Source organism: Mauremys reevesii, linkage group 22 (genome assembly GCF_016161935.1).
Source record: "Mauremys reevesii isolate NIE-2019 linkage group 22, ASM1616193v1, whole genome shotgun sequence".
Lineage (NCBI taxonomy): Eukaryota > Metazoa > Chordata > Testudines > Geoemydidae > Mauremys > Mauremys reevesii.
The window spans coordinates 16917870-16989033 of record NC_052644.1 but is presented as its reverse complement, the minus strand read 5'-3'; the positions used below and the strand labels follow the sequence as shown (position 1 = coordinate 16989033).

At 50.5% G+C, this 71164-nt stretch overlaps 1 protein-coding gene and 1 pseudogene across 1 annotated transcript; one reads left to right on the top strand and one right to left on the bottom strand.

Moving 5' to 3' along the window:
* The window catches only part of LOC120388751, a 16966-nt pseudogene extending 15922 nt beyond the window's left edge, over window positions 1-1044 (top strand).
* Window positions 1045-24912: 23868 nt separating this feature from the next.
* LOC120388759 (butyrophilin-like protein 9) lies at window positions 24913-60265 on the bottom strand. Its single transcript, XM_039510830.1, has 10 exons — window positions 60199-60265; window positions 51384-51471; window positions 47368-47652; window positions 41661-41762; window positions 41377-41433; window positions 40214-40240; window positions 29649-29675; window positions 26787-26807; window positions 26608-26634; window positions 24913-25944 (listed from the first exon to the last, which is right to left on the bottom strand). The coding sequence occupies exons 2-10, from the start codon at window positions 51448-51450 to the stop codon at window positions 25175-25177; spliced, it is 1383 nt and encodes a 460-aa protein (XP_039366764.1). The 5' UTR covers window positions 51451-51471; window positions 60199-60265; the 3' UTR covers window positions 24913-25174.
* Window positions 60266-71164: the final 10899 nt, after the last annotated feature.

Sequence of the window (71164 nt, the reverse complement as noted above, 5' to 3'; positions counted from 1 at the left end):
TTCTGAGGAATTGTTCCCATTCCTCAGCCCTGGTCACGCTGCAGGGCAGGACCAGGGGAAACCCCTCAGCATCTGCCTCCGCAGCGACTGGGATTTCCCTCAGAAATTAGGAGTTAGTGGGTTTGTTAGTCAGGGAAATCCCACAGCCCCTGTACAGCCCCCTGCCCCCAAGAATGGGGAAGGGGCAGAAAATGACACAGGGCCACCCACAACTGCAGAAACAGCCCCAGCCGCTGCACATTGCCCTGCCCCTGGAAACGAGCAAGTGAATGAAAACAGCACTGGGGCATCTGAGAGAGAAAATTTATAAAAGATCCTGCCCACCAACCTGCTCCTGAAGTGGAAGCAGGGAGATAAACCAGAGCAGGAGCATCCACAGCTGGAAACATCCCCCAAAGAGAAGGGGGAAAAGAAACACCAAAAAACCCAGGTCTGAAATCACCCTCACCTCCCTCCACCAAACTCTCCTGTGGGGTAAAGGGAATCATGCAAAGAAAAACACTCAGAATTTGTCTTCAGAGGGGATCTCTGGACCTGACTCTTGTTCCAGGGATACAAGGCAAATACACCAGGGGAATCAGACCCAAACACTGACACCTGAGAAAGAACCTCGCCCCACAGGGAAAGTGGGGAAATGGCGACACGTCAGAAATTTCCTCTCCCCCTGAAGTTCAAGAAGAACCACAGCAATTCACGATAATGCTTTAAACCAACCCCTTGTGAAACTGGAATGGGCTAACTGGAGAGAACTATGTTAACATGACTATTAAATGTAGGAAATTCAGTACACACCGGTCGGGGGATGCAGAGGGGAAGGATCTTGCAGTAGCACTGACTCACTCCCATTGCAGACACACACACACGCTGCGCCTGCCAGCCTCAGGCTGTGTGAGTGGGTGACAGGATCGGGTCCTTTGTGTATCAGATTGGGTTGTGATAGCCTCACACTGAGCAGCACTGTTAGCATATAAGAGTGTTTGTTAGCCTGACATAGAATTTTGGGTTTGACTTTTAAATCTTACTAATATGTATGAAGAAGAAAGGACAAAGATGCGGTGTGTTGCATTTCCCACAACCAGCTGGGGCTTTTAGTACAATGAGACAGATAAGGGATAGAGCTAAAAGCATTACAGGGTATGGTGGGAGTGTAATATATGAGTGCAGACTTGACTGCCTCAACTCCTTATCTCAAAGCAATGTAAAGTAACGAGTCGGGAGGGGCAACTGGGTTTGGGGGCGTAAAACAGTAAAAGACCAGATAAATGCCTGCTCCTGACCAGAGCACAACCTCATGCCTTACCCCTCCCAAGGGGTACAAAAGGGGAGGGATGAAGCTCCCGACGCACGACCCTCCAGAATGGAACATGACCATAAGTTATAAGGGGTGTGACTTGGGGTGTGCATTGCAGGTATATCTGGGCCTGCTAAGAAGAAGGAGGGGGGAGAGTGGGAAGGGGAGTGGTAATGGGAGAATGGGGGACTGAGGACAGGGGAATGAGGAACAGGGACACAGGCAAGGCTCTGCAGTGTCAGAGCTGGGAAGGAGGGCATGGGGTAAATTCTCTGTAGCATCAGAGCTGGAAACAGAACCCTGGGAAGAGGGAGCTCCGTCGCTGTGCTAGGGGTTAGAAGAAGAAGGGGTTCTATTGACGTATAGAATTGTAGTTGAGGGAGGGGAAGGGGAAAACTCTATTGGCGTGAAAATATAAGCCTGACTGGTGTGAAGGGCTTTGAAATGTTTGCTTGGATCTAAACCCCAAGAAACATCGCATTGCCTCCACTTCGGACTTCTGCTTTCTGTCTGCGTGACAAGAACCAGGGAAGAGGGTGAAGGGAAAGCCCCCTAACAAGCACCCCGAGGGCTGAATCCACCCCCAAACCACCGGAGCTCTCCCCTGGGCTCTGACAGGGCTGGTTGGTCTCACAGGGCAGCAGGGATGATGGATGATGCTACAGAAGCTCCTCATGGACAAGGGCATGGGGAAGTTCAGATGCTGTTCCAAATTGTAGTAGGGAGGGGGTGTAAAAGGGGAACAGGCTGCCAGCTGCAGAGTTGCCAAGTCTTATGGCATTTGCTGTTTCCCTTAAAGCCCCAGCTCCTGGAGTCCTGGGATTGTGGGAGAATCTCAGCTTTGGTTTAAAGCAAATAAACAGTAAGTTTCTAGCCTGTGGCTGTGGTGTGGAGCTGTAAAGTGTGACCCCAATGCCCCTGTGCGCAATGTCTGGCATTACTGCTCGGTGTGTTGCCTTTAAACCCTAGGGCCTGGCTGTTGGCTTATTACAGGTTGTGATGGGATACAGCAGTGAATGGAGGGTGGGGAGCCCTGGGCAGTGCTGCCCACAAAGGCTGGGTCCACGCAGGCAAAAGATGTGTGTGCAATGAGCTGGCTGGGCCAGGCAGCGCTCCTGATGTCAGATCCTAATGGAGGAAAGGCTGCTGTGGTGCTGCTGGTATTTTACCTCTCTGTAGCTGGTGGAGGTGAACCCAAGAGAGGCAATAGGATTCCTGGTGCAGGCAGGACACTGACTAACATGGGTAGGGGGCAAGGGGATCTTGGAGGAACAAATGACAATCAGTGGGTGTGATGGGTTTGGAGCTGCCCTGTAATAACCTCTGAACATTGTCTGGTCTGTTTGTTCAACTGGTGTGTGTGTGTGGGGGGGGGGGGGGTTGTCACTACATGAACACAAAGGGGTTAATTCAAACAGAGGTTGGAAAACACTGCAAGGGGTAAGGGACACTGCAGAGCCATCCACTGTGAAGTCCCCTCTGGCCCCCTGCTGAGCCACCCAGCCATTAACTAGGCTTAGGGACACGGGAGGGAACAGAGACCTTGGGCTGCAGTGACAGACACACTGAAGAATGTGGAGGGGACAGGCAGAGACTGTGGAAGAGACAGCCGCAGCCCCAGAAGTGAGGGCCTGGGGTAGGACAGGCTGCCTAGGTCTAGGGATGAGGTAGACCTGCAAGGAGCCTGTAACTGTTAAACAATGTTCTCTGGCTGTGCCTAGCTCCTGCTGTTGAGATCAAACAAGACTTTGTGGAAGAAGATGTTTGGGTCACTGCAGTCACAGCTGGTCATAGCTCCAGTGGGTGGAACCACAGGCACCAAGTGCAGTCGGACCTGGTGGCAGGGGTGAGCACCATCGGTACACAGAGGCCTGAGGGGTCACCCAGAAAGGGCACAGAGGAACTTCTAACCTCTTACTTGTGACATTAGGTTTGTGCAATAATCCAGCGACAGCTGCCAGGAAAGTGGGATTTTCCTGGGAGAATTTACTCAGCAATAATCCTTATACGAGATGTTCCCATTGGACCCTCCATATTTCCCGGGGAGGGGAGTAACAACTTTCCCATGCTTTGGTTACTGGTTTCTAGTTGTCTCAGGAAGAAGGGGTGGCAGCATTGTATATCCCCCTGTGATGTTACTGACATGAACTGTGACCATATAGCTCATTGTTGCAACCAAAGTCCTATAGTTTCACCAAATTTTGTATAAAGGAGGTCAAGTAAGGTGTCTATGAAAATGTTATAATTTTCCATATATGATAATCTTGTTTATATATTTGTATTGCCTTTGTATTATGAGTTATAGATATGTATGTATGTCTGTATTTCAAACTAAGTGCCCTCTCCTCCTCCCTCCCCCACCGGGGTAGCAGCAGCAGCCCGGGGCTTGGGGGCTATTTAAAGGGCCCAGGGCTCCCCTGCTTCTACCGCCCCGGCCCTTTAAATAGCCGTCTGGGGAAGCGGCGGGGCTCCTGCGGCTATTTAAAGGACCGGGGCGGCAGAGGAAGCTGGAGCCCCGGCCCCTTAAATTTACATATCATGGCCCCCAAAGTCCCATTAAACTTCTCCACTAGGCCATCTGTTTGATGGTGGTAAGGGGTGGCAATCAAGTGGTTCACACCATGAGCTTCCCAAAGACATTTCATGGTCCCTGCCAGGAAGTTAGTTCCCAAATCCATAAGGATGTCGGAGGGCCAAACTACCCTGGCAAAAATGTCTGCCAATGCCTTTGTTGCTTAGAGCTACTGCTTCCAGCCATCAGGTGGTAAAATCCATGAAGGTCAGTATGTACAACTTTCCTCTGGCTGTCTTCTTAGGGAAAGGACCCAGAATATCCACAGCTACTCGCTGAAATGGAACCTCAATGATGGGGAGTGGCTGGAGAGGGGCCTTGACCTGGTCTTGGGGCTTTCCCACCCTCTGGCACACCTCACAAGACCAGACATAGGTAGAAACATCCCTTGCCCATTCCCTCCCAGTGGAATGACTTCCACAAACAGTCTTTGTTCCTGTTCACCCCAGCATGGCCACTAGGGTGATCGTGGGCTAAGCTCAAGAGCTTTTCTCTATACTTAGTTGGAACTACCAACTGTCTCTGAGGATACCAGTCCTCCTTGTGCCCACCAGAAAGGGTTTCCTTGTATAAGAGTCGTCCTTCTACAACAAACCTGGACCTACTGGAAGAGCTGAGAGGTTGTGGGTCACTCCGTGCCACTGTCCAAGCTCCCTTGAAGCTTTCATCCACTTCCTGCTTGGCCTGGAACTGCTCCCTTGATGCTGGAGATATTAGTTCCTTGCTGGGTTGTGGACTTGGGCTTGGTCCCCCTGGAAATGATGCAGATGATGGGGGTGTCTCCGTCAATTGTGAACCACTCTCTGCTGGTGTACTAGGTGGCATTTCAGGCTTCAGTTGAGCCTCTTGTGCCGGTTTAGCTGCGGGTGCAGGCTCTGTGGCGCCCTTTGGTGCTGGCTCCCCTGACTCTGGTCAAGTTGCAAGCATGGGCTCTGGTGCCGATTGCTCTGACAGTTCCAATCGTTGGGCTGGTTATGGCTGAGTCCCAGGAACCGGATCTACAATGGCTGCCATAGACTCTTGTCTGGGGTCGAGTTCCACCACCTCTGGCTGGGTCCCAGTAGGAGGCTCAGGGATGGGGTTTGGTGTGGAGGCCTGGTTAGACTGGCTGCGGGTGACCATCCCAACTCTTTTTGTTAGCCTCACATGGTTGGCTAAGTCTTCTCCCAGCAGCATGGGAATGAGATAATCATCACCGACTGCAAAAGGCCATATTCCTGACCAGCCCTTGTACTGGACAGGCAACTTGGCTGTAGACAAGTTAAAAGAGTTGGCCTTAAAGGGCTGCACCATCACTTGGGCCTCTGATTCGATGAATTTGGGGTCCACCAGGGATTAGTGGATAGCTGACACCTGTGCTCCAGTGTCTCTCCACGCAGTAATCTTCCTCCCGCCCACACTCACAGTTTCTCTTCCCTTCTCTTTCCTTTTTCATACCTGGCTAAAAGCTTCTTATAGCATTGCTGATATGTGTTTCTTCTCTCTGAAGAACAACAGACAGAAAAAGGGCAATTTTTTTCCCAATTTTAAAAAGTTCTAGCCCTCCCATTGGCTCCCTTCCTTTTACCTTTGGATGCTTTAAATCCTTTACAGGTAAAGCAAGTAGAGAACAGCTACTAACAGGGATTTTATAGCTAACTGGCTGACTGGGTGTCCATAAAAGGGAGCTATCCCCACCTACCTTCATTTATCACACCAACACTGACTATTCCTAAAACTCTCAGGATTTTTAAGCCAGTCTCATGGCCTGACTTGTGATTTTTCTGCACTGGAGGTGACAAAGCTAAGGAAAAGCCAGTTGACAGGGAGGAAAGGAGGTGGGTTATTGTCTGCATAAAACTGAAGCAGAAGACTCTGTTCACAAAGAAGATGATTTTTTTTAGTTTGCAGAATTCATGTTCTTAATTACTTGTAAAGTTGAAAGCTGGCCTAAGTCGCCTGATGATTGCTTGTTCTGTTCATTCTCTCTGGGGCACTTGGTATTGGCCACTGTCAGAAGACGGATACGGGGCTAGATGGACCTTTGGTCTGACCAGTGTGGCCATTCTTATGTTCTTATTCTCTCTCATGTTTGTATCACACAGGCCCTGGGTCAGAGCATCAGGGCAGGGAGGGGTCAGCTGGGAGCCCTGTGTGCTCTGCTCGGATTCCACACAGTCCCATCTGCCTTCCCATGCCACCGCCACTGCAGTGAGCAGCCTAGGGGGTCGTGGCTGGATGTCTTGGATGGGGAGGGGTAAAAGTAGAGGTGAAAGTAAGTCGGTACGGTCTGGTATGGCATACCGGCAAGAAATTGTAGTTAATCATTAAACATGCTTGCTTTTAAACCATGTGCAATATTTACAAAGGTACACTCATCAGAGGTCCCTTCTCCACCTTCAAGGTCCGTGAGCATGCCTTGGGTGGGTTGGGAGGGTACTGGCTCCAGGGCAATAAATAGTTCCTGGCTGTCAGGGAAAACGTTTTCTCTGCTTGCATGCTGTGTGCTATTTTCAATGTCCTCCTTCTCATCATCTTCCTCGTCCCCAAAATCCACATTCCTGTTATGTGAGAATCCATTGATGGAGTCCACTTACAGGGGTGGGGTAGTTGTAGGGGCACTCCCTAGAATAGCATGCAGCTCATCATAGAAGCAGCATGTCTGGGGCTCTCACCTGGAGTGGCTGTTTGCCTCTCTGGTTGTTTGGTAGGCTTGCCTGAGCTCCTTAAGTTTCACGTGGCACTGCTGCAGGTCCCTGTTATGGCTTCTGTCCTTCATGCCCTTGGAGAGTTTTTCAAATATTTGGGCATTTCATCTTTTGGAACGAAGATCTGATAGCATGGATTTGTCTCCCCAAACAACAATCAGATCCAGTACCTCCCGTTCGGTCCATGCTGGAGCTCTTTTGTGATTCTGGGACTTCATGGTCACCTGTGCTGATGAGCTCTGCATGGTCACCTGTGCTGATCAGCTCACCATGCTGGCCAAACAGGAAATGAAATTCAAAAGTTTGTGGGCCTTTTCTTGTCTACCTGTCCAGTGCATTGGAGTTGTGAGTGCTGTCCAGAGCAGTTACAATGGAGCACTCTGGGATAGCTCCTGGAGGCCAATACCATCTAATTGCATCCACACTACCCCAAATTCGACCCAGCAAGGTCGATTTCAGTGCTAATCCCCTCGTCAGGGAGGTGTACTGAAATTGATTTTAAGAGCACTTTAAGTCGACAAAAATGGCTTTGTCGTGTGGACGGGTGCAGGGTTAAATCAATCTAACGCTGCTAAATTTGCTCTAATCTCATAGTGTAGACCAGGGCTAAGGATGGAGATTCCACCACCTCCCTAGGTAACCCATTCCAGTGCTTCACTGCCCTCCTAGTGAAATAGTTTTTCCTAATATCCAACCTAGACCTCCCCCACTGCAATTTCAGACCATTGCTTCTTGTTCTGTCATATGACGCCACTGAAAACAGCCGAGCTCCATCCTCTTTGGAACCCCCCTTCAGGTAGTTGAAGGCTGCTATCAAATCCCCTCTCACTCAGGGCCAGCTCCAGGCAAGTGCCTGGGGCAGCAAGTCATGAGAGGCAGCCTCTCAGTCTCTGTAAGCATGCCTCCAGGAGGTCCGGCGGTCCCGCGGCATTGGCAGTAATTTGGTGACGGGGACGCTGAAGGCATGGCATCAGCGGACCTCCCGCAGGCATGCCACCGAATCGGCATGATCAGTGGGAAGCCACCTGACTTTCATGCTTAGGGCAGCAAAAGACATAGAGCTGCCCCTGCTCTCACTGTTCTCTTCTGTAGACTAAACAAACCCAGTTCCCTCCGCCTCTCCTCATAAGTCATGTGTCCCAAGCTCCCTAATTATTCTCGTTGCCCTCCACTGGACTCTCTCCAAATCCTTTGTGTAGTGGGGGGACTAAAACTGGATGCAATACTCTGGATGTGGCCTCACCAGTGCCGAATAGAGGGGAATAATCACTTCCCTCCATCTGCTGGCAATGCTCCTACTAATGCAGCCCAATATGCCATTAGCCGTCATGGCAACAAGGGCACACTGTTGACTCATATCCAACTTTTCATCCACTGTAACTCCTAGGTCCTTTTCTGCAGAACTGATGCTTAGCCAGTCAGCCCCCAGCTTGTAGCAGTGCATGGGATTCTTCCATTCTAAGTGCAGGACTCTGCACTTGTCCTTTTTGAACCTCATCAGATTTCTTTTGGCCCAATCCTACAATTTGTCTAGGTCACTCTGGACCCTATCCCTACCCTCCAGTGTATCAACCTCTCTCCCCAGTTTTGTATGACCTGAGATCTTGCTGAACATGCAATCCATATCATCATCCAGATTGTTAATGAAGATGTTGAACATAACCAGCCCCCAGAACAACCCTGGGGTACTCCCCTTGATACCGGCTGCCAACTAGACATCAAGCCATTGATCACTACCTGTCATGCCTAATGATCTAGCCAGCTTTCTATCCACCTTATAGTCCATTCATCCAATCCATACTTCTTTAACTTGCTGGCAAGAATACTGTGGGACACTATCAAAATCTTTGCTAAAGTCAAGGTATATCACATACATCACTTTCTCCATATCCACTGAGCCAGTTATCTCATCATAGAAGGCAATCAGATTGGTCAGGCATGACTTGCCATTGGAGAATCCATGTTGACTGTTCCTGATCACCTTCCTCTCCTCCAAGTGCTTCAAAATGGATTTCTTGAGAATCTGCTTCATGATTTTTCCAGGGACAGAGGTGAGGCTGACTGGTCTGTAGTTCCCTGGATTCTCCTTCTTCCCTTTTTGGGTACTATATTTGACTTTTTCCAATTGTCTGGGACCTCCCCCAATTGCCATGAGTTTTCAAAAATAATGGTCAATGGCTCTGCGGTCACATCTGCCAACTCCCTCAGCACCCTCAGATGCATTGTGTCTGGCCCCATGGACTTCTGCATGTTCAGCTTTTCTAAATAGTCCTTAACCTGTTCCTTCATCACTGAGGGCTGTTCACCTCTGCCCCATACTGTGCTGCCCAGTGCAGTAGTCTGGGAGCTGATCTTGTCTGTGAAGGCCGAGGCAAAAAAAGCATTGAGTACTTCAGCTTTTTCCACATCATCTGTCACTAGGTTGCCTCCCCCACATTTTCTGTGACCTTCTTCTTGTTGCTAACATACCTGTAGAAACCCTTCTTGTTACCCTTGACATCTCTTGCTAGCTGCAACTCCAATTGTGCTTTGACTTTCCTGATTACACCCCTGAATGCTCAAGCTATATTTTTATACTCCTACCTAGTCATTTGCCTAAGTTACCACTTCTTGTAAGCTTCCTTTTTGTTTTTAAGCTCACCAAAGATTTCTCTGTTAAGCCAAGCTGGTCACCTACCATATTTGCAATTCTTTCTGCACATCAGGATGGTATGTTCCTGTGCCCTCAACAAGGCTTCTTTAAAATACAGCCAGCTCTCCTGGACTCCTTTCCTCCTTATATTAGCCTCCCAGGGGATCCTGCCCCAGATCCCTAAAGGAGTCAATGTATGCTTTTCTGGAGTCCAGGGTCCATATTCTGCTGCTTTCCTTTCTTCCTTTTGTCAGGATCCTGAACTTGACAATCTCATGGTCACTGCTGCCCAGGTTGCCACCCACTTCTACTTCCCCTGCCAGTTCTTCCCTGTTTGTGAGCAGCAGGTCAAGAGCAACACAACCACGGTTGGTTCCTCCAGCACTTGCACCAGGAAGTTGTCTCCAACACTTCCCAAAAACTTCCTGGATTGTCTGTACACCGCTATATTGCTCTCCCAGCAGATGTCAGAGCATAGGCACCAACTCCGTAGGTGCTCTGGGACTGGAGCACTCATGGGGGAAAATTAGTGGGTGCTCTGCACCCACCGGCAGCCAAGTTCCCCACCCCGCTGACATCACCTCTGCCTCCTCTCCTGAGCGAACCATGTCCCCACTCCTCTGCCTACCTCCCAGTACCTGCCACTGCCAAACAGCTGTAGCAAGCTCTGGGGTGGGGGGGAGGGGAAGGAGCAGGAACATTGATGCACTCAGGGGAGGAGGCGGGGCCAGGGCAGGGATTTGGGGAAGGGGTTGGAATAGAGATGGGAGGGGGCGGAATTGGGGATAGGGAATTTAGGGAAGGGGTTGGAATGGGGGAAAGATGGGGTGGAGCAGGGGTGGAGTCAAGGCGGGGCCAGGGATAGAAGAGAGTCGAGCACCCACTGGCACTAGTAGAAGTCAGCGCCTATGCCTCAGGGTGATTGAAGTTCCCTATTAGAACCGGGGCCTGTGATCTGGAAACTTTAGTTAGTTTTCTGAAGAAACCTTCATCAACCTCATCCTCCTGGTCTGGTGGTCTATAGAAGATGCCCATCGCAACATAAGAACATAAGAACAGCCGTACCGGGTCAGACCAAAGGTCCATCTAGCCCAGTATCTGTCTACCGACAGTGACCAATGCCAGGTGCCCCAGAGGGAGTGAACCTGACAGGCAATGATCAAGTGATCTCTCTCCTGCCATCCATCTCCATCCTCTGACAAACAGAGGCTAGGGACACCATTCTTATCCATCCTGGCTAATAGCCATTTATGGACTTAACCTCCATGAATTTATCCAGTTCCCTTTTAAACACTGTTATAGTCCTAGCCTTCACAACCTCCTCAGGTAAGGAGTTCCACAAGTTGACTGTGCGCTGTGTGAAGAAGAACTTCCTTTTATTTGTTTTAAACCTGCAGCCTATTAATTTCATTTGGAGACCCCTAGTTCTTGTATTATGGGAATAAGTAAACAACTTTTCCTTATCCACTTTATCCACATCACTCATGATTTTATAAACCTCTATCATATCCCCCCTTAGTCTCCTCTTTTCCAAGCTGAAGAGCCCTAGCCTCTTTAATCTTTCATCATATGGGACCCTCTCCAAACCCCTAATCATTTTACTTGCCCTTTTCTGAATCTTTTCTAGTGCCAGTATATCTTTTTTGAGGTGAGGAGACCACATCTGTACACAGTATTCGAGATGTGGGTGTACCATGGATTTATATAAGGGCAATAATATATTCTCAGTCTTATTCTCTATCCCCTTTTTAATGATTCCTAACATCCTGTTTGCTTTTTTGACTGCTTCTGCACACTGCGTGGACATCTTCAGAGAACTACAACGATGACTCCAAGATCTTTTTTCTGATTAGTTGTAGCTAAATTAGCGCCCATCATATTGTACATATAGTTGGGGTTATTTTTTCCAATGTGCATTACTTTACATTTATCCACATTAAATTTCATTTGCCATTTTGTTGCCCAATCACTTAGTTTTGTGAGGTCTTTTTGAAGTTCTTCACAGTCTGCTTTGGTCTTAACTATCTTGAGCAGTTTAGTATCATCTGCAAACTTTGCCACCTGTTTATCCCTTTCTCCAGATCATTTATGAATAAATTGAATAGGATTGGTCCGAGGACTGACCCTTGGGGAAAAGACGGTTACTCGCCGTTGTAACTGTTGTTTTTCGAGATGTGTTGCTCCTATCCATTCCAGTTAGGTGTGCGCGCACCGTGTGCAAGTTCGTCGGAAGATTTTTACCCTAGCAACACTCGGTGGGTCGGCTGGGCGCCCCCTGGAGTGGTGCCGCTATAGCGCTAGATATATACCCCTGCCGACCCGTCCGCTTCTCAGTTCCTTCTTGCCAGCTACTCCGACAGTGGGGAAGGAGGGCGGGTCTGGAATGGATATGAGCAACACATCTCGAAGAACAACAGTTACAATGGTGAGTAACTGTCTGTTCTTCTTTGAGTGATTGCTCATATGCATTCCAGTTAGGTGATTCCCAAGGCTTACCTAGGTGGTGGGGTCGGAGTGAAACGTGGCAGAGTGTAAGACTGCTGAGCCAAAGGCTGCATCATCTCTGGACTGTTGCACCAGTGCGTAGTGGGAAGCAAAGGTGTGAATTGATGACCAGGTCGCTGCCCAACAGATGTCCTGGATGGGGATATGGGCCAGGAAGGCGGCAGAAGAGGCTTGCGCTCTTGTAGAGTGAGTGGAGAGACGTCCAGCCAGAACCTGAGCGAGCTCGTAGCATGTCCTGATACATGACGTCACCCAGGTCGAAATCTGCTGAGAAGAGACTGGCATGCCCTTCATGCGATCTGCTACCGCTACAAAGAGCTGGGGTGAACGGCGGAACGGCTTCATCCGGTCTATGTAAAAAGTGAGGGCCCTACGCACGTCAAGGCTGTGAAGCTGCTGTTCCCTACGAGATGCGTGCGGCTTCGGGAAGAAAACCGGGAGGAAGATGTCCTGGTTCACATGGAAAGCCGACACCACCTTAGGCAGGAAGGCGGGGTGTGGCCGAAGCTGCACTTTGTCCTTATGGAAGATAGTATACGGCAGGTCAGCCATTAGGGCACAAAGCTCAGAGTCTCGTCTCGCCGAAATAATAGCGACGAGGAAGGCCGTTTTTCCAGGACAAGTAGAGAAGGGAACACGTGGCCAAGGGCTCAAAGGGGGCTCCCATAAGCTTGGCTAAGACCAAGTTCAAATCCCAGGTAGGAGTTGGGCGCCATACCGGAGGGTACAATCGTTCTAGCCCCTTAAGAAAACGGGAAACCATGTGATTGGAGAAGATGGAACATTTCCCTATGCTGGGCCTAAAGGCGGAAATTGCCGCCAGGTGCACTTTCAAGGAGCGGATTGCGAGGCCTTGCTCCTTGAGGGACCAGAGATAGTCCAGGATCTTGGGAATAGGTATCAGGAGAGGGTTGAGACCTTTCTGATCGCACCAGAGCGCGAAACGCTTCCACTTGGCGAGGTAAGTCGACCGAGTGGAAGGCTTCCTGCTCTCCAGCAGCACCTGCTGTACTGCAGAGGAACAGTCCCGTTCTGCTCGGGTTAGCCACGCAGGAGCCAAGCCGTCAGGTGGAGGGACTGTAGGTCCAGGTGGCGAAGCCTGCCGAAGTCCTGCGTTATGAGGTCCGGCCATAATGGGAGGGGAATAGGATCCGCCACTGAGAGATCGAACAGCAGGGTGTACCAGTGCTGTCTCAGTCACGCCGGAGCAATGAGAATGAGGCGGGCCCTGTCCCTCCGGAGCATGAGCAGGACCCGATGTACGAGGGGGAACGGAGGGAAGGCATACAGTAGGTGATCCGTCCACGGGAGGAAGCCGTGGGAGCTGCCCTGGTAAGAGCAGAACAGATGGCATTTCCTGTTCTGTCTGGAGGCAAAGAGATCTATTCGAGGAAAACCCCACCTCTGGAAAATTGTGTGGACCACATCGGGACGAATCGACCACTCGTGGGAGAGGAAAGACCTGCTGAGACGATCCGCCACCAGTGTGTTCTGCACTCCCGGGAGAAACGATGCTACTACGTGTATGGAGTGGGCTATGCAAAATTCCCACAGTTGCATTGCTTCCGTGCAAAGCAGGGAGGAACGTGCACCGCCCTGCTTGTTGATGTAGAACATCGCTGTTGTGTTATCTGTGCAGACGGACACGCAGCGACCTTGGAGGTGGGAGCGAAAGGCTTGGCACGCCAAGCGAACCGCTCGCAGTTCCCTGATGTTGATGTGGAGGGTCAGTTCGTGGGGTGACCAAAGGCCCTGGGTGTGTAGGCTGCCGAGGTACGCACCCCACCCCATGGCCGAGGCGTCCGTAGTTAGAGTGATGGAGGGGTAAGGGGGGGCGGAACGGAACCCCAGCACATACCACCCCTGGGTCCAACCACCAGTTGAGCGAGTCGAGGGCTGGTTTCGGGATCGTGACCACCACGTCTATAGAGTCCCTGTGCGGGCAGTAAACCGACGCCAACCAAGTTTGAAAAGTGTGAAGGCGGAGTTTCGCATATGGGGTCACGAAAGTGCACGCTGCCATGTGGCCTAGGAGGCTGAGGCAGGTGCGCCCCGTTGTCGTCGGGAAGGACTGCAGGCTTCGGATGATGGAAGTCATGGCCTGGTGCCAAGGCAGAGGGAGGCAGGCCCTGGCTAGAGTGGAGTCCAGGACCGCGCCAACGAATTCTATCCTCTGCATTGGAGCCAAGTTAGACTTCTCAGCGTTGATCATAAGGCCTAGGTGTTGAAATAGGCCTATGACCTCGGCCATTTGTTGCGCTACGAGCTGGTGGGACATTCCACGGACCAGCCAGTCGTCGAGATATGGGTAAACATGTATCCGACGACGGCGAAGGGCCGCGGCGACCACCGCCATACACTTGGTGAAGACCCTCTGTGCCGTGGAGAGGCCGAAGGGGAGCACCGTAAACTGGTAGTGCTGGTGATTGACGACAAAGCGGAGGTAGCATCGATGAGGAGGGTAAATCGTGTTATGGAAATACGCGTCCTTCATGTCGAGGGCAGCAAACCAATCTCCCAGATCCAGGGAGGGAATAATGGTCCCCAGGGTGACCAAGCGGAACTTGAGCTTGATCAGAAATCTGTTGAGCTCTCGGAGGTCCATGATTGGTCGCAGACCTCCTTTTACTTTGGGGATTAGGAAATATCGGGAATAAAACCCCCTGCCGCGCATGTCTTCCAGCACCTCCTCTATGGCACCCAAACTCAACAGAGTCTCGACCTCTTGCAAGAGGAATTGCTCGTGAGAGGGGTCCCTGAAGAGGGACGGGTGGGGTGGGTGGGAGGGAGGGGGCGAAACAAATTGGAGGCGGTAACCAGACTCCACCGTGCGAAGTACCCAGCTGTCGGATGTTATCTGGGACCAAGCCGGCAGGAATTGGGAGAGACGGTTGGAGAACAACGGGGAAGGATCCGGTAATGACACTGATGGGCCGTCCTCGGGCGTCCCATCAAAAGTTCTGTTTAGGCCCTGAAGTAGGCTTCGAGGGCAGTTGGGACTGGTGTCCCTGATTGCCTGACTGTCTGCGCTGGTTTACTTTGCCTTGGCGCCTGTTATCTAGCCGCGGTCTGGGTTGGTTGCATGGGCGGTATGGCTGTGGCCGGAATGACCTCCTCTGGGTAACCGCCGTGTGCATGCCCAGGGAGCGAATTGTGATGCGACCATCCTTGAGGGTCTGCAGCCTTGAATCAGTCTTCTCAGAGAAGAGACCCTGGCCATCAAAAGGCAAGTCTTGGATGGTGTGTTGGACCTCCGACGGCAGCGTCGAGGCCTGAAGCCACGAAATTCGCCTCATAGTCACCCCAGAGGCCAAGGTCCTGGCTCCCGAGTCCGCCGAGTCCAGTGAGGCTTGGAGGGCCGATCGGGACGCTTTCTTACCCTCCTCAAGAAGGGCCGTGAATTCAGGCCGGGAGTCCGGTGGCACAAACTCCGAGAATTTCGATAGTGACACCAAGGTGTTATAGGTGTACCTGCTGAGGAGAGCCAGTTGGTTGGCCACCCGTAGCTGCAGGCCACCGGCCGAGTAGACCTTGCGGCCCAACAGGTCCATGCGCCGCGCTTCCTTTGATTTAGGTGCCGGCGCTTGTTGGCCATGTCGCTCACGGTCGTTAACCGACTGGAGTATAAAGGTACTTGTATCCCTTGGAGGGGACCGAGTACTTCCTTTCCACTCCCTGGGCGGTTGGAGGGATGGAAGCTGGTGACTGCCAGATGGTGTCCGCATTCCGCTGGATCGTGAAGATAAACGGCAGGGCCACTCGAGGAGGCGCATCCGCCGAGATGATATTGACGACGGGGTCGTCGTCTTCTGCCACCTCCTCAACTGGCAGGTTTATGTTTTGGGCCACCCGTCGCAACAAGTCCTGATGGGCCCGAAGTTCGATCGGAGGAGGACCTGAGGCGGACGCCCCCGCCACCGCCTCATCCGGGGAGGAAGAGGATGACTGGCCCGGGACCAGAGTGTCCTGCGGGGGTTCAGCGAGCTGCTGCGGGGCCTCGTCGATGGGGGGATGCACTGCATCGACGGACGTCAGCGGCTCCTCTACCATGGCTGTGGGAGTAGGCCTGCTGACCGTGGCCTCAGGCGCTCTGTGGTCCGAGGGCCTGGAGCGCTGAGAGGGAAAGGGGGCTCCTTGCACCTCATGGTACGCCCATGGAGTCCGGAAGGCCCATTGAGGAGGTCCCTGGTCTTGGACTTGAGGCTCAGTGCGCTGGTCAACTGCGCTATCAGCCTGGGAGGAGACAGATGGCTGTCTCGAAGGCCACAGCGGTGCCGAAAGACTTTGCGACTGCGCCGTCGACGCTGCCGGTCTGTCCCTGGACGGTGCCGGGGAACGGTGCCAGTCTTCGCGGTGCCGGGAATGAGACCGGGACCATCTACCGCGCCGGTGCCGGGAGGTCGACCGGGATCTCGAGTCCCGACGGTGGGAACGGCTGCGGGAGGACCAGTGCCGGGAATGGTACCGAGAGCCGGATCGGTGCCAATAGCGTCTGTCAGGAGACCAGGACCGGGATCGTCTCCGCGAGTATGACCGGTACCGTGATGGAGAGCGGTACCGGGACTGCGAGCGGTGCCGAGATCTGAAGCGGCGAGAACGGGAACGCCTCCGGGACCGGGACCTGGAGTAACATCTGTCCCGCCTGTCAGGGGAAGGAGGCCTCATTATAGCCGGCTTGCCCGCTGATTTAACAACCCGCACCGGCGGTGCCGGGGGTTGAGGATGCGTTGGCTCCGTCAACGCTATCAGTTCTCTCGCCGTCGAAAAGGAGAGCGAGCTCGACCGCCGTGTGCACCGGGGAGCAAGGAGGTACCGGACTCGATGGCCCTTGCGGCGCCGGAGTCAACGGTACAGTGCACGGTTCAGGCGCCTTCGGTGCCGGTGTCGGTGCCGGAGGCCGGGCGCCAGGTCCAGGTGCAGAGACCTTGGAGGAAGTCTGCGCAGTCTTCCGTCTCCTCGATGGAGAGAGGGAACGGTGCCGGGGGGCTGGTGCCGGCTGCTGCTTTTCCGGGGCCTCGGTACCGGAACGGATGGGAACCGCTGGAGCGCTCCGTACCGAAGGTGTCTGCGGAGCAGCCGGTGCCGGCCTCGCAGGGCTAAGTGCTGACTCCATTAGGAGCTGCTTCAAACGAAAGTCTCGCTCCTTCTTTGTCCTTGGCTTGAAGGACTTGCAAATGCGTCACTTATCTGGCAGGTGAGACTCCTAAGCACCGCAGGCATGAATCATGAGGGTCTCCAATAGGGATCGGTCTCTGGCAGGCCAATCACGGCTTAAATCCTGGTGCTTTGGGCATGAGCCTGCACCGGGGTGGGAAAAAGAAGGGCTAGCCCCCTCAATTTCCCCTAGGTAACTACACTAACTACAACAAACTAGTAAACTAACTTAACTATTTTTTTAAGAACTATATACAACTATGAGAAACAACAAGTGAGAAGCTAGGGCTGTGGAGGTCAGCAATGCAGCACTCCACTGTTCCAACGACCGTCACGGGCAGTAAGAAGGAACTGAGGAGTGGACAGGTTGGCAGGGGTATATATCTAGCACTATAGTGGCGCCACTCCAGGGGGCGCCCAGCTGACCCACCGAGTGTTGCTAGGGTAAAAATCTTCCAACAAGCGTGCACGCGGCGCGTGCACACCTAACTGGAATGCATAGGAGCAATCACTCAAAGAAGAACACCACTAGTTACCCCTCTCCATTTTGAGAATTTACCATTAATTCCTACCCTTTGTTGCCTGTCTTTTAACCAGTTCTCAATCCAAGAAAGGACCTTCCCTTTTATCCCATGACAGCTTAATTTACGTAAGAGCCTTTGGTGAGGGACCTTGTCAAAGGCTTTCTGGAAATCTAAGTATACTATGTCCACCGGATCCCCCTTGTCCACATGTTTGTTGACCCCTTCAAAGAACTCTAATAGATTAGTAAGGCACGATTTCCCTTTACAGAAACAATGTTGACTATTGCTCAACACTTTATGTTTTTCTATGTGTCTGACAATTTTATTCTTAACTATTGTTTCAACTAATTTGCCCGGTACTGACTTTAGACTTACCTGTCTGTAATTGCCGGGATCACCTCTACAGCTCTTTTTAAATATTGGCGTTACATTAGCTAACTTCCAGTCACTGTCTACCAAAGCTGATTTAAAGGACAGGTTATAAACCTTAGTTAATAGTTCCACAACTTCACATTTGAGTTCTTTCAGAACTCTTGGGTGAATGCCATCTGGTCCCGGTGACTTGTTAATGTTGAGTTTATCAATTAATTCCAAAACCTCCTCTAGTGACACCTCAGTCTGTGACAGTTCCTCAGATTTGTCACCTACAAAAGCCGGCTCAGGTTTGGGAATCTCCCTAACATCCTCAGCCATGAAGAATCCATTTAGTTTCTCCACAATGACTTTATCATCTTTAAGGGCTCCTTTTGTATCTCGATCATCAAGGGGAAAACATCACCCTTGTTGCTCCCGCCTCCATACTGAACCCAAACACTCTCAACAGGCTTTTCTCCATTTTCAAACTGGAGCTCTGAGCAGTCATACCATTCTCTTATATACAGTGCACCTCCTCCACCTTTTCTCCCCCACCTGTCCTTCCCTAACAGTTTATAGCCATCCATGACAGTCCTCCAGTTATATGAGTTAACCCACCAAGCTTCTGCTTTCTAGTCACATCATAGTTCCTTGACTGTGCCAGGATGTACAATTCTTCCTGCTTGTTTCCCAGGCTTCTTGTGTTCGTGTACAGGCACCTAAGATAACTAGCCAATTGCCCTACTTTCTCAGTATGAATTTGGAGGCCTCCCCGGTTGCACCCTCCTCCTTGTGTTTCCTCCAAGTATCCGACTTCCCCACTTACCTCAGGGCTTAGGTTTCCATCCCCTGGCGAACCTAGTTTAAAGACCTCCTCACTAGGTTAGCCAGCCTGCCTGTGAAGATGCTCTTTCCTTTAGATGCTTTAGTCAAACACAAATTACTGGGCTCAGTGCAGGGAAGCTGGGGGAAGTTCTCTGCTCTGGGCTATCAGGGGGTCAGACTGGATGGGCTAATGGTCCCTCCTGGCCTTAAATTCTGTGAAGCTGTGACTGTAACCCCAGCCTGGACCAACTGCTAGCCCCGGCCCATCCCCAGCACCGAGTGCTGGCCCTGTGCTGGTTTGGGACAGTCCCACTTCCTTGAACATCACAACAGCGCAACCCTCTCTGCCACTAAAGAAGATTCGCCAACTCTCTGGGCCAGGAGCTGTTCTTGGTTCTGTGTCCTCCCAACCTGCTATGAGTTAGCATAGAGTTCCTTGTTACTCATTGGTGAACAAGAGGCACAGAGACAGGATCATCAAGGGGAGAACTAAGAGGGATGGAAATGGCCCATTGATAACTTCTCCTGATGGGGACAGGAGGGGACAATCTGCAGTCACTCCCTGCTCTGACCTGACTCTTCTGCTCTTTAAGGTACAGAGAGAGGAAAAGCCCCAGTCTCTGAGCGCTCCAATCTGTCCCCTCTGCCCCTGAGCGTTCAGAGGGAGGAAGGACTCTCTCCCCATTTTGTGCCTCCTCCAGCCCTTCAGGGCTGGGCTGTGAAGCCAGACGCTGTCGCTGCTCTGAGTCCCGTCAGGGCCGTATGGCTGAGGTAGCAGGGATACTGCAGCCCCTCTCTGCTCTGCCCCCTCCTGTCCTCATGTCTGAGCATCACCACTCCACATTTCCTGCCCCATGCACCATCTCTGCCGGCCATAGCATCTTTATTTAGGGCTATGTAGCAGGGTGGATCTCTGCTCCTGCCCTGAAGGGGTTAAAAACAGCCCTGGGAAGGGGCTGTGGCTGGAGAAAGCAGCCTTTAGGCTGGGCTGATTAGGGGAAGTGGCTGCAGCTGGGGCCATGCCCCAAACTGAGCAAGGCCAGGGACGCCAGAAGCCAAGGAAGTCTTCCTCTGCCTGTAGAGGGAGATGGGCCTGGCTGCAGGAAGCTGGACATGGGGTACCTGAGTGAAGCAGGGCTGGGGAAAGTCAGAGGAGCTGGGGAGCTCCAGCCTGGAAAGCCCCAGGCTGTGGCCTAGCATTGGGCTAACAGGTACTGGGGGTTGCAGAAGGCAGCCCAGGGGTAGGCCAAGGCAGCAGGTCCAAACCCTCCTTGCCAGTGATGAGTAGGCTGATACTGCAGCCTGCCCCAGGATGTGGGGCTAGTCGATGATTGGCAGTTGCCTGATACTGAGGCGAGATGGGGATAGTGGGTGAGGGTTCCCCAGGGGAGGGGAGACCCTGAGAGAAAGGGGTTACTGCCAGGGGCAGTGCCCCATGTAAAAGGGCACTGGGTCCAGGGAGGGACACGGGGGGGGGGGGCCAGAGGACAGACAGATCACCAACCTGCAGAGGGCGCTCTGGAGCAGGAACCGAACTAATTCCCGAAGTCACCAGCTGGAGGTGCCGCAGGGGTGAGTCTGCCTGTCTACAGGCTGTAAGCCTGAGAATCAAATACATTGATAAAAACCCTCTCCTAATTTAGTAACAGAGGACTCAGCCAAATCCACTCTGTTAAATATAGGCCTGGCCTGGCTGGAGGATATAACATTAACCACACCTAGCTCATCCATAGAGCTCAAAGTGCTTTACACAGGAGGGAAACAGATGCAGAAACTGAGGCACAGGAAGGTGGGGACATGAATGGCCTGAGGTCACCCAGCAGGGTAAAGCCAGGAACAGAAGCCAAGACTCCTGATTTCCAGGCCACTGCTCTATTAGGCCAAGCTGCCTCTCTCCTCACCAGGGAGCAAGGTAACAAAGGTATTTAGGCACCTAGTGCTGCACCCAGGTGCCTAGTGGGATTCACTAGAGTTCCTAGGCAGGCCAGGCACCTGACTCCTGTTGGAAGCTGACAGGGCGTGCATACCCCACACTGGGAAGGAGAGGGTTAACCCCACACTATGGGTAGAGGCAGTCCCACCCCTCAGACCATGTTGGGTGTGCTCCAACTGCAGCCTCAGTATAAAAGGGAGCAGCCTAGCTCATTATAGGCTGACCACTGGAGAGGAAGGACCTTCGGAGGAGGCTCCAGCTGAAGAGCTGCCAGAGCCTGTGCCTGGGGGAGCTGGAGATTTTGAGATTCATATTGTAGATTTGTGGCCATTGGAGCTCCAGGGAATTACCTGTGCTGAGGAGTCCAGAGATCCTGATGCACTTTGTACTGCAGCTTCAGGAAGCATGGTAGGAAGTGATTCAGGGATGGTGAATGAGTGGTATCTCCCACCCGTGTGAGGTCAGTGTGTTTCAGTGGGATTCCTTGCTGACCTAGTGGTAGACCACTCTGCCACAGTTAAGGTCCCTTGGTAGGGGCTTGGTGGAGTAGGGTGGGCCTGGGCACCCAAAATGGGTCTCCATCCCCTTGGTAGCAGTCCCTTAAATATTGGCCACCAGGCCGCACTGCCCTGTTTCTGTGGGCTGCTGTATTGGATCCGGTCTCTGGGGCATGCCACTTTCAGCCTAAGGGCAGTCTGGAAGACTGGAACTGCAGTGGTATCACAACCCTGTTTTCCCCCAAAGGAGGATGGGGTGTGCATACCACATGACAGATGCCAATGTGAGTTAGGCATGTCACTCCCTTAGATACTTTGTCAGTCATACGAGGCACCCATCTGCATCGCTGGGGTCCTGAATCTGGCTCCAGGTGCTGAAGGACCCAGAGCAGTTGAAAAATGGCAGCTCCTTCTCCATGCAGAGTGGAGTCAGGCAGCCCCCAAACTGCCTGCCCCCGTGTGTGAGCCGTGCCCTGCAAGGGCGCTGGGAGGTCACCGCCAGGATGGCAGATGTGGCTGTGTGTTGCCTGAGGAGCCCTTAGCTGTCACCTCGGGGCCACACGCTAGTGACTCCAGGAAGGTAGCACCATACAGTCACCAGGCATTAGGGGAGCTGGGCTCCAACCCCTCTGCTGCTCCCTCGCAGGGGAGCTTGGGGCAGCCACTCCCCACCTGTCCAGCCCCCCTTGGCGAAAGGCTGCAGAGGTTTCATTGATCTCCCAGAGTGTCCCACCCGCTGCTGGGCTTGCACCCCGGGCTGCATCCTGCCTCCTTCCCCCAGCTTAACCCCTGGGCAGCCAGGGCAGAATTAGACCAGTCTTCCCCTCCCTAAAGGGGATATTGAGGGAGCCTGTCACTGCAGGACTAGAGAGTGACCAGCTGCTGCTCAGAAGAGGGAAGGGAGAGGAGAGTTGATATTCTGAGCAGTGGCTCCTGCTCAGCAACTTTCTGTAAACACAGGCCATTCCAGGTAACAGTGCAGGGAAGGAGCCACAGGATGAACTGATAGCACCCTTAGCCACATTATCCTGTGCAGACACCTCTTCCCCCTCCCCAGTGAGCTCTCCCCAGACTGACCCCGAGCTAGCAGCCCAGCTGGGCGGGGGCAGGGGGTGTCACATGCTGTGATGTGGGATTGAAGAACCTGCTCACACTGTGATATTTCTGGCCCAGCTGGTGTCTCTGTGACTCCTTCTCTCTGTCTCTTACACTCTGCAGGGGAGCCTGGCACTAAGCCCACAAGCTGGGCTGGGGGTCTGAGTGCTGGCAAGTGAGTGAGTCCCATCAGGTTCAGATCAAAAGGCAAGCCCTGAGTGTCTCCTGTTGTGATGGAACCTAGAAAGGATTATCATAAAACCATGAGTTGTTTGTGGACTTTAGGAAAGTAAACCCACCCCCAACCTGATCCATACCCACCCCCAGATATGGGACCTACTGGATCTATTGAGGGATGCAAAATTCCTCAGCACTGGTCGTCACTCTTGTGTGTTGGCAAATTCCCTGAAACATTGATGCCCAAGAAAAATCAGCTTTTATAGAGGAATCTGCCAGCTCTGCTGGACAGGGGGCTGCAGAGCCACCAGCGCGCCCCACCCCCAACCCTGGGCCATGAGTTGCTGATCCCTAATACCAACAGGCTAGCTGTGATTATCCCTGAATCATCAGCCCCCTGGGGAATCTGCCATCCTCTGTCCTGCCTTTTGTCCTACATGAGGCCCCTGTGACCTCCTAGGGGTTAATGGGCATTGGCCTGATGGGCTGGGAGAGCTTTTCCCCCTACAGCTGGGAGGATGCTGTGATCCCAATGACATCTGAGATGAGCCTTGAATTGCTGTTCTGGAGACGCACAGACCAGGGCAGGTGTACGTGGGCCTGGCGGGACATGCGCTCTCCAGGCTGTGTGCTGGCCAGACCCCAGATGGATGGATACAGAGATCCCAGTGCTCCTGCTGGCTGAGTCTGAGACAGGCGAGGTCCTGCAGAGCCTCATTGGATGGCTCTGATGCTGCATTCCCCTTCCTCACAATGACAACCAAGAGACATGGAGCCACCCCAGAGACAAATGACTGGCAGGCCTGAGGAGCCAGAGGAGACCAGTCACACAGTGGGAATCCACCCCCCTCAGCATCAATCCTGGTGCTGCCTTCAGCCCTGAACATGGGAACAATTGGGGGGGAGGGGGAACAAAACCAGAAATTTCCAGCTATTTTTGTTTTCAAAACTTGAATCAATCCCAACCATTGTTCTGGGCTGAAATTTCCAGTTGAAATGGCGGGGGGAGAAAGTTTTCTCCTAAGAAAAGGAAAAACCCCAAAGATTGCCCCCCCTATTTCTGACAACCACCCACTTTTCAGCAGGGATGTTCCTGGGGCAAAGCCTTTGGAGCAGCTCTACCCATGAGCCCCTGGGGCAAGTGCCTGGGCAACAAATGGGTGACCTTGGATACATAGAATAGAACACTAATAAATTTGGAGGGATCCCTCCTTGGAGGGTGGACCTTGCCTGGAAGGGGCTGGAGGGAGAGGGGGGGTAAAGTGGAAATGGGGCCTGGATGGCTCCCTACCCCCCATTCACTGCTGGATCCCATCACAAGCTGCAATACACCTACATCCGGGGCCTACAGTTTAAATGCAGCACACTGAGCAGTAAAGCCAGACACAGCACACAGGGGCATTGGGGGGGGGGGGTCACACTTTACAGCTCGACACCACAGCCACAGGCTAGAAACTGACTTTTTATTTGTTTTAAACCAAAGCTGAGATTCTCCCACAATCCCAGGGCTCCAGGAGCTGGGGCTCTAAGGGAAATAGCAAATACCATGAGACAGCCTGTTTCCCTCCTGCACCCCAGTCCCCTCGCTACAATTTCCAACAGCGTCTGAACTTCCCCATGTCCTTGTTCCATGAGAAGGTTCTGCAGCATCATCCCTGCTCCCAGTGAGACCAGCCAGCCCTGCTAGAGCCCAGGGATGGGCTCTGGGGGTTGGTTCAGCCCTCGGGGTGCTATTCAGTGTGAGGCTATCACGATCCATTTTGATACACTGCAGAGGTGAAAGTAAGCCGGCACTGTGTACCGGTAAGAAGTGGATCTTTAATGTTGCCCCTTTTGCGTCCCTGCCCCGGCCACCGACAAAGTGTGTATGTGGGAGGGGCAAAAGGAGCAGCTGCCCTGGGGCCAGTGATTTAAATGGGCCCAGGACTCCAGCCACTGCTGCAGCTTTAAACCTCTGCTGGAGCCCCAGGCAGCACTGGCCAGGCAGCGTGGATGGGCCGGTTGGGGGCCCTGAGGCCCTCCCCCTTCTGCCCAAGGCCCTGCCCCTTCCAGGGGTCAGAGCTGGCCCCCTTACTGGTAAGTCCTGTGTGTTACTTTAACCCCTGCACTGAGGGCCCAATCTTGTCACCCACTCGCACGGTCTGAGGCTGGCAGGAGCAGCGTGTGTGTCTCCGCAATGGGAGTGAGTCAGTGTTACTGCGAGACCCTTCCCCTCTGCATCCCCTGACCGGTGTGTATTGAATTTCCTACATTTAATAGTCGTGTTTACACAGTTCCATCCAATTAGTATGTTCCAATTTCACAAGGGGTTGGTTTAAAGCATTATCGTGAATTGCTGGGGTTCTCCTTGAAGTTCAGAAATTTCTGACATGTCACCATTTCCCCACTTTACCTGTGGGGCGAGGTTTTTTCTCAGGTATCAGTGTTTGGGTCTGATTCCCCGGTGCTAAATGTGCCCGCGTCCTGGCCCCCGGTGGAGCATCCGCCAAAATGCTGCCGAATTTCAGCGGCATTTTGGTGGTGGCGCCTCTCGATGACGCTGCTTGCCACCGACAAGTGACATCATCGAGAGACGTCGCCGCTGAAATGCTGCAGAAATTCAGCGACATTTCTGCAGGTGCTCCACCGATGCCACGGTCCTTCATCTGGCGGGCCCACTGCCCTGGTGTATTTCCTGGCCTTGTATCCCCAGAACAATCAGGTCCAGAGACCACTCTGGAGTCAAATTCTGAGTGTTTTTCTCTGCATGATTCCCTTTGCCCCACAGCAGGTTTTCTGGGGGTGTGGGATTCAGACCGGGGGGGTTGGGGTTTTCTTTTCCGCCTTCTCTTTGGGGGATGTTTCCAGCTGTGGATGCTCCTGCTCTGGTTTATCCCCCTGCTTCCGCTTCAGGAGCAGGTTGGTGGGCAGGAGCTTTTGCAAATTTTCTCACACAGATGCCCCAGTGCTGTTTTCATTCACTTGCTCGTTTCCAGGGGCAGGGCAATATGCAGCGGCTGGGGCTGTTTCTCCAGTTGTGGGTGGCCCTGTGTCATTTTCTGTCCCTTCCCCTTTCTTGGGGGCAGGGGGCTGTGCAGGGGCTGTGGGATCTCCCTGAATAACAGACCCACTAACTCCTAATTTCTGGGGGAAATCCCAGTCGCTGGGGGGGCAGATGCTGAGGGGTTTCTCCTGGTCCCTCCCCTCAGCATAACCAGGGCTGAGGAATGGGAACAATTCCTCAGAAACTTTAACAGGAATCTCCAGGATAAGGGCCATTGAATTGACACTATAAAACGAGAGACTCCCCCCTTCTAGATCCAGATACACCCCAACCACTGTCGGCTTCACACTCCAGCTCTGGATCACAGTGTTGGCCTCCCTTGGGTGATACTGCCCCTCAGATCTCCTTAGAACCCAGAACCCCCAGTCAAGGAAGCTTTCCAGCCTCTGAAGTGTCACTTTCTGCCTCACAGTCCTACTCAGCACCCCCAGCACCCAGTCTGGGCTGTCTCCCACCTCCACCTCCCAGTACACCCGGCAAGCCCCTGCCTCCTTATCATGACCCTCCCTGGCCAAAAATCCCTCCTTCCCCACGGCGATCCGGAGCCCAGATGGGGCAGCCAGCCATTGGGAAGGCGGGTTGTGCCAGACTGTTCTGCCATCTGCAGACAAGGTGAGTTTGGGGTGTTTGCATTTCTGATCCAGGGTGACAGGAACTGGGGAGAGAAACCAGAATAACCTCATTAACCATGTATCAGTTGAGGACCCCACGATTCCACAGGAGAGAGATTCCAGCCAGGACAGCTGGAGCAAAGGACAGAGTGTTATGGGTTGGGGTGACTAGTGGGACAGGCTATGCTAGTCTGGATCTGGCCATGGGCTCTGGGGAGCTGCAGGGCTGTGGCTGGGCCTGGCCCCTGAGCTGCTGAGGAGGTGGGGGGAGTTGGAATGGGAGATTGGGCTCCTTGACTCTTATGACTGCCCCCTGCAGGGAATCTGTCACTGAGAGACGTTAGTGCTGCCGGGGGCCCATGGAGGGTGCCCAGGGGGTGAAAACTCTGCAGGCTGCGGGGGAAGATCTGAGTGGAGCTGTCAAGGGAGCTGATGGGATAGGGATGGATCATCAATGAAGGGCCAATGGGAGATGGTGGAGATGTAAGGACTAATTGACAGGGGGATTGCGAGGAAGCTGACTGGGGGTGAGACTTATAACTCAGGGAAGTGTGTTCAGGGCCATTCACAACATCCAGCCCCACAGCTCTGCAGCCAGCGCACTCCCTGCCCCATAGGGACCCCACACCTTTGACAACTCAGCTATGTAATGCTGATACCACTAACCCCAGTGCGGTGGCTGCTCAGCCCCTCACAGCTCCACTCACCCATGTAGCTCCGAGCCCTCCTGAAATCTGCAAGGGAAGAGGAACAAACTGGTCAGAGGGGCATGGCAAATGTAGGGAACTTGCTCCCACAGAAGGTGCTGTTCTGGGAGAGCGGTCACTGGCAAATAGAAAGGAACCCCGAGTGATGTGAAATGGGACATGAAAACACATCCTCTTACCTTGCTCTCTGACCACCCTGTCTGAAATGGAAAGAGATGGCGTTATTCCCTGTCATTTAGGCAGAGGGTTCAGTTCTGGGGGTTGCTTTGTGACCATGCGATCACTTTAAACACGGTTCATGTGTCTTCACAACCGAAGGAAAAATGTCCTAATTGTGTGAAGCGAGAGACAGGCCTTTTCACCCCAGAAACAGGAGATCTCTGATAGTAGCAATGACCAACTCTCAGGGATGTCTCTATATTGCCTCTTAGTATCTGGAACTGGAACAGATGGTGCTCTCAGTGATGCTGCTCTAATCCACAATAACTCCATGTACATTACTGGAACAAATCTGGATTTACACAGGGGTCATCCAGAGCAGAATTCAGGCTTGTGTAAAGCTGCTGTTTGCCCTGGTGGCCCCCAGAGGATTGGGGTTTTTAAAGGGACACTGGTAGGATACAAATCCTGGGTGGGATTTGCCAAGCATCTAAATCTTGATGGAAGACTTAGGTCCAGGTCCTGATACAGCTCTGACGTCCTCATCTCTTCCATCTAAAGAGAATTACTAAGAGCCCTTTGGAGCATCAAAGCTACACACTCCAGGTATAACCAGGGGATAGCTGGATCTGAAGAGGACTGGAGCTCAGATCTGGCATCTGGCTTGTCAACAAAGCATGTGTAGGCAGGGTCTGAATGAACTCTCCCCTGACAGCTAAAGGGGAGGGAGAGAGACTTCAGGAGCAAACTGTACTTACATGAACACACCTACTCTGCCAAGATATCCAGCAGATAGAGCTGCGTTGCTCAAAGTGATCAACTTTGGCTGGTGTTCAGTTACAAATCACTTTACCACTGAATGCAGGGGTAGTGAAATGTTGTTATCAATAGTGTTGTCTTTATTGTATGAGTAAAGAGGAGCAGAACTGTGCTGCGTCATAGGTGCGGACTCCATGTGTGCTCCGGGGCTGGAGCACCAATGGAAAAAAATTAGTGGGTGCTCTGCACCCACTGGCATCCAAACTCCCCTCACCCCCCGCCCCACCTCCTCCTATCCTGAGTGCAACGCAGCCCCGCTCCTCTGCCTAACTCCTAGCACTTCCTGCCTGGCTGCTGCCAAACAGCTGTTTGGCAGCGTTAGCACACTCTGGGAGGGGGGTGGAGCGGGAATGAGGCACACTCAGGGGAGGAGGTGGGGCTGGGGTGGGGATTTGGGGAAGGAGTTGGAATAGGGGCAGGGAGAGGGTGGAGTTCAGGCAAGGACTTTGGGAAAAGGGTTGGAATGAGGGCGTGACAGGGGTGGGAAGAGCTGGGGAAAAGGACCGTGCCTCATGGAAGGGGTGGAGTGGGGGCAGGGCTGGGGGCAGAAGAGGGTTGAGCACCCACAAGGAAGAGGGGAAGTTGGCATCTATGTGCTGAGTCTGTCCTGAGAGGTCACCCTCAGCTGAAATAAATTCACTATGCCAGGGGCCCAAATGCTACACCCCTGTGAAAATAAGAGGGGTGGGGACAGGTGTCTTAGTGAGAAGGTGTAGGCTTTGCCTACATGTTCCTGGGGCTGGTTTAATCTGTTCCTCCCCACTGTTCAAAGAAAGAGCTAAATAGGCTCCATTAGGAGTCTTTTGTTATTTTAAGTGCTAATAGACCTGAAATCACCTGGGGTGGGGCAGCATTTTCTACCAGCCTGCTTCAGGTTCCCCTACTAAGAGTTGAAAATCACTAAGAGCTGGATGGAACCTCAACAGACTGACCTGCTGAGGTCACAGGAGGGGGATAGCAGAAGGTTACCAGCAAATGGCTGGCAAGTGGAGCAGGTGAATGGTAGGGCAGCCAGCCAGAGCAAATCATAGAATATCAGGGTTGGAAGGAACCTCAGGCGGTCATCTAGTCCACTCCCTGCTCAAAGCAGGACCAATTCCATGATAGATTTTTGCCCCACATCCCTAAATGGCCTCCTCAAGAACTGAATTAACAACACTGGGTTTAGCAGGCCACTGCTCAAACCACTGAGCTATCCCTCCCAGTGAATGCTCCAATGGTAGATCAAGCAAGGTGCCTTCTTCTCTAGGTGGGAGGTGCACTCACATAAATGCACCTCTGAACTCTGGGTCCTCAAGAACAACCAGTGTGAGTGGGGCGTGGTGAGTGAGCAGAGGGTGGTACAGTAAAGGAACTTTTGGTTGTAGAACACAAGGTGGAAGGCACTGCCGTATGCTTTCTGGGGTGGGTGTCCTGCTCATAGTTTTATAGTCATGAATCCTGCTTGTGGCATTTTCCCTAATTAATATCAGGTGACTTCTCTCCTTTCATTAAAAGTTTATTTTCTACACTCAGACTCTGTGCTTGTGAGAGGAGAAGTTTTGCCTCTCAGGGGCGGTGTGTAATTTTCCCAGGTTACTGGGTGGGGGCCCAAGCTGGTTCTGTGTTGTACTGTTGAAAAGGAAGCCCTAGATATTGAACCCAGCCCTGGTTGCTGCTGGCTCCACCTGGAAAAAGGGTTACCCACGGAAACATGAGCCTGAATCTGGTCTCTGCTCTTCTGCACATTCAGGGAAATGGCCCAGAAGAGCCTGCACTGCAGCAGACATTTACAAAAAGCAGCTGGCCCCCTTCTCCTGCATCAGAGCAATGTGATCCTCATTGGATTGCCAAAGGCCAGGTGACACCTGTCTGTCTATCCAGACATGAGAGCAGGTGACCCGGTGTCTGCTGCAGAGAGCTCACAGTGCTGCCATAGGTCTAGAGTGAGTTTGACTCTGATTTCGGCCCAAACTGTTCACTCAGCCCTGCCCTGTGGTGCTGGTGCTTCTGTATCTGCTCAGCACCATGTGTGGCTGGGAGCCTCTGCACATGGGCTCTAATGGTGAGGTGGATGAACTTACCGATCTTCTCATGCAGCTTCCGGCACTCTGAGAAGAGAAAAAAAGGAGACCATTGTGGGTTCAGCAAGGGTCATTCTGAGCACAGTGACATGGGCTGTTCCAAACTCTCGGTATGTCTACACTGCAGCTGGAAGTGAGCTTCCCAGTTTGGGTAGGCAAACAAGTGTTATTTCTGCTCGAGCTAGTGCACTAATAGCAGCAGAAACAATGAGTCCTTATGGCACCTTAGAGACTAACAAGTTTATTTGGGCATAAGCTTTCGTGGGCTACAACCCACTTCATCAGATGCATGTATAAATACACAGCACATGAAAATGTGGGAGTTGCCTTACCAAGTGGGAGGTCATTAATGTAATCAATTTAGCACAAGTAGAATGGAGCATTAGGGGACAAGAGCCAAGGAAGTGTTGTTCTAAGTCATCCATAAAAATGTTGGCATACTATGGGACCATGCGGGTACCCATAGCAGTGCCACTGACTTGAAGGTATATATTGTCCCCAAATATGAAACAGTTGTGGGTGGGGACAAAGTCACAAAGTTCAGCCACCAGGTTAGCTGTGATATTATCACGGATATTGTTCCTGGTGGCTTGTAGTCCATTTCCGTGTGGAATGTTGGTGCAGAGGGCTTCTACATCCATAATGGCCAGGATGGTGTTTTCTGGAAGTTCACCAAAGGATTGTAGTTTCCTCAGGAAGTCAGTGGTGTCTCAAAGATAGCTGGGAGTGTAGAGCCTGAGGAGAGAGTCTACACAGCCAGATAATCCTGTTCTCAGGGTGTCAATGCCTCAGATGATGGGGCATCCAGGATTCCCAGGTTTATGGATTTTGGGTAGCAGGTAGAATACCCCTGGTTGGGGCTCTAAGGGTGTGTCAGTGTAGATTTGTTGCTGTGCTTCTTTAGGGAGTTTCTTGAGCAGATGGTGTAGTTTCTTTTGGTAATCCTCAGTGGGGTCAGAGGGAATGGCATGTAGAATGTGGTGTCAGAGCCTGGTCTACACTAGGCGTTTAAATCGGTTTTAGGAGCGTAAAACCGATTTAACGCCACAACCGTCCACACTAGGAGGCACCTTATATCAATTTTAATGGCTCTTTAAACTGGTTTCTGTACTCCTCCCTAACGAGAGGAGTAACGCTAGTATCGGTATTACCATATCGGATTAGGGTTAGTGTGGCCGCTGATCGATGGTATTGGCCTCCGGGCGGTATCCCACAGTGCACCAGTGACCGCTCTGGACAGCATTCTGAACTCGGATGCACTGGCCAGGTAGACAGGAAAAGCCCCGCGAAGTTTTGAAATTCATTTCCTGCTTCCCCAGCGTGGAGATCTCATCAGCACAGGTGACCACGCACAGCTCATCAGCACAGTTAACAATGCAGTCTCCTGAGAATCGTAAAAGAGCCCCAGCATGGACTGCACGGGAGGTACTGGATCTGATCGCTATCTGGGGAGAGGATTCAGTGCTAACAGAACTGCGTTCCAAAAGACGAAATGAAAAAGTATTTGAAAGAATTTCTAAGGCTATGACGGATAAAGGCCACAGCAGGGACTCAGTGCAGTGCAGAGTGAAAGTTAAGGAGCTCAGACAAGCCTACCAGAAAACCAAAGAAGCAAACGGAAGGTCCAGGGCAGGTCGAAAAACATGCCGCTTCTATGCTGAGCTGCATGCAATTTTAGGGGGCTGCGCCACAAGTACCCCACCCCTGATCGTGGATTCCGAGGTGGGGGTTGTAATCTCTGCCATGGCTGAGGATTATGCAGACGGGGAAGATGAAGATGAAGAAGAGGAGGAAGACCTAGCAGAGAGCACACAGCACTCCGTGAGCCCCAGCAGCCAGGAGCTTTTTATCACCCTGACGGAATTACCGTCCTCCCAGCCCTCACAAGCCACTATCCCAGACAATGACGCCATGGAAGGGAGCTCTGGTGAGTGTACCTTTGCAAATAGCAAACATTGTTTTTTAAGCAAGCCTTTTTTATGATTGATTTGCCCTGAGGACTTGGGATGCATTCGCAGACAGTATAGTTACTTAACATGTCCGGGGATTGAGAGGAAATCCTCCAGGGACATCTCAATGAAGCGCTCCTGTAGGTACTCCAGAAGCCTTTGCAGAAGGTTTCTGGGCAAGGCAGCCTTGTTCCGCCCACCATGGTAGGACACTTTACCACGCCATGCACGTAGCAAGTAATCAGGTATCATTGCGTGGCAAAGCATAGCAGCGTATGGTCCCGGTGACTGCTGGCATTCAAGAAGCATCCGCTCTTTATCTTGTTCTGTTATCCTCAGCAAAGTGATATCGTTCAGGATAACCTGGTTAAAAATCAGGAATTTAAGTAAGGGGGGTGGCCATTTTTCTACTGGGTTCGTGGACTGCAGCAGCTTAAAAAAACTTTCCTGCACGTAGCGGCGGGGAGGAGGAGTGAAATGCCGATGATCTTTTCTGTGTTTGGTCACCGCGATCTTCCCAAGCTACCAGACACGCAGTGGGTGGGGAAGGTTGTTGATTAGCAGGGAGCTAGCGTGGTATTAGCCATGCATTGGGGGGGAGGGGTAAATCACTACAGAACCCGAAAGACAGTGGCTTACCATGGCCGCATGCAAGCTGAATTCTGATGCCTGGACCTGTGTCTGTGAGATCTGTAACTCCAGAGCTGCAAGCACTGACTATTAAGATGAAAAATGCGACCTTGTAGGGAAATCACATGTGCTAGGTGAATAGTGCTGTTCACTGTGAAAGAGTATAACCATTGTTCTGTAACATGTATCTTTCTAAATATTTATCTCCCTCATGCAGCTGCAAATTTTTCAACCATCCCTCCTCCATCCCAAAGGCTAGCACATATAAGGCGGAGGAAAAAGAAGACGCGAGATGAGATGTTCTCGGATATTATGGAAGTTACACGCAATGAAAGAGCTCATCTGAATGAGTGGAAGGACGTGGTATCAAATTACAGGAAAGAGGCCAGTGAACGTGAGGACAGGAGGGATGAACGTGAGGACAGGACGGACTTCTCCATCCCTCCTATCCTCCTCCCAAAGCACACCCTTACTTCTCTCCCTCTTTTTATAATGAATCAATAAAGAATTCATGCTTTTTAAATGAGAGTGACTTTATTTGCATAAGTAAGCTGTACTCGAAGGGGGAGGGGGAGTTGCTTACAGGGACTGAGTCAATCAAGGGGGTTGGGTGTTCATCAACAAACACAGCAGTCAGACTGTACCCTGGCCATTGATGAAGCTCATTTTCAAAGCTTCTCTGATGCGCACCGCTTCCTGGTGTGCTCTTCTAATCTCCCTGGTGTCTGGCTGCGCGTAATCAGCGGCCAGGTGATTTGCCTCAGCCTCCCACCCCGCCATAAAGGTCTCCCCCTTACTCTCACAGAGATTGTGGAGAATACAGCAAGCAGTAATAACATAGGGGACATTGGTTTGGCTGAGGTCTGAGCGAGTCAGTAATGTCCGCCAGCGCGCCTTTAAACGGCCAAATGCACATTCCACCACCATTCTGCACTTGCTCAGCCTGTAATTGAACAGATCCTGACCACTGTCCAGGCTGCCTGTGTATGGCTTCATGAGCCATGGCATCAAGGGGTAGGCTGGGTCCCCCAGGATAACGACAGGCATTTCAACATCCCCAACTGTTATTTTCTGGTCTGGGAAGTAATTCCCTTGCTGCAGCCGTTTAAACAGAGTAGTGCTTCTGAAGACGCGAGCGTCATGAACCCTCCCTGGCCATCCCACGTGGATGTTTGTGAAACGTCCCTTGTGATCTACCAGTGCTTGCAGCACCATTGAAAAGTACCCCTTCCGGTTTACGTACTGGGTGCCCTGGCGCTGCGGTGCCAAGATAGGGATATGAGTTCCATCTATCACCCCCCCACAGTTAGGGAATCCCAGTGCAGCAAAGCCATCCACTATGGCCTGCATGTTTCCCAGAGTCACAACCTTTCGTAGCAGCAGCTTAGTGATTGCTTTGGCTACTTGCATCACAGCAGCCCCCACAGTAGATTTTCCAACTCCAAATTGATTCCCGACTGACCGGTAGCTGTCTGGCGTTGCAAGCTTCCACAGGGCTATCGCCACTCGCTTCTCTACTGTGAGGGCTGCTCTCATCTTGGTATTATGGCGTTTCAGGGCAGGGGCAAGCAAGTCACAAAGTTCCATGAAAGTGCCCTTACGCATGCGAAAGTTTTGCAGCCACTGGGAATCGTCCCACACCTGCAACACAATGCGGTCCCACCAGTCAGTGCTTGTTTCCCGGGCCCAAAATCGGCGTTCAATGGATAGAATCTGCCCCATTACCATCAGGATCTCCAAAGCGCAGGGGCCCGCGGTTTGAGAGAATTCTGTGTCTACGTCCTCATCACTGTCATCGCCGCGCTGCCGTATCTGCCTCCTCCTCGCCTCGGATTGAAGGTCCTGGTTCACCATAGACTGCATGAGAGTGCGCGAGGTGTTTAAAACATTCACGATGGCGGTATGGAGCTGAGCAGGGTCCATGCTTGCTGTGCTATGGCGTCTGCACAGTTCACCAAGCAAAAAAGGCGCAAAACGGTTGTCTGCTGCTCAGGGAGGGAGGGGTGAGGCTGTACCCAGAACCACCCGCGACAATGATTTTTGCCCCATCAGGCACTGGGATCTCAACCCGGAAATGCCAAGGAGCGGGGGAGGCTGTGGGAACTATGGGATAGCTACGGGATAGTACCCACAGTGCAACGCTCAAGAAATCGACGCTAGCCTCGGACCATGGACGCACACCACCAATTTAATGTGTTTAGTGTGGCCGCGCGCACTCGATTTTATAAAATCTGTTTTACAAAACCGGTTTATGCAAATTCAGAATAGTCCCGTAGTGTAGACGTACCCAGAGTTGTCTAGCAGCCTCTCGTTCGTATTCCAACCTATTCATGATGACTACAGCACCTCCTTTGTCAGCCTTTTTTATTATGATGTTAGAGTTGTTTCTGAGGCTGTGGATGGCATTGTGTTCTGCAAAGCTGAGGTTATGGGGCAAGTGATGCTGCTTTTCCAGAATTTCAGCCCATGCACGTTGGCGGAAGCCCTCTATGTAGAAGTCCAGTATGTTGTTTCGATCTTCAGGAATCATCCACGCAAAATCCTTCTTTTTGTAGTGTTGGTAGGAAGCTTTCTGTGGGTTAGTGTGCTGTTCAGTGGAGTGTTGGAAATATTCCTTGAGTCAGAGATGTTGAAAATAGGATTCTAGGTCAGAATCATAGAATATCAGGGTTGAAAGGGACCTCAGGAGGTATCTAGCCCAACCCCCTGCTCAAAGCAGGACCAATTCCCAACTAAATCATCACAGCCAGGGCTTTGTCAAGCCTGACCTTAAAAACCTCTAAGGAAGGAGATTCCTCCACCTCCCTAGGTAACCCATTCCAGTGCTTCACCATGCTCCTAGTGAAAAAAACTTTTTTCCTAATATCCAACCTAAGCCTCCTCCATTGCAACTTGAGACCATTACTCCTTGTTCTGTCATCTGCTACCACTGAGAACAGTCTAGATCCATCCTCCTTGGAACCCTCTTTCAGGTAGTTATCAAATCCCCTCTCGTTCTTCTCTTCTGCAGACTAAACAATCCCAGTTCCCTCAGCCTCTCCTCATAAACCATGTGCTCCAGCCCCTAATCATTTTTGTTGCCCTCCGCTGGACTCCTTCCAATTTTTCCATATCCTTCTTGTAGTGTGGGGCCCAAAGCTGGACACAGTACTCCAGATGAGGCCTCGCCAATGTCGAATAGAGTGGAATGATCACATCTCTCAATCTGCTGGCAATGCACCTACTTATACAGCCCAAAATGCCATTAGCCTTCTTGGCAACAAGGACACACTGTCGACTCATATCCAGCTTCTCAACCACTGTAACCCCTAGGTCTTTTTCTGCAGAACTGTTGCCTAGCCATTCGGTCCCTAGTCTGGGACTAGGTCACTGCAGAACTGTATCATGTATCATGTTTGTGGGGGTGGTGGGCCTAGTCTACTTGCACTACATTGATGACATCTTCATCATCTGGACCCATGGGAAGGAGACCCTTGAGGAATTCCACCTGGATTTCAACAATTTCCACCCCACCATAAACCTCAGTCTGTACCAGGCCACACAAGAGGTCCACTTCCTAGACACTACAGTGCTAATAAGCGATGGTCACATAAACACCACCCTATACCAGAAACCTACTGACCTCTATACTTACCTACATGCCTCCAGCTTTTGTCCAGACCACATCACACGATCCATTGTCTACAGCCAAGCTCTAAGATACAACCACATTTGCTCCAACCCCTCAGACAGAGACAAACACCTACAGGATCTGTATCAAGCATTCTTAAAAATACAATACCCACCTGGTGAAGTGAAGAAACAGATTGACAGAGCCAGAAGGGTACCCAGAAGTCACCTACTACAAGACAGACCCAACAAAGAAAGTAACAGAATGCCACTAGCCATTACCTACAGCTCCCAACTAAAACCTCTCCAGCACATCAACCTATCCTGAAAGATGATCTCTCACTCTTACATACCTTGGGAGACAGGTTAGTCCTCGTTTACAGACAGCCCCACAACCTGAAACAAATACTCACCAGCAACTACACACCACACAACAAAAACACTAACCTGAGAACCAAACCCTGCAACAAACCCAGGTGCCAACTCTATCCACATATCTATTCAAGGGACACCATCTGTCATAAACAGTTAGTTCAGGGTTAAGGTTTTTTTTTCTACCTGTGAACACCTGACCAGAGGACCAATCAGGGACAAGATAATTTAAAATCCCTGTGGAGGGAAATTTTTTTTCCTGTGTCCTTTGTTTGAGTGACTCGCTCATTGGAATTAAAGGAGTCCAGACATCTTAATCAAGTCCTCAGAGTTCTGCAATAATTTCTTCTATTCAAGATAGTGAGTATTAGAAAGGGAACTAGTATTTTTATATTGTTATTTCTGTATTTGCAATTGTGTGTTTTGCTATAGAATTTCTTTAATTCTGTACTGTTATTGCTTTTACTGAGAAAGAAAGGAGGGGGGATTCTCTCCAGAGATTGATAAGTTTAGACCCTGTGTATTGTTCCATCTTGGTATTACAGAGACAGTTTACTTTCTTTTTATTCTTTAATAAATCTTTTCTGTTAAGGACTTGTTTGATCTTTCCTTGGGTGAATTCTCAGGGAAAGGGGAGGAGGGAGGAGGACGGCATCCCTCTGTAGTTGAATCCCAGTATCTCTCCTAGGAGAAGGGAGGGGGGAGGAAGAAGGGGAGAATGGTTTACTTCTCCTAGGTGTAAGAACTCCATGGATTTGGGGCTCTTGGGATCCCCAAGGATTTTGGGGAAGGACTGTGTCCCAATACACGTACATTATTGGGTGGTGGCAGCTTTTACCAGATCTAAACTAGGATTTTAGTTTAGGGGAGTCCATGCAGGTCCCCATCTTGGAACCCAACAGCTCTAAGTGGGGGTGAGACCTATGACATGGTGGCAGCGGTGACGAACCTGAGAGCCATACAGAGGCAAGGCTTTTCTACCAAAGGGAGTTTTGAAGCAGTTTTCAGGGTTGGAAGGAATCTTCAGCTAGGTTGGCTGGAGTGAGACCTATGACACCATCATAGGACCTAACCACATCAGCCACATTATCACTTGCACATCTACCAATCTGATACATGCCATCATGTGCCAGCAATGCCTCTCTGCCATGTACATTGGCCAAATTGGACAGTTTCTGCACAAAAGAATAAATGGACACAAATCTGACATCAGGAATTATAACATTCAAAAACCAGTAGGAGAACACTTCAGTCTCTCTGGTCACTCAATAACAGACATAAAAGTGGCAATTCTTCAACAAAAAAAACTTTAAAAACAGACTCCAATGTGAAACTGCAGAACTGGAATTAATTTGCAAACTGGACACCATCAAATTAGGCCTGAATAAAGACTGGGAGTGGTTGGGTCATTACAAAACCTAATTTCCCCCCTACTGTTACTCATTCTTTCTCGTCAATTGTTTGAAATGGGTCACTCTCATTACCACTACAAAAGTGATTTTTCCCTTCCTTGGTATCCTACTGTTAATTGAATTGTCTCATTAGACTGACCTCCCACTTGGTAAGGCAACTGCCTTTTCATGTGATGTGTATTTATACCTGCTACTGTATTTTCCACTCCATGCATCTGATGAAGTGGATTATATCCCACGAAAGCTTATGCCCAAATAAATTTGTTAGTCTCTAAAGTGCCACAAGGTCTCCTCATCATTTTTGCTGATACAGACTAACACAGCTACCACTCTGAAACCTAATAGCAGCAGGATAGCTGTGGGTAGCATGTGCAGTGGCTTACAGTAGCTGTTTCTCAAGTACAAACCCACGTAGACCCTCTGGGTATGTACATGGGCATGTATCTGCCCTGAGTTCCTGCCTCTGGTACGCCACCCACACTGCTACTGTTAGCTAGAGTGTCCAGACAGCAAGTGTGAAAAATAAGGACAGATGGTGGGGGGTAATTGGAGCCTATATAAGAAAAAGCCCCAAATATTGGGACTGTCCCTATAAAATTGGGACATCTGGTCACCCTAGTGTTAGCACGCTAGCTGAAGTAAAGCTAGTATGTATCTGGCTACCCGAGCTGGGAAGGTTACTCACAGGTCTCAGAAATGACAGGACATGTCAGACAAAATTGTTTGTAATGAACAAGAGCCAAGGTCCCAGATCAGCCCCTAAACAGAGCCCAAAAAATACACCTGGGGCAGTACCCCAGACGCTGCCATTGCAGGGAATGAGTGGAAGGAGCATCACACCAGAACATGAATCACGTAGACAGAGGCCTGCACTGCTGTAGTCTGTCACCCAGGCTCAGACCTCCTATTTCTGGGCCGTGCCCAATCCCTTTGTGGTGCTGATTTGCAAAAGTGTGTAACTCTCGGGTCAGTGGCTGGCAAGTGTTTAGCTGGGTAAGGGCTCCAGGGGGCCGTGTGGCACTGGATTTATTGTCCACCCTTAGATACATGGGGTCAGGTCCTCTCCAGGCTGTTATGGGGAAAATGTGATGGTGGGTGTGACATTTCAGTTTATATGATTTTATAAAAATATGCTAATGAGTGAATATAATGTAACTGGAATATGCTTCAAGCAAAAAGTCTGTTGTAAGGAATCATTATAAAGCTTATAATCTACTGAGTGTGGTCATCCTATTTGTATAAATGTATCACTCTTGTATCTGAAACTAGAAATATGAAATATAACTCTGAGGGTCTATTGTAATTATGCAAAGTGTGGGCCATTAAAGGTGATTTGGAATCTGGATGACTCCCATTAACCAGGACAGTTGACTGCAGATGGCTCTGTTTGCTTGCAGGCCTTCCTGTGAGTCAGGCTGGGAGGAATGAAGGTTTGGGGTCTTACGGTGACATGTGATCACCTCACCTGAACTAGAATCCATCCTTAACCTGGTATCTTTCCATTGAGAGGGAGGGGTGAGAACTCAGAGGGACAAAGGATTCCACCCTTATGCAAAAGATATATAAATGATTGGAACAGAACAAAGGGGGAGCCATCATGAGGAATCCCCTAGCTACCACCTGTAGCTGTAACAGGGCTGTACCAGGGGAAAGGACTGTGCCCAGACTAGGAAGGCGTCCAGTCTGAGAAAAGAAACTTATTGAAACATCTCATAGACTTTAAGGTCAGAAGGGACCATTATGATCATCTAGTCTGACCTCCTGCACCATGCAGGCCACAGAATCTCACCCATCCACTTCTATAACAAACCCCTAGCCTATGTCTCAGTTATTGAAGTCCCCAAATTGTGGTTTGAAGACTTCAAGCTGCAGAGAATCCTCCAGCAAGTGACCCGTGCCCCATGCTGCAGAGGAAGGCGAAAAACCTCCAGGGCCTCTGCCAATCTGCCCTGGAGGAAAATTCCTTCCCGACCCCAAATATGGCGATGAGTTAAACCCTGAGCATGTGGGCAAGACTCACCAGCCAGAACCAAGGAAAGAATTCTCTGTAGTAACTCAGATCCCAACCCATCTAACATCCCATCACAGACCATCTCTAACGGTGAGATTTTACCTGTATTCAGTTGTATTACTGTATTATGTTTAGAGTTGCATGTTTTATTTTAGTTTGCTTGGTAATTCACTTTGTTCTGTCTGTTACTACTTGGAACCACTTAAATCCTACTTTCTGTGTTTAATAAAATCACATTTTGCTTATTAATTAACTCAGAGTATGTGTTAATACCTGAGGGGGCAAACAGCTGTGCATATCTCTTTATCAGTGTTATAGAAGGTGAATAATTTATGAGTTTACCCTATATACATTTTATACAGGGTAAAACTGATTTATTTAGGGTTCGGACCCCATTGGGAGTTGGGCATCTGAGTGTTAAAGACAGGAAGACTTAAGTTGCTTTCAGTCAAGCCTGCAGCTGTTAGGGGACGTGGATGATCATGAAGGTGACTGAAGTCCATACAGCACATGTGGTGATTTTTCTGTCTCATTATAGCGTGAAAGAACAGATACACATTTACTAGTGGTTTACCCAAGTACCTGTTTCCAAGGTTATCATCTCAGTCTCTGAAATGGGGAAGAGAAAAGAGACACAGGGTTGTGATACTGTATTTCAAAAATAAGGGTTTGTTTCTTAGCACTCTTGCCCCATCCCTCCTCCTATATTGCTATTGTCATCATTAATAATAATAATAATAAATTAAGCAGCACTTACCTACGTTTGCAAGGGGTATTTCTTGCTGCTTTTTACAGCACTAAGCAACTCCTAATCTTGTTGTACAGAGGGGAAGAAATAGGGTATGTCCCTTATAATAAGGGACTGTTGGCAACCCCTAGACGTGCAGTGAGTGATTCTGCACACTCCCTAACAACTTGGGGTTAGTTATGGATATCTCCAAAGCTGCACTCCCAAACCCAGTGCAGGAGCTGGGAAGTTTGATAGGAGCTGGGCTGCTGGTCAGTTTGATAGGCAGGAGAGCTGGGGGGTCTCTCACTCCTTAGCCCTTGTCTACTCACACACTTGCACCAGTTTACCTAATTAAGTTTGAAAACACTCCTTGAGCTAACCTGTGTCAGGGCTATGTGTAGAGCAGGCCTTGGGCTGGTAGAACCATGGGGTGGGGTCAGTTACTCCACAGCGACCCCTCTGGCTAGTTACAGAACAGCACTGATTGCTAGGGGAGTCCTGTCCAGCCCTCCCCAGCTGGAGGAATGGTGGCCACAAAGGGGCATGGCAGAGGGCTAGAGTGACCAGACAGCAAGTGTGAAAAAGCGGGATGAGGTGGGGGTAATAGGATCCTATATAAGACAAAGCCCCAAATATCAGAACTGTCCCTATAAAATTGGGACATCTGGTCACTCTACAGAGGGCAAAGGAGATGAAAAAAGGAGGATCTTCAGGGCTCTTCTGGGATGTCCTTGTCGTGAGAACCCCAGTCACTGTTCTGACATGTTGTATCCACGCTCTCCCCTTGCCGCACCAACATGAAGGGAATCTCACAAGTACTGACCTTTGGGTTTCCACTGCAAAATTTGCCAAGCTGTTACCATCAAGGTGTGTGAGAATGTGGGGGAGGTGAGGAATCACTAAACAGAGACCTCTTGGCCCCATCCCTTTCATTGCATTGAGACGACAGACAATATCAACCAGTCACAGAGCTCACCCATCTCAGACAAAACAAAAGACAGAGCAGGAGACCTACTATGAATGAACACAGCTTCCTCTTCAGAGCGTTTCTTCTGAGAGGCCTTTCGCTTTGCTGTAAGACAGAGAATCAGACATTGCAGTGAGACAGGGAAGGAAGGGGAAACACTGAGCAATACACTAATATAGGTGGGGCCATGGACCCCAGTGTGTTTGTTAGTTTCATTTACTTCCTAAAACCAAAACAAGGTTAAACTATTTTAACAATAAGACTCTCCCATACCCCAACCCAGTGCCTCCTAGGGCCAGGCTCTAAACATGCAAATAACACATTCCCATTACCTGAGTATTCACGATATGCATAAGCTCCAGCAGCAATGGGAACCACAGCGAACAATATCCAGAATGCAGCCAGCCAGGCAGAAACACGGGGGAAGGCATCACCTGGCAAATAGAAAGTGAAGTGTGTGAGGAGCACGGTCCCATCCTGGAGCAGGAGAATGGGGTTTGCCACTTGGTTTGACAGCTGAGTCCTGGCTCAGGGAACCCCAGAAGTTAATGGGAAAGAAGGGAACATCCACTCCATGCCCAAATCACAGCCACAAGTGGGAGCCATTGAAGCCAGAGAATCCAGCACTGCATACGTTACAAAAACCAGGACTCTGCCCTGCCCAAAACAAGCCAACAGTCAGTGGCACTGTGCCCAGCCTGTCCAGCCCTGCCTGCACCAGCTGGCTGTTCGGATGGTCACTGTCACACAGCTCCCAGTTCTCAGTCACCGCATCCAGTCCAGATAAGTTCAGCAAAAAACAGCGTGTTATTAGTTCATGGATTCATAGATGTTAAGGGGCCATTATGACCATTTAGTCTGACCTCCTGTATAACCCATGCCAGAGACCCTCTCCCAGTGATCCCTGTATCCAGCCCAGAACTTCGGTTCCAGCCAGACCAGATCTTATAGAGAGGGACGTCCAGTTTGTGTTGAAAGATTTCAAGTGATGGAGAATCTACCATGACCCCAGGGCAGTTGTCCAATTGTTAATTCCCCTCACTGTTAAAATCTGTACCTTATTTCTAATCTAAATTTGTCTAGCTTCAACTTCCAGCCATCAGATCTTGTTCTGCCTTTGTCAGCTAGATTAGAGACCTATCAACTGTCAGAAATCTCTTCCCTGTGTAGGTACTTACAGACTGTGATCCAGTCATCTTTTAACCTTCCCTTGGTTAAGCTCTATAACTTGAGCTCCTACGTTTCTCACTGTCAGGCAGGTTTCCAGATCTTTAATTATTCCTGTAGCTGTTTTCTGTATGCTTTCCAATTTGTCAACATCCCGTTTGAAGGTGTGGACACCAGAACTGGACACAGTAGCCAGTTGTGGTCTGGCTAATACCATATACAGAGGTAACATCACTTCCTTTCTCCTACTAGATATTCTCATTTATACATTCAAAGGTTGCAATCATTGTCTTAGCTCCAGCATCACTCTGGGAGCTTACATTCAAGTCCTTTTCAGAGTCTCTCCATTGCAGATTACAGTCTACCATCCTGCAAGTGTGACCTACATTATTTGGCCACATTGAAGCAGGGCCACCCGGAGGATTCAGGGGGCCTGGGGCAAAGAAATTGTGGGGGCCCCTTCCATAAAAAAATTGCAATACTATATTCTTGTGGGGGCCCCTGCGGGGCCCAGGGCAAATTGCCCCACTTGCTCCCCCCCACAGGCGCCCCTGGGAAAAATAAACCTTCCACATCTCAGCACAAACCCAGTTTTGAGAAAACTTCTTTATAAGGTATCACTGGGTCTTAGCATCAGCTAGTACTAAAAGGCACTAAAGCTCATTAAAAGGGTTGGACAAATATTTTCCATCAAAACTTTTTCTGGATCGAAAACTAGGGGTTTTTTAAAAGCAGAAAAAATCACGGACAATGTCTGCTTTCCTTCAAAGTTTGTTGTGGTTTTTTTTAATTGAAAAGCTGAAATTAGTCTGCCAAAACCTGAACATGGTTTGAGGTTTCAGAAGTGTGTGGCCAAATATTTGCTGCTTGCTGTGTTTGATTGTTTAAAGAAACAATAAAAAGATTCTGCTTAAAAAAAAATCCAAAACTTTTGAACCACCTCAGCTTGTAACCAAACGCCTGAGCCCATCCACGCAGAGGCTTTTCCAGGTTTCTGATACTCTGCTGGCTTCCTTGTTTCCATAACTTTGGGGTCATTTAGGTTAGAACATAAGAACAGCCATACTGGGTCAAAACAAAGGCCATTCAGCCCAGTATCCTGTCTATTGACAATGGCCAATGCCAAGTGCCCCATAGGGAGTGAACCTAACAGATAATGATCAAGTGATCTCTCCCCTGCCATCCATCTCCACCCTCTGACAAACAGAGGCTAGGGACACCATTCCTTACCCATCCTGGCTAATAGCCATTGATGGACTTCACCTCCATGCATTTATCTGTTTCCTAGTGTCAGCCTACACCTCAAACCCCGCTTTGCCTCCAGCATTTATAATAGTGTTAAATATAGAAAAAAGTGTTTTTAATTTATAAATTTGGGGGGGGGGGTCGCACTCAGAGGTTTGCTATGTGAAAGGGTCACCAGGACAAAAGTTTGAGAACCACTGAATTAACCCCTCTGAAGCCTCAGGGAATGCACGGGCGGGGGGTCTCCCTTGGTAGGGTTGGGAAGGATATTGCTCTTCTCATGTGATCCCTCCCCCCGTGGCTAATTATAATGAAGCTACCCTCCCTGACATGAATCTCCCTATGGAACTGAAATTAAATACAGACTATAATTTAGCATTTGAGAGGTGAAAGGGATGGTAGCCCTAATGGAAAAGCTAACAGCTTGGCTCTTCTGCAAGCCTCAAACTGCTGAATGAGCTTTAGGGTAGGGAAGGCTGTGCCTCCCAAACAGCCTGGCTCTGCACCCTACCCAACCCCCACCCACTTCCTGCCCCCGACTGCACACCCCCCTCAGAATTCCTGACCCATCCTGCTCCTTGTCCCCTCACTATCCCGCAAAGACCCCCCCAACCACCACCACAGGACCCCACCCCTGTCCCCTGACTGCCCCAACTCCTATCCAACCCCACACTGAGTCCTGACAGACCCCCGGAATGCCCACAATCCAACTCCCCTGTTCTCTGTCTCCTGACCATCCCCCCCAACCTCTGCCCCCTCCCTGCTCCTTAGCCAACCTCCCCGGCCTCAGCCTCTTAGCCCCATCTCCCTCCTCACCCGGACCCTCAGCGCGTCGCTGAACAGCTGCAGCGTGGCGCCGGCAGGGCCCCGGAGCGCCGCCCGCTCAGAGCCGCGTCGTGAAGGGGCGGGGCTGCAGCTCCAGGCCCAGTGGAGGAAGCTCATGCCCCGCTGGAACTCGGAGCCCCACCCCTTACCTCACGGCTCTGAGCGGGGCAGAGCTCAGGGGCCCCGCCGGAGCCACGCTGCAGCGCTGCCTGGGGACGCTGCTTGATGCGCTAAGGCTCTAGAAGAGGGGCGGAGGTGGGGGTAAGGGGCCGGGGCGGGAGCCTCAGCCATTGTCATGGGGGCCCCTAATGAGTCCAGTGCAAATTGACTCACTTGCCCCCCCTCTGGGTGGCCCTGCATTGAAGTGCATGTGTAACAAAGTGGGAATTTTGGCTGGGGCCACTGCACTAGCCCTGTGTATCCATGACGGCATGTTGTTAGTGTGAACCCACCTTATCAAGCAAACCAGTACTTGTATCAATATTTACGTCTCCAATTTTGGGGTCATCTGCACATTTTACATTTCTTTTCAGCTCTTTGATAAAGCTCTTGAATAACATTGTCTAAGAACAGATCACTGGAGGACACCACTAGAAACATCCCCTTTGAGGAGGTTTCACTTTACAATTACTTTGATTTCTATCAGTTCGATAATTTTTAATCCATATAATGTGGGCTACATTGTTGTTGTATAGTACTAATTTTTTTTATCAGAGTTCAATACAGGAGTAAGTCAAACCCCTTACAGAGTCTGAGACATGATCTGCACTAATTACATCACTGTAGTGAGGCGGCCTGGCTCCCGACGGCCCCTGAGAGGGAGGAACCGGAACAGCCACCTCAGTGGGAGGAGCCACCACCGCCTGTTCCCGCCCCCCGGAAGTCAAGGGGCGGAACAGGAAGTATAAAAGCCCGGCCTCGACACTCAGTTGGAGCCCAGTGGCCGGAGAGGACGGACGCTCCTGTTCAGGCTCCTGCCGGACCGAGCCTCCCTCGAGCCAGGTACCCGGACACGGACGGACCGAGCCTCCCTCGAGCCAGGTACCCAGACACGGACGGACCGAGCCTCCTTCGAGCCAGGTACCCAGACGCGGACGGACCGAGCCTCCCTCGAGCCAGGTACCCCGAGGTGGACTGGCCGAGCCTGCCCCGAGCCCGGTACCCCGAGGAGCTGCCCGAGCGTTCCCATGACCCGAGTCCGGAGGAGCAGCCCGACCTAGAGAGCCCTCAGCACGCCGAGGAGCCCATGGTGTGGGACCCCGCCGCAGAGCCCAGCGAGGAGCAGGTACCCATGGAGGGGGAGGTGGGAAGTAGCCCGGGGGTAGCTGACCCCAGTCTGGCTACGACCGAGGAAGAGCCGATGTCGGTGTGTTTCGGTCAGGACCCCACCGACACAGCAGCGGATCCACGCCGCTGCTAGGGCCCCGGGCTGGGGCACAGTGGAGTGGGTGGGCCTGTGTCCCCCCTGCCACCCCACTCACGGGTGGCAGACTCCCCCTCACACCAGCGCTCAGGCCTAGAAGCCTGCACACACCTGCTGTTGCTCAGCTCCTGTCCGAGGACCTGAGCTCCTTGAACTATTGGTTGCTGCCCCGCCCTGACCTAGGGCTTGGGCTTACTGACTATTATTATTGCTCAGCTCCTGATGCAAGGACCTGAGCCCTGAACTGTTATTGCTACTCAGCTCCTGATGCAAGGACCTGAGCCCTGAACTCTCATTGCTGCTCAGCCCCTGATGTAAGGACCTGAGCCTAGAACTGCTGTGTTGCTGCCCCGCCCTGACTAAGGGCCCGGGCTTCCGGAACTATTGCCATAGCTCAGCTCCTGAGACAAGGACCTGAGCCCCTGGGACTATTGTTTGTTGCCCCACCCTCACCTAGGGCTGGGGCTTACTAACTATTGTTGCTCAGCTCCTGATGCAAGGACCTGAGCCCTGAACTATTATTGTTGCTCAGCTCCTGCTGTAAGGAGCTGAGCCTAGAACGGCTGTGTTTGGTGCCCCGTCCTGATTAAGGGCCAGGGCTTAGCTTGTTAACTTTGTGTTACTACTCAGCTTGCAGGGGGATCTGAGCTCCCTGGATTCTTGGGTGCTGCCCCGCCCTGAGCTAGGGCTTGGGGCTTACTGACTTTGTAACTGCTCAGCTCCAGCTGCCAGGACCGGAGCCTAGACCTAGTGTCTGCTGTCCCGCCCTGACTGAGGGCTGGGACTCATTGCAGTAACTGTGTGCCTTCTGTTCCGCCCCTGCTTGAGGGGCAGAACCCCAAAAACCTTCAGAACCCGGAGACTGATTGGGGCCGTGTAGTGAGGCGGCCTGGCTCCCGACGGCCCCTGAGAGGGCACGGCCCCAACCTCGGACTATTACAATCACTCTCAGCTGTGAAAAAATGCACTTCCTCTACAATGTATTTAAGCTGACCTAACCACAGGTGTAGACACTCTCGGACAAGCGGATTTACTACAGCCATGGAAGAACCCCATCTGATGCTGTAATAACTGTTTACACTACAGTGTTGCTGCTGTAGTGTTTCTAGTGTAGACATACTCAGAGTTTATTGAGTAGTTACCTTTCTCAACCAAATGTCAGACATACCATGTTTTGTTGACAATAAACCTGACCGAGTGCCATCACCACTGAACTGAGCATGTGCTCTTTCTTATAAATAACATAGAATTCTGCTGAATTAACATGCAGCTCCAAGAGCATCCGTGGAGTTCCAATAATAGGCAGCAGTAACAATTTAGCAGCCTTAACAACACTGGGCAGTACTAACATCCCATTCTGCATGGGGGCAGGAACTCACGTGAGAGGTGAATGGCAGATCGTCGCTCGGAGTCCAACAGGCCATTCTGCACTATGCAGCTGATGTCTCCATTGTCTTCTCCTTCTGTGACAGTGACGTGACTCACAACACTGTACAGGTTCTCCCTGTCCTGAGTCACCTTGGTCACAATCTCCATCGCCTGGTTCTTCCCATTCTTGCCAACCCACTGGAGTTCGGGTTTGGGGAACCAGCCTGCAGATCTACAGGCCAGTTCAATCCCCTGACCCCTGGGACCCAGCACATCAATGAACACGGGAGCCACAGCTGCAGGGAAAGACAGAGATTGTGTGTGTCAGGAAATTGTGTCTTTGGTAGCACCATGTGATTCCCCAGCTACCACTGGGTATAGGGGGCTGTGACTGGAAAGCTCCATTCCCGTATGTGCAAAGCCTCCCTGGGATCCCTCATCCTGATGACTGGCAAAATTAAATAATACTGTCTTGTATTTCCATAGAGCACTTAGCCCTGCAGACTCACTGAGGAAAAGTTAAACTGCTACACACAGAAATTCCTGCACCTGCTGCTAAAATGTAGTCCAGGAACTGTCAGGATCATTTGAGTACAGAGCAGGAAGTGAGGGATGGTGACCCCACCTACATCTCTGCTACCACTTGTCCTGTATCACCCTCCTAAATACTGTCCCTCTGGTGTCCTTCTCTCACACTGGTAACAGTGCCCAGGCCAACCCTTCATGCTTGGATTTTCCTCTCCCTGTGCTGCACATAACCACCCTCCTCTCATTTCAATCTCTCCCTAAAAGCAGATGTCTCCTGCGGAGCCTTTGGACTAGGAGCCACCAAAGATGGGAGATGATTTAAAAGAACCTTAATGCTCTTCATTATCACAGGAGGGCCACTCATTTGGGGCTTGATGTTTATGAACTGTATTGTCTGGAGCTAGGTTACTTTCGCTGTACCTTCCACTATCCTTTTGCAGAACTGAACATGTGGTCAGTACCGTGGGACAAAAAAATAGCACTTGGTTCAGGATGAGTTTCAGGGAGGCCAAATGTACTTCTGGCATGAGCTGAGATTTGGGCTGACAATGAAGGTAAATGTCCTCAAACAGCACTGCAATGAGCATGACAGCTGAGGACCGCAGTTTTACATCCCATAGAAAAGAGGTTGTTTAATGCAGCACTGGCTCTGCTAGTACCACAATGGGGCCAGCACTCAGTGCGAGGGGAAAGCGCCCCCTGCTGAGTCCCACACATCACTCCCTGCAGCACAGGACCCTATTGCCATGCTGGGCTCAGTATTTGGAGATCGAGAGGGGTACAGATACAGAGCCCCCGGTGACGGTACCCAGGGCTTAATGTTAGAGAAGAAAAGGCACCTGGAGCACTGGGCCTGGTGCAAGATCTGAGGCCTGAACCAGAGGTTGTGAACCAAAGTCAGGCCAGGTATTAAAGCAGATGCTTCCAATTTCACTGTCTGGTATATAAACTTGGCAAAGTTGTTGCCAAATCATAGTCACTCCCAAGAAATTTTATGCACTAGATATTTATGAAAATACATTCCAGAAGGCTAGTACAGATACAGCCCAATCAACACATGCATCCGACGAAGTGGGTATTCACCCATGAAAGCTCATGCTCCAATACGTCTGTTAGTCTATAAGGTGCTACAGGACTCTTTGCTGCTTTTACAGCCCAATCTAGTACAAGATAAAATGATTTGCCAGAACAATGTATATAGATGTTCTGTCTGAAATATCAGGAACAAGGGGAGGTAACAAACAGATGTCATGTAAGTTCATATGTAAGTTGTTGATCCCAGATGTTTGTTTCAGTCTATAAATGCTGGGTACTTCACCTTAACTCTTTGTGTGGCCTAGGGGCTTCTGACTGAGCCACAGCTTGCCACAGTGTTAATGTACCTGTAACCACGGAGCCAGAGCATTAGGACTGTGTCTTGAGAGTAATAAACCTGGCTGAGTGCCTTTGTCACCAAACCATGCCCGTGGTCGTTCTTTGTGAGTAACACTTAGGTCTGCTGAATTATCAGGCTGCACTATCTACTAGTACTGATAACACTGGAGTTCAAACAATAGAAGCACTGAACAGCTGGAACAGCTCCAGCAACCTGACCAGCATTACTGAGGCAATGACATTCCATCCTTCTACATCCCCTAGTGCTGCATCTCAGCAGTGACCAGTAGCTCAGTGGTGGCTTCCTGGATCCATTCTGTATTCTTCAAAAAGCAATGGTATGTCCCAATATCTGCCACTTGGAGCCATTTCAGCTTCAGGGAGACGTTCCCACTGCTGAACTCCTGCAGAAAAGCTCTGTCCAGGTCTGGTAACTCCCCTCTGCCCCAGATGGTCCCGGGTAACCTCATTCCTGTACTCATGAACCCAGATAAATCTTGATCCAATTTTCCTCCACTGCACATCCATGCTGGGCAGCCTGGTCAGGGGCAAGAACTGGAAGTGTAACACCACATCCCGGCCAACTATTCCCATCACAGGGTACGGGAAGTCAGCCAGAGAGAACTCCTTCGCAATAGAGAACGACAGGAACATACTGAGTAGAAGGAAAGAGGAGAGGGCATTGTGAAGCTAAAGAAAACACCCTCAGTCATGCATAGCTGGTTCCCGAGGGCTGAGTCATGTGTAGCTCAATTGTGATACTCTCAGTGTGGATGCATGGCAGTGCAGCCGTACCATAGTTGACACAAGCTACTTTTCCTATGCTGTCCTACAATCTCCCAGAAACTCCACCAAAGGTGTCCGTCTTGCAACTTACCTACACTATTTTGGCATGGGGTGGCCCCAGCTGGAAGCTACCTACCAGTACATAGTGCCCTGAACAGCCCCATGGCACCCAGCTACAAGCTCTTTCCACTGCAAGCAACTTCTTTGATGAACCATTTTCAGATCCACGTAGCCCCCAGTGGCTGCTGAGAAGCCATATCAGAGGGCTTCTGCCTGGCCTGAGAGTATCCAGCCTTTGATGGACCTTTGGGCCGATGCATGTCTCTTCCACGGCTCAATAACAAAAACAAAAACTGGCTCAGATGGGCAGTCACCATTCTGGTGATTGGTATCTTGAAGAAATTAAGCATCTGAGGGTGATTTATGTCTGCACAGTAGCTGTGTCTGAAGGGTCTCCAGGCTCGTCCATTCCAGCTTGGGGCACGTAGAGCAATTACTACTGAGCTGCAGCACCGGGCCCTCACTGTGTGGTTACAGGTGAGGATGGATAAGGGTGAGATGTTCAAAGCCACCAAAGAGACTTTGATCCAGTGTTGCCAGATTTTGGGAACTACCATGGGTTTTTCATAAGCCCCAGCTCCTGGAGGCATGTCATTCTGTGAGAATCTTAGCTTTCATTTCAAACAAAAAGTCAGTTTCTAGCTCTAGTGGTTGCAGAGAAAAGCTTGCAAATGTGACCTGAGTGTGACTGAAGGCTCAAAAAAAAAAAAAAAAAAAAAAAAAAAAAGGGAAACTGGGAGGCCCCAAATGTTGGGTTTTGTTTTTTTTTAAATCTGATGATTTTTTTGAGATAATCTCCTGATATTTGAGGCCTGACTCACATTGTTTGAAGGTTCTGAGTTGATGATACTGCAGCTCCCGTTCATCCTATTGGCACGTCGGCACCCCAATCCCTCAGGCAGGTGTGAAGATCTCGGTCTTGCAGGCCATGAGACTCTAAGTTCCCAGAGGGGCAGGTCTATCAGCATGCTGACTTTGGGACCCATGGCAGGACAGGAAGGGATCAGTGCCGGGGCTCTCGGAGTCTCTCTCAGGGGCAGCAGAAGCTGTGTGACTTGCTGCAAGATTCAACAATTCTGCCACCCAGAGGTAGGACATGGCCTGGTCACCCCAACATTATCCTGACCCCACAGCCTCCTGGGCCTGGCCACCTTTACACTGCAGAACTGAGGAGGTTGGGGGGAGGTCATTGGGCTTCAGATCCCCTTACCCCAGCCCTGTAGGGGACAGCACACATGGGGGACAGGGAGGGATATAATTGGGATTCAAATGTTTTTACCAGAAAGAGAACACGGCGCCAGGAGGATCCCCAGGCTGCACACACAGAGCCGCCACCATGTCGCCATGGGGACACCCCAGGCAGGGACCTGTAAGGAGAGAGCAGGGAAGGTTAACACTCCCCAGACTGTGCAAGGGGCCAGCAGTGCAGGGAACATGCCCCATCCATCATCCGACCTGACCCACTCTGCTCCCAGCCAGAGCAGCTCCCCAGGGACAGGAGAGGATTTCACCCCACCCAGGCTGCCCTGCCACATGCCCAGGCCTGGAACTAGGAATTTCCATCCCCAGGCAGTGCCATGTATCCACCTCCATTTCCTCCCCTTGTCGGTTCTCTGACCATGTGTTGGTGCAGTTATCCCCTGATATCAGTGCAGGGGAAGCCTGCAGCAGAGCAGGACCACTGTGGTACCCACACCGCTGTCCCTGCTGCAAAGGGGGCCTGGCTCTGTGCCTGCCACCACCTCGAATAACACAGCGGATGAGTGACCTGGGGCTCTCCACAGCTAACTGCATTGGGCCCTACAGTGTGAGCTACAGAGTCAGGCTGTGCAGCTGGAGCTGCGACACTCACATGCTGTGTGGATCAGGCCCAGAGGGGCTTGTCTCATACACTGGCTGGTGGGTGACATCTGGGCACCTTTGTAGAGGGTCAACTTGGCTGGAAGTCACCCATTTCTATAAAGTGATGCTGCCAAGACATACAGACGGGGTGGCACTGGCTGTTAAAGACACCCAGGGGTGCTGTCTGATGCCTGCTCCCCCGTCCCAATGGGAGACAATCACATCAATAGACATTACATCAAGATACAGTGAGGAAGGAAGGAAGTCAGAAGGGGCCATCTCAGCTCTGCTCAGACCTTCAGGACTCCTGTCTCCAATTGTCTGGCTCTCTGTACACAGAGTCAGATTGGATGGTCAGAACAGGCTCCTCTGGCCTTAACATCTGTGAATCCATTTCTGCTTCACTTCCAGCTTTCTCCAAGCCCATCCATCATGTTCATGGTACATTGAAAACTGTACAGGAACTATAAACTGGCACTATAAATGCTATATGGGTTTTCTTGGTCCTGCTGGCAGGCAGGGGTCTCTGTAGGGAAGTGTGCAATCTAGGTCAAGGAGCAGGCAGTTCTACAGAAAGCAGCCTAGAGAAAGGTGGGATGACCTGGGCCTCTCACTCTTAGGGAGCAGCTTGCTTTTTCTCTCTCTGTTTTGGGTCCTTGTGTGTTATCATTCTAGATTCTAAACAATAAAGCTGTGTTACACTGCGACCTTGCAGCCAGAGGATTTATGATTTTATCTAACTCCTCCGTGTGTGCTGGGAACATAACCATGGGTTCCCTCTGTGACACTACACCCCATATTCTTCATAGTGATATTATTATGATATGATTCTAGCATAATTGTGATGCATTTTATGCAAGACAGGTCATGTAAAATGTCATTGGAAAAGTTAAGATTTGATTAATACAATTATTTTATTTGTATGCATGTATCACTTTTGTATATAAAGTTATGAACATTGACTATGTATCTGTATTTCAAATGTGCTTACTCTGGATGACACCCACAAGTATCCTTTCAAGTACAACAATGAAGAAGTCAGGAAGTGCTGATGGCCCATCAACAAAGACAATGGACGCTGGGAGAAGTTAACCTTTGTGTGAACCTTCCAGACAGCCTGTAGTAATGGCTGCTATGACTCAGCAAGGTTTGCAAGTGCATCTGACCAGGCAACATGACTATGAACTCCATTTTGGGATGTCTGTATTTGCCACAAACTGGTATGGGAACCATGTTTAAAACAAAAGGTTCCTGCCATATGCTAAAGCTATATAAGGCAGGGAGGGACATCATTGGTCGTTCTTCACTCCCCACAGAAAGGGGACTCCTGGAAACACCCGACAAACAAAGACTGAACTGGGAGAAATGCTGGATCCAGGCTAAAGGGATTTCTAGCCTGTGTATGAAAACCTGGGAAACCCAAGCTGCAAAACAAACACATCTTGTGCCTCAAGAATCTGCAAGCCTGCTTGCACCATTGGTTAGTGTGAAAATCTACTAATTCATATCCAATCTATCTAGTATGTTAAGCTTAGTTTGCATTTTTGTTTATTTGCTAGGTAATCTGCTTTCATCTGTTTGCTATCACTTATAATCACTTAAAATCTGTTTTTGTAGTTAATAAACTTATTTTATTTTTAAGCTAAACTAGTAAGTTTGGAGTCAAGTGCTTGGGGATCTTAGCTCAAGGAGCAGGTGTTTTTGCATTTCCTCTCCACACTGAGGGAGGGCAGAACTCTATGAGCTGACGCTGTACAGTTCCCTGTGCAGTGCAAGACGGTATAATTTTGGGTTTATATTCCAGTTGTGCGGGTGCATGTCTGGGATGCTGGTGGTTATCTTGGCTGTAACCTTTCTATTGTTGGTTCATACAGTGGCTGAACAGAGAGCCTGCATGTAACTGCAGCTGGGTGTGTCCCAACCTGTGTGAATGCTGGTGGAAGTGTAGGACCGGGAGCAGATCTGCAGCTTGTCACAGCAGCACAGTGTAAGAGGGAGCCCAGGCTGGTGGGTGAGAGAGCTCAGTGGTACCCCCATCCGAGGGGGGAACCCATGAAACCCTTCCCCAAACAAGACTCCCTTCTAAGACCATCCAAGGTCACTTGGGAATAACATGTTGTTCCTGAGGGCAGGGTTAAAACCTAGGCACTATAGGCAGATGCCCTGGGCAGGGTTAAGTTGTAGGTTTTAAGGAGCAGCCAGCTTCATTTCTCCCTGTATTATTGTTCTGGATTGTTAGCATTAAAGCTGACTTACACTGCACCCTCCAGCCACAGAATTTATGCTTTTACCTAACTCTTCTGTGTCTGCCGGTAGCATAACAATGGGGACCTTCTCCCCAACAAGACCTCCGTTCTTTGCCTACCCAAGGTCACTGGGGAATGCCATGAACTGCCAGAGAGCAGGGTTAAGGCCTAGGCACTATAGGCCTATGCCCAGGGGCCCAGCAGACTCTTGTCTTGTGTTTAAAAGATGATATAAGTTCCCCAGTTTCACGTGTGAGGAGAAAAGCTCACAATTGCGCCCTGGGTTTAACAGTCCCAGCAACATCTGCCTGAGTCTGCAGAGAGCCATGGCACGGAGCTCCAAGAGGGGAACTGCCCCATGCAGCTCAGAGGGACGTTTACAGCAAGCCCCACCTCTGGGGGCCCTGCCAACCCCATCCAGCAGGGACTGTGTGTGTGTGTGTGGTAGGGGGGAAGAGCACTGGGGACCCATCCCCCCACCAAGCATCTCTGTAATAATCTTGGGGTTCATTAAAAACAGTGAATGAAAAAGGAATACAACTTTTATTAAAAATAAACTAAAGAGTGTCTGTGGTGATGAACTAGTGAGCACAGCTACACTGAGTTCTGCACCCCTGCAACCAGCCATGGCTCAAAATTTATATATTCATCATACCATACCATGCTCTAAATTATAATCTTGCACAAATGTATCTCTACAGCCAACACCCTGCTGCTGAGGGAAGTAGTGAGGGTGAGGGGGGGAAATCCTTGTCGATGCCCCAACCCTTCTGGGGGTGAGAGGGGGCCCATGTGCTGACCTGTCTCTCTAGGAGGGGAAGGTGGATTCTGTCAGTGCCACTGCAACAGGTAGGGGGCAGGTGTATGGGGACCCCATGTCGGTGAGAGCCTAGGGCCCGGCATTGCCTTAATCCAGCCCCACCCTCTGCAGAGCTCCTAGCCCCTTCTGGCATAGGAAGGAGGGATTGGAGTCAAACGCACAACCAAGTGCTTTCTGTTATCATTGCACCTCCGGCCCCGCCCCAGAGCAAAGGGCGAGCATACATTTCTGGGCCATTTTACTACCTGCATGCCCTTGAGCAAAGCGGGGCTCTGAATGCCAGAGAGCCAGGGCACTGGGGATTCTTGGAGTATGGTAACAGTGGGGATTTTTTTTCAGGAAAATTTTCTTTTTATTCAAAAGTTTTCCTAAAATAGTCCAATATTCTGACAAAATGACTCACAACAAAACAATAATGGGTTTAACTGATTTTCCAACCAATCTATTTAAAATCAAATGGAAACAAAATTATAAGAAAAAATAAGTTCAGCCCCTATTTTTTTCCTCCCTAAATGCCAAACATTTTTCATTTGGATTCCATCAGACAGGAATCAAAATGAATGTTTTTTGATGTGAATCATTTTATTAAAAATTTTCTAATGAAATGATTTTTTTTGTTGAAAATTTTCATATAGGTTTGAAAGTCACTTTTCATGAAAACATTTTTGATGGAATATTCTTGACCAGTTCTAGTTTCCAGCTTCTTCACAGGACTCTTGTTCAGCCTAATAACACAGGGTAAAATACTGAAAAAACACATAAGACCCATTGACTTTCAATAGGAGTCAAGAGTCAGATCCACAAAAGGACATAGACAGATTAAAGGCTAACTGCTCTCAGAGCACCTACTAGTTCAGTTCAGGCCCTGCTCTAAAGACAGCTGGGAGCAGGTGAGAGAGAGAGAGAGAGTGGAGGCATGTGGTCAGAATACCTAAGAGTCATTGCTTGAAGCATTCACCTGCGCTGTAGGAGAACCAGATTTGATTCTCCTCATCTGCCTGATTTGGGGCAGGGATTTGATCCCAGGTCTTTACCATCCCAGGTGAGTCCCCTAGTAACAAGCTGTGGGGTAAGTCTCCCCTGTTGGAGGTGGTCCATCTGGATAAATAATTTAATAGTTATTGGAGCAGGGATTTGACCCTGGATCTCTCACATCACATCCCAGCTGAGTGCCCTGACCCTGGGCTGTTGGCTGTAATGCAGGGGGACGGGTTTATCTCTCTGGCTTTGTGCAAGGAAGGGCTGATCAAGTTTAGTTGCCTAATTCCAGGTGAGGGTTTACTGGAGGCATCTCCCTCCAGCCCATCAGTCAGGCACCTAAGGTCCAGATCAATGGGAGTGAGGTGCCTAAATCCCTTTGTATATTTGGAACCTAAGCCCTGCCCCTTTTCCCCTGCATTTCACTGGCTGGCTTAAGCAGCTGCCTGCTCAGCGTGCTGGCTTCTGAGGGGCCCTTTGGTAGGTGCCCAGCTCTTCCCAGACATTGTATGGGGAGCCTGCTTGCCAACTCGGGGCTGTGAAGTCTCCTAGACAGCATGGCACCTGGGAGTCAGGCCCTGCAACCCTGTGACTCCAGCCCTAAACTCCTAAATCACTTGAGTGGTGTTGAAGGTGTTACCCACCACCCAGCGAGTTGGAGCCCCATCCCGACCTTCCTGCAGATGAACAGTCTGTGAGCTCCAGACCCACAATAGAAACCAACACACAACACCACCCAGAACAGCTCTTAAACCCCCAGAGCTTCCTGGCTTCTGATCAGCAAATCCAGCTCTCCCCAGATGAGCATAGTCCAGCCAGGGCCCTTATGGTCTCTCTGCGCAGGGCAACTGCCTGGTGTTAGAATGTGTGTTAACAACACTAACCACTTAGGGTGAAATCCTGGTCCTTGGTCTCTACAGAGGCAGGAATTCAGCCTCAATGTAGACACGACGTGTCATGTGTAACATGGTGTCAGCTGGTTGTGGATCACCCTAGAATCTTTCCCTTGGGCTGTGAGCTCTTTGGGGCAGAGACTGTCTCTGTTCTGTGTCTGTGCAGCGCCCAGCACACTGGGCCCCTTGCTCCAGGACTGGGCCTCAGGTGCTACCACAATAACAACACTAGAATGACTCCTGGGGGTCACCGTGGCCAGCTGACACGACGCTGACCACAGATGTCCTTTTCCACACCATGAGCAACAATGTGTTCAGCACAGTGCTCCTGAACCAGGCTAGTTATTGCTGTAATGTATGATTTGCATTACGGTATTGACAAGGAACCCCGATCAGGGCCCCACTGTGCCAGGTGCTGTACAGACATGTACAGGGTGACTAGATGCCTGTTTTCAAGGGACAGTCCCATATTTAAGCCCTCCTGCAGATGTCCCATATTTTCAGTCTCTCTCCCCCCATCAGTACTGGCAGGTCATGCTGGTAGCTGGATCCCTGCTTGCCAGCCGCTCGCCCACCAGTAGTGAGTGGGGGGTCCAGTGGCTGACAATGGGGGTGGGGGTGCAAGGGGTGGTGGCGGGGCAAAGATGCAGTGTGTGGAGCCTGCCACTCCCCTGCCAGTTCATCAGCACAGCCCCCGCTGCATGCCAGTTTTCAGCCATCAGGTCCTCACCATCTCCCTCCTGTTTCTGGCCAATACTGGCTGCACACTGCAAGCTGCAGTGACTGGTGAGTGCGGGCAGGTGCCAGGCAGCGGCCGCTTACGTGTCATCACCACTGTTGCCCAACCAGCGGCCCTTTACATGCTCCCCCTCTCGCTGTCCTCTCCCTGCTTTGCCTCTTGCCCCCGCCTCCCCAGCCCCGCTGCTTCTCCATATCCCCCCTAGTGGGACACATCCTGTTCCCAGCACTGCGTGGAGAATCAGCCCCTGGTCAGAGCACTCAGCTCACCAGCAGCCTGGCAGGCAGGCTCCTTTCTTTCCCTACTGCCTCTGGCTGCACCAACGCTCTGGCTCGGAGCTCTGGCCAGGAGGAGCTGAGCCCTGCATGTGGCAAAGCCCTGCACAGCACTGACATGGAGAAGCCTCTCCAGCCCTCATCTAAGCTCTGGAGTGGCAGGTGGGGGGGAAGCAATTGCCAGCCTGTTCAGGCTGCAGGCTCCACAGCAGCCCCCAGGGCAAGGGCTTAGCACCCTCATCACACACACACCCCACCCTGGGTCTCTAGGCACCCTGCTCTGCTGAGCCACCTCTCTGGCTGGGTTTGCTGAAGTCCCTGTAATCAGGTTCCAAGGGCCTGGTGCATAATGCATCCTTAGGGATTAACCCTTTCCTGCGTGTTCTGTAGCTGGGGGACAGGAGGCAGCTGGGTTATGTCGGTGGCCAGTAGCAGCCTGGAGGTGTTAGCTGCTTTTCAACACTATGTGGGCAGGAAGGGACAAGATGCTTCCAGCCACAGGGTAGGGTAGGAGGGGGAAGAGAAGAGCTCTGCAAGGACATGCACTAGGTCATCCCTTCCCCTCCTCCTCCTCCCCTGCAGATGGAAGCAGTTCCTATCTCTTCCCCCCACACAGTACATAAAGGTTGCTGCTGGCCACATTCTGGTGTGAATCCTGGAGGGTGGGCATGTGACCCTGCATGCCCCCCACCCACATATTGCCTCGGGAAGACACAGTGCCAGGTACCAAGAGAGGTGGGTCCATCCCAGGGGCCCAGCCAGGCATGGAGGGCAGAGAGTGAGAAAGGTGTACGGGAGTGGGGGAGAGGGGTGACACACCCATGTGAACCCTAAAGCCTTAAAGATAAGAAGGCAAATAAAAATAATCCTTCTGCACAGTATTTCTTTTTAACAAGGGTTCAGTGAACTTGATGTTACTTTGCACATTTGTATGATTGATTGCTATGGAACTTGCTTGAATACAAGTAATTTTACGAGGTATCCCATATTAAGTACAGGGAAATATGGTCACCCTAGACATATAACAACGACAGTCCCTGCCCCCACGAGCTCAGCATCTAAATGTCAGACAAGACGCAGCCAGTGAGTGAAATAGACAAACCCGTCGGTGGTGAGGGGCTGGGAGGACAAGGTAACAAGACAGAAGAGGGAGCATAGCAGGGAAGCAGAGTCCCAGCTGGCCGCTAGCCTAGCCAGCACCAGGCAGCAGCGCTAAATAGGCCCCATGGCGAGGTAGCTCCAAGGAGCGATTTTGAGGAGGGGAAGGTGGTGGCTTTAGGAACACTGGTGGGGAGCTGTTCCCGTGCATGGCGGCAGCGTGGGAGAAAGTGCAGAGGTGCTCAAGGGCACAGGCCGACATTCAAGACTGCCATTGTTGGCAGAGCGTGAGCTGAGGTCTCAATGAACTACTAGGTCTGACAGTTGATACGTTATCTAACACCACACATCCCTCCAGCACAGACCAGGCCTGTGTGTTCAGCCTCCTGTGCTGGGTTAACACATGTTCTAACACAACATAATGTCCTATAGAGACGAGGCTTGAAGGTTCTGAGCCCAGCTAGGCTCAGCTACACCTGATTGCCAGACTGAGCTCTTTGGGGCAAGGACGGTCTCTCTCAGTCTGTATGTGCAACACCTGGTACAATGGGACCCAGGTCTTGGTCGGTTTGTTTAGCACATGGCACAATAGGGCCCTGATTTCCATCATGGTCTGTGTAGCATCTGGCACAACGAGGTCTAGATCTCGGTTACAGTCTATGAAGTGCCCAGCACATTGGAGCCCAGATCTCAGACAGGGTCTGTGCAACACCTTATGCAGTGGGGCACTGATCTCATTTGTGATCTGGGCCGCACCTGGCATAATGGGGGCACCAATCTTAGCTGGGACCTCTAGGTGCTACTGTAATAAACATAATAATAAAAACCAGGGAGGCACCTTCCATTTAGATCTCTGAGCCACATGACACCCCCCCACCCCCCCCCACACACACTTCTGGCCTGGCAGCCCCTCCTCCTAGGGGCATTGGCAGGGCAGGGCTGTGAGGCCCTTTTCAAGAGGCACCAAACCACCCGTTCACCCCACCACACCCTCCAGGGAAAGGCCACAAGGAACCCCAGCTGGCCACACCCTGCAGTGAGGGGGTAACAGGCTGAGCAGTGAATCACACCCACCATCAGGAGTTCCCCAGCGCTGTTGAGAGGTGGGAACAGGCCATGGCAGTGGGGATGTATTTCCAGGGTGCCGGAGTGTGAGCAGCCATTGAGAGCAAAGGAACAGGGTAATAATGGGGAGGGACCTACCTTAAGGATTCAGTGTGTCCCAGGAGATGCCATGGAGCGAGCCAGGAGTCCCAGCCCCAAACAGAGCGCTCAGGGAACTGAATAGACGTGCTGGGGCAGATGGGAAAATGGATCCCAGAGCTGTGTGTGAACTCTGACCAAGGGAAAGTGAAAGCTCCAGGGCACCTGTTACACATTAACCTGAGTATTACAGCAGAGTTATTATCTGGCCAGGATCCAGGGCAGGTGTTCGGTTACTTGTGGTGACACAGTGAGCAGTGAGGAGTTTATGTGCCACTGGGTTCCTATTCATCCCCCCATCACTCAGGAGGCCCACTGCAGGTCAGCACTGAGTGCTGATACTCCCTGTCCCTGGATCTGCTCCCTACTCCCATCCCATCCCCTTTTCCCACCACCAAGCTGCCCTTCCTGTCCCAGCCTGTGCAGTGTTGTGGAGGTGTTAGCAGGGTGGGGCATGCACAGGAAACAGCAGCCCAGGGATCTAAGGTTCGGTGCAAAATAATGCAAGTAGCTTGAACATAGGACAGGAGTTGCAGGGTGGAACAGCGCCAGTGACTTGTAAGGAGTCGTCGTTGTGACAGTAGGTGCAAGTGCTTCTACTAGGGGTCATGAGTACACTTTGAACCCAGGATCTCCCACTTCACAGCACAGGCCTCTTCCACTTAAGCTAAGGAACAAGCTCCGTTAGTACATCTTATCTGTGTATTATTTGGATAACCCGGGATGGGTGGGATGCAGCAACTGAACCCAAGCCCAAAATGCATGGGTCACTACCTCTTGGCTAAAGACAGAGCACTTACTGCTCGTGGACACTCCATACACCTAATTCCTGTTCTCATCCCTACAGGAGCCCAGAAAGCCACAGTGGGCTAGCAGGGGTTACGCATGGGACCTGATCCAGCTCATCCTGTGTCAGACCCTGGTTTACAACTGGCTGGCTGCCATTCTGGGCATGTGTGTGTGTGATCCAGGCACACCTTGCCCGAGGCTGTTGGGAGCGTTGGCCCAGTGACTCACTCTCTGATGGAAAGGGAGGCTGTTAGAAGACAGGTGTCAGCTCAGGAGCCCTGCAGCAGTTCAGTGTCCTCCAAACTAGCCATTTTCAGCATGATGTCTTCTAAGGAGCAGAGACCCTTCAGAACCAGGGGTTCATTCACAGGCAGGCTCTGACCTTAGCCCTACTCCCCTCCTGCTGCCCCGTCCCTCCTGGTCACGCTCCTCTGGGCTGACTCTATGCCTCTGGGCTACTGTTATGAGGAAGGTGGGTGGGGATGAAGCATCTCAACTAGGGCTGTCAAGCGATTAAAAAAAATTAATTGTGATTAATTGCACTGTTAAATAGTAATAGAATACCATTTATTTAAATATTTTTGGATGTTATCTACATTTTCAAATATATTGATTTAAATTACAACACAGAATACAAAGTGTACAGTGCTCACTTTACATTTATTTTTATTACAAATATTTGCACTGTAAAAAAACCAAAAGAAATAGTATATTCACCTAATACAAGTAATGTAGTACAATCTCTTTATCATGAAAGTTGAACTTACAAATATAGAATTATGTACAAAAAAACCGCTGCATTCAAAAATAAAACAATGTAAAACTTTAGAGCCTACCAGTCCACTCAGTCCTACTTATTGTTCAGTCAATTGCTCAAACAAGTTTGTTTACATTTGGAGGAGCTAACGCTGCCTGCTTCTTGTTTACAATGTCACCTGAAAGTGAGAACAGGCATTCACATGGCACTGTTGTAGTCTGTGACGAAGTGGGAATGTTCTTAATGTTTTCTCTGAATACTGTTTGTGTGCCTCAGTTTCTCCTATGCACTTCTTAAGTATCTAGGTGTTGGGATAAGGGTGTGTGGTTGTTGCACAGCCCTAGGCAGGTGTGATGCTCTCTGCACAGAAAATGGCTGACACCCTGTCTCCTGGCAACTGATGGCCTGGGCCTCTCCCCTGCAATGTGCCAACTGAAGGTGTTGGAGAGCAAAGATCAGGTGGCCTCCTGGCCTCAGAAAGAGACAAAGGCCAGAGGACGGGCTGGAGGGAGTTTCAGTTTGGAGCTGGCTGGGGAGATGAGGGGGAAGGGGAGGGAGGCGTGGAAGCCCAGAACCTGGGTCTGGGCTCCCCACTTTCCAAGATGGACCTGACTGAAGGGTCCTGTTTTCTATACCTACAAGCTCTGTTTTAGATTTTATTCTTGTTATCTAATAAACCTTCTGTTTTACTGGCTGGCTGAGAGTCATGGTGAATCGCAGAAAGTGGGAGGTGCAGGGCCCGGACTTCCCCACACTCCTTGATAGTGTCACAAGATATTTATGTGCCAGATACGCTAAAAATTCATATGTCCCTTCATGCTACAGCCACCATTCCAGAGGACATGCATCCATGCTGATGACCGGTTCTGCTCGATAATGGTCCAAAGCAGTGGGGACCAATGCATATTCCTTTTCATCATCTGAGTCAGATGCCACCAGCAGAAGGCTAATTTTCTTTTCTGGTGGTTCAGGTTCTGTAGTTTCCACAGCAGAGTGTTGCTCTTTTAGGACTTCTGAAAGCACGGTCCACATGTTGTCCCTCTCAGATTTTGGAAGGCACATCAGATTCTTAAACCTTGGGTCAAGCGCTGTAGCTATCTTTAGAAATCTCACATTGATATCTTCTTTGTGTTTTGTCAAATCTGCAGTGAAAGTGTTCTTAAAACGAATGCATAATGGGTCATCATCCAAGACTGCTATCATGAAATATTTAGCAGAGAGCTGGAGACATACAATTCTCCCCCAAGGAGTTCAGTCACAAATTTAATTAAAACATTTTTTGTAACAAATGTCATCAACATTGAAGCATGTCCTCTGGAATGGTGGCTGAAGCATGAAGGGGCATACAAATGTTTAGCATATCTGGCACATAAATACCTTGCAATGCTGGCTATAGAATTGCCATGTAAACACCTGCTCTCACTTTCAGGTGACATTGTAAATAAGAAGCAGGTAGCATTATCTCCCATAAATGTAAACAAACTTGTTTCTGTAAGCGATTGGCTGAACAAGAAGTAGGACTGAGTGGACTTGTAGGCTCTAAAGTTTTACATTGTTTTGTTTTTGAGCACAGTTAAGTAACCAAAAAAAAAAAAAAGGAAAAAAAAAAACCCTACTGGGGCCACCCAGAGGATTCAGGGGACCTGGGGCAGGGCTGGCTCTTTGGTGCAATTCAGTGGTGAATCCCTCTCGGAGGGAAGGACTCACCGCAGAATTGCCGCCGAAGAATGAAGCAGCAGCAGTAGAGCTGCCGTTAATCGCAGTTTTTTTTCTTTTTCTTTTTTTTTCCCCTCGCCACTTGTGGTGGTGCTTGTACTCACCGGGCAGCACTCCGAGGCTTTGGCAGCACTTCAGCAGCGGGTCCTTCACTCACTCCGAGTCTTCGGCTGCACTGAAGGACCCTCCATCAAAGACCCGGAGCCCAGAGCGAGTGAAGGGCCCGCCGCGGAAGTGCCGCCGAAAAACCGGAGCGGCTCGCGGGGCCCCTGCGCAGCCCGGGGCAAATTGCCCCACTTGCCCCCCCCCGGGTGGCCCTGAACCCTACATTTGTAAGTTGCACTTTCATGATAAAGAGATTGCACTACAGTACTTGTAATTTAACAGTGCAATTATAACTGCGATTAATCATGATTATTTTTTTTAATCGCAATTAATTTTTTTAGTTAATTATGTGAGTTAACTGTGATTAATTGACAGCCCTAATCTGAACCATCCAGTCAGGCTCCTATAGGACCTTGCCTGTCTCTGAGACTCAGACAGTGGGAGTGCTGGGATCTCTGTATCCACGGAGCTGGGATCTGACCAGCACACAGCCCGGAGTGTGAGCGTCTCACCAGGACCATGTACACCTGCCCTGATTCACATTTGACTCCAGAACAGCAATTCAAGGCTGCACCCAGGTGTCACTGGGAATCACAGCATCCTCCCAACCAGAGGGGGAAGCTCTCCCAGCAATCTGGCTAATACCTTTTAACCCCTAAGAGGTTGCAGGGGCCTCATGCAGGACAAAGAACAGGATGGAGGACTGGCAGATTCCACCAATGAGGACTTAAACATGCTGCACTCTGGGGCAGGTGGAAAATGTTTTTTTGTTTTTTTCCCTATGGAAAACTGAGATTAATTTCCATTCAAACTTTCAACAAGAAAATGTAAACTTTTCATTAAAAACCTGAAAACCCGAAAAGCGGGGGGAAATGTTTTAGCTGTAAACTTCAAAACAATGAAATATTGGTGAGTGGGGGTGGGGTAGAGGAGGGCTAGTTTTGCAGTGAATGCTTGAAAATGTCCAAGGAAAACAAGACACTTCACACTGAGACATACACATAAAGAATCGTTTAGTCAAAATCTAGTCTTTTATCAAAAAAGGTCTTGATGTAAAATTTTCAGCCAACCCTGATCAGAAACTGGGAAGCCCTGGGGATTAAAGTAAACCACATTAAATCCCTGTGTGGTGCTCTTATTCAGAATTAAAGTGGACTTAATTTTCTTTATCTCTGTTTGGGTGCGCCAATCAACTTCAGCCCTGGGAAATCTTTCAGACAAAATCTGGGCGTTTTGGTCTTCCCACTCCTGCTGCACATCTCCCTCTTCCCTGCTGTCATCTGCCATTTTCCTTTCCCTGCTAGCGGCTGATCCCAAGGCTGCTGTCCCAGTGGTGCAGGACTGTGGGTCTCCTGCTTGGTGGTGGCCCAAGCAAGCAGCGTGCCTGGAATGATGATGCAGCTATGAGCTTGGTAAGAGGTGCACAAGTGTTTGTTACTGGGCAGGGGAACAGAGGCAGCTCCCCTCCTGCTGCTGACTCCAAAAACACCTTCACTTTCCCCAGGCAGCAAAGGAAGCACCCTTGTCCCTGCCTGTCCTCTCAGGGATACTTCCTTAGTGGAGGGGGCCGTCTCCCCTGGAAGCAGCAACACCCTTTAGGGCAGGGGCAGTCAAACTTTTTGGCCTGAGGGCTGCATCGGGTTTTGGAAATTGTATGGATAGCCGGTTAGGGGACGGGGTCATTATCTGGCCCCCATCTCCTATCTGCCCCCGCTGGACGCCCCATCCAATCCTCCCCGTTCCCTGACAGCCCCCCGCCCCCCCCCCCGGGACCCTGGCCCCATCCCCGCCCCCCCACTCCCGGGCCCCTGACCATACCCAGACCCCACTCCTGACTGCCCCCACTGCCCCATCCAACCCCTCCTCTCATTCCTGACAGCCCCCTGGGACCATTGCCCCATCCAACCACCCCTTCTCCCTGTCCCCTGACTGCTCCCGAACCCCTGCTGCTGACTGCCCCCACCTCCCCATCCAACCCCCAATATCCTTCTTGACTGCCCCCGGAGCCCCTGTCCCATCCAACCATCCCTTCTCCCTGTCCCCTGACTGCCTCCTGAACCCCTGCCAACCCCCCCGTCTTCCTGACTGCCCTCTGGGACCCCTGCTCCCATTCAACCTCCTGTTCCCCCAACCCCATCTACACCCCCGCCCCCTGACCACCACCCTGAACTCCCCTGCCCTCTATCCAATGCCCCCACCCTGAACTCCCCTGCCCTCTATCCAGTGCCCCCTTACCGCACTGCCTGGAGCACCGATGGCTGGCGGCTCTACAGCTGTGCAGTCTGGCTGGAGCTAGGCCACGCTGCCGCCGTCACCATGAAGCACAAAGCACCGGGTCAGGCCGGGCTCTGCAGCTGCACTGCCCCAGGAGCTCACAGCACCGCTGCCCAGAGCGTTGCACCGGCAGCGGAGACAGCTGAGGCTGTTGGGAAGGGGGACTGTGAGGGAGGGGCCAGGGGCGAGCCTTCCAGGCTAGGAGATCAGGGGCCAGGCAGGAGGCCAGATGTGGCCCATAGGCCATAGTTTGCCCACCTCTGCTTTAGGGGCTGTCTGTGAATGTGCCCCATAAACAGATCCAGCCAGCAAAGTAATTCAGGTGCAGTATTTTGGTGATTCACACCATAATTTATGGATTGTCATAGTTTCAGTACAAAACCTGTTTTAAAATGGGCTCTTCAGTGCACGACTCCCATAAAGCTAGACAGCTCTTATTATTTGCATTGTAGTGACATCTATACCTCGAGTCACGGGCCAGGGCCAAATTGTGTGAGGCACTGTACAAACCTTGAACATAATAACAGTCACCCCCATGTAGATAAGCAGCAATATGTGAACATTTAAATGTCAGATGCCCAATGTAGTCTTTTTTTTAATGTAGGCCAGTTGATGGTGGAGATAACGAATTCCTTCTCAATGGGTTACACAATTATTCACTTGTCAGCAATAGAATATTGGTGATTAGAAATCGTGGCTTCTACCCTTAACTCTGGGAGGGGAGTGTGGCTTGTAGTGGTTAGAAATAGGTTAACTCAAATTGGGTTAGTCACTCTGAAAGGTGGGACATTGTGTCATATTAGTCATTGAGAGTAGAGGGTTTTTTTTAGAGACCTGGGTCTTCACTGTCTCTCATTTTGCCTTGCTACTTTTTTTATCATATTAAAATGTGGCAGCTTCATCATTATATACTTTATCATTTTATAGTGCTTTTGAAAAACAAATATGCCATGTGTTGACCTAAAACCGGTACTCTTGGAATTCCTATTATAGAAGCAATGGCATATACAGCTGTGGATCAGATCTCTGGCTGGATCTTTCCACCAGAGGAGTATATAGAAAAGTGAGACATTCCCCGGGGGAAGGTGGGGGAGGGATTCACCAACAAACCTATATTTCAACAACTTATCACAATTTCCAGAACTAAAAATTGTAGAATGAGAACAACAAACAATCCATCACTTAAAGATTATAACCCTGGTTTTGTTTTATTAAAACTCACTCAGAACTGCAAGATATTAACCATTCTTTCCACTGTCAAAACACAAATGACTTTAACACAACCCTACCTATAGTGTAACTACCGTTGCATCCTAATCCAGACAGAGTCCAGCCCCTGATTATGTTTTGCTTCCATGCACTGACAAGACATGAGATTGCCCATTACAGAGGGTGGGAAGAAGGATCTTGGGGCTAACACCCAGGGCTTCGTGGATTCCTAGGTTCTATACCCAGCTGTGCCACTGACTCATTATGTGAGCTTTGGTAAGTCCCCTTTTGTCTGAGTGCCTCAATTTCCCTCTAAAGCTGGGGAAAATAACATTTGCGTGCTTCATACAGGTGTTAACAACCAGGGCAAATCTGAAAGGAAGCAGACAAGGAAATGACAACATACCATCATGTGCACAAATCCAGTGTCTGACCCTACAATAACAAAGCAGCATGTGCAGCCCTAGCACCTAAAAGACAACCACAAAATAAACAAGCCAGAAGAAGCAACATTATTGCACTCACACACAAAAAAAACCCCACAACACTGTAAACCAGCACTGACATTCCCAAAGATACTCAGCACAAAAACCTTTAGAAAAATTATTTGAAAATCCAGTGCACTGACCTCGCTGCCTTTGCTAATACTAGCTGCATCCTCAGGGGTGTAGGCTGCTGCTCCCTGACATTTAGTGACATCTCGGTATCAAGGTCCTCTGCTCTTGCTCCAGGGCAGAGCATGCTCCAGCAGGCATGTGTGTCCATCACTGTGACTGTGGGGGGTCCTGACTTCAGGGGGCACTCAGTGGGATTGCTGCTCACGGTTATGGATGGCTTCATCTGCTCATTCACTCTGGTCTGGGGAAATAGAGAATGCCTTAGGGGACAGGGCTGAAACCCACAGAGCTGCCCTTATCTAAGCAGTAGGGAGTTTCTGCTCTGGGGCAGAGTTGGGGAAACAAAGCAGACAAATACAGGGAGGTCTCCCCCCAACAGTGAAGTCACTATCCCTGCCCGACAGAACAGCATCATTGCACATGAGGGTTTCACTCTGACCAGGGTGGCAATTTACATATGAAAAAACCAGAGGCTTCTCATTGCACTTCACTGTTGTTATTAACAAACGAACAGCGATACTGGGTTAGACCAAAGGTCCATTTAGCCTTTATCTCTGCATCCCATCCTGAGGTGACAGGTACCAGTTAATATGGGGATAACTGAAATCCCTCATTATTATTATTGAGTTTTTTATTTTAATAGCCACTCTAATCTCCCTGAGCATTTCAGTCACTATCACCGTCCTGGTCAGGTGGTCAGTAATATCTCTCTACTGCTATATTCTTATTATTAGAGCATGGCATTTCTATCCATCATGGGGCCCTTTGCTCTGTGGGCTGGAGACTTGCTGGAGCCTGGCAGGGCCCTGCTGGGACGGGCCGAACCCTGCAGCCCTGGGTGCGGCGAGCTCGGGGTAAGGGATGGAGCCACCTGCTGCTACTTGGGAATTGCCTGAGGAAATGTCAAGGGGGACGTTTAGGGAAATGTTGAGGGGGGGGAAACAACCAACTGTCACCTGGGGAGAATGGGGGGACCCAACGGTCACCTCAGGCGGATCTCAATAGCTGTGTGGTGGTGGTGGGGTCAGGAAAAGCCCTCAGATAAGAGGAGGCCAGTGGGATGGAGGGAGGGGATAGGGGTTGGGCAGAGGGATGGGGGGGGTAGAAATGGGGAGGGGCAGGAGAAGGAAGATGGTGGAAATGAGGGGGAGGAGAACAGGGGATGGAAACAGGATGGGGGTGGGGAGAGGAGCAGGATAGAAGGTGTAGGAAGAAAAGTAAATATGGCAGGCGACCAGCTTGGCTCAACAGTGAAATCCCTGCTCTTCTTAAACACAAAAAAACAGCTTACAAGAAGTGGAAGACTGGACAAATAACCAGGGAGGAGTATAAAAGTATTGCTCAGGCATGCAGGAGTGAAATTAGGAAGGCCAAATCACACTTGCAGTTGCAGCTAGCCAGAGATGTTAGGAGTAACAAGAAGGGTTTCTTCAGATATGTTAGCAACAAGAAGAAAGTCAAGGAAAGTGTGGGCCCCTTGCTGAATGAGGGAGGGAACCTAGTGACAGAGGATGTGGAGAAAGCTAGTGTACTCAATGCTTTTTTTGCCTCTGTCTTCACAGACAAGGTCAGCTCCCAGACAGCTGCACTCTGCAGCACGGTATAGGGAGGAGGTGACCAGCTCTCTGTGGGGAAAGAAGTTGTTCGGGACTATTTAGAAAAGCTGGACGAGCACAAGTCCATGGGGCCGGATGCACTGCATCCGAGGATGCTAAAGGAGTTGGCCGATGAGATTGCAGAGCCATTGGCCATTATCTTTGAAAAATCATGGCGATCAGGGGAGGTCCCGGATGACTGGAAAAAGGCTAATGTAGTGCCCATCTTTAAAAAAGGGAAGAAGGAAGATCCAGGGAACTACAGGCCAGTCAGTCTCACCTCAGTCCCTGGAAAAATCATGGAACAGGTCCTCAAGGAATCAATTCTGAACCACTTAAAGGAGGGGAAAGTGATCAGGAACAGTCAGCATGGATTCACCAAGGGCAAGTCATGCCTGACTAACCTAATTGCCTTCTATGAGGAGATAACCGGCTCTGTGGATGAGGGGAAAGCAGTGGATGTGCTATTTCTGGACTTTAGCAAAGCTTTTGATACAGTCTCCCACAGTATTCTTGCCAGCAAGTTAAAGAAGTATGGGCTGGATGAATGGACGGTAAGGTGGATAGAAAACTGGCTAGATGGTCGGGCTCAACGGGTAGTGATCAATGGTTCCATGTCTAGTTGGCAGCCGGTATCAAGTGGGGTGCCCCAAGGGTCGGTGCTGGGGCCAGTTTTATTCAATATCTTCATTAACGATCTGGAGGATGGTGTGGACTGCACCCTTAGCAAGTTTGCAGATGACACTAAACTGGGAGGAGTGGTTGATACGCTGGAGGGTAGGGATAGGATACAGAGGGACCTAGACAAATTAGAGGATTGGACCAAAAGAAATATGATGAGGATCAACAAGGACAAGTGCAGAGTCCTGCACTTAGGACGGAAGAATCCCATGCACTGCTACAGACTAGGGACCGAATGGCTGGGCAGCAGTTCTACAGAAAAGGACCTAGGGGTTACAGTGGACGAAAAGCTGAATATGAGTCAACAGTGTGCCCTTGTTGCCAAGAAGGCTAATGGCATTTTGGGTTGTATAAGTAGGGGTATTTCCAGCAGATCGAGGGATGTGATCATTCCCCTCTACTCAGCACTGGTGAGGCCTCATTTGGAGTACTGTGTCCAGTTTTGGGCCCCACACTACAAGAAGGATGTGGATAAATTGGAGAGAGTCCAGCGGAGGGCAACAAAAATGATTAGGGGGCTGGAACACATGACTTATGAGGAGAGGCTGAGGGAACTGGGATTGTTTAGCCTGCAGAAGAGAAGAATGAGGGGGGATTTGATAGTTGCTTTCAACTACCTGAAAGAGGGTTCCAAAGAGGATGGATCTAGACTGTTCTCAGTGATAGAAGATGACAGAACAAGGAGTAATGGTCTCAAGTTGCAGAGGGGGAGGTTTAGGTTGGATATTAGGAAAAACTTTTTCACTAGTAGGGTGGTGAAGCACTGGAATGGGTTACCTAGGGAGGTGGTGGAATCTCCTTCCTTAGAGGTTTTTAAGGTCAGGCTTGACAAAGCCCTGGCTGGGATGATTTAGTTGGGTTTGGTCCTGCTTTGAGCAGGGGGTTGGACTAGATGACCTTCTGAGGTCCCTTCCAACCCTGAGATTCTATGAGTCTATGATATCATTAGTGTCACTCTGGCAGGAGTCACTAGGTGATGCTGTTACACAAAGTTTTACATGATCTTTTCCTTGCCCTGTGAGCAGAGCACACAGCCTTTGCAGCCATACTGTGTAGGGGTTGGTTTGCTGATGTAGATGCTTTGTGGGGAGCTGGAGTAAACCGCCAGGTTTGGGCTTTGCTAAGGTCTTTTCCTGGGGCTCGGTTGCTGTCTGGGAACTGGGCACTGGTGCTGGGCTGAGATTCCTGAATGAGGGGTTTGCCTGCATGCTGTTTGTGACACC

Excerpts from the sequence above, each read along its gene's own strand:
- LOC120388759 (XM_039510830.1), bottom strand. The coding sequence starts at position 51,450 with ATGGCGACATGGTGGCGGCTCTGTGTGTGCAGCCTGGGGATCCTCCTG. Across the intron at positions 29,676-40,213 it reads GATGATAACCTTGGAAACAG|AGTGCCGGAAGCTGCATGAG; the intron begins GTACTTGGGTAA and ends TTCTCTTCTCAG. Across the intron at positions 25,945-26,607 it reads GAGGGCTCGGAGCTACATGG|TTCCTGTCACCCTGGATCAG; the intron begins GTGAGTGGAGCT and ends TTCTCTCCCCAG.